Here is a 62,511-nt window from a genome sequence, read left to right as displayed (position 1 = left end):
TCCAGTTTAGTTAACTCAATCAGATCAGGATGTCAACAAGCAGGCCTGCGAGGGTTAATACGAAGCAGAAAACGGTGAAACAGTCCCGAACAACTGTCAACCCGGTGGGCCATTCAAGCGTCTTTAGCGCAGGAGACATACTGTCAGATAACTTAAATCCATCTTCCTTGTTCGCCCAAGATACAAGTAGAACCACCGGACAGCCAAGCGCCTTAGATTTCAACTTATCCTCGTCCTCGGCTAGTGATGCGAGTCACACCAGTGGTAGCAAAGACCATCCAAGTGCTTTGGAATTATCACTGTCTTCGATGGACGACTCCAGCTCCATGGAAAAAGAAGTCGGGCAGACAAGTTGCATTTCACAGCAGCAACAGTGTTCCAAAAAGGAGAGCGAACCGTCGAAAGCCACCAACGATGTTGTTATTGCCTACGTTCATCAGTTATCGCCATCAAAACAGAATAAGAAAGATACTCTCTACTACTCTACTCTGTTGTTGCAAACCAGCGAAAATGGATGTCAAGATGCGTTGCTTTATTCCAAGCAGAAACATAAACTTCTAAGCGACAGTCAAAAGTCTCACACTCTGGTGAAAATTCAGCGATTCACGCATACAAGTGATGGCAAGAAACTTATCATCAATGACATAACAAAGATTTCTGTTCCCGATCAAACCGAGTATTCCTTCCAGTACTCCGTGGACACAGTGGCTACATCACCAATCCTTTCAGTTGCACAAATTTTGAATTCTTCTAGTGACTGGGATAAAGTAACCATTTATGGAAAGATCGTTCACATGTGCGATCAAGAACTTGCAGGTCGAAACAAACTGAGATTGGCACGAGCCACCTTCGCAGATACAACTGGAACAATCGCAATTGACCTTTGGGAAGAAAATTTTGCAGTGATCAAAATTGGAACTGTCTGCCGGATTGCGCCAATTCAGGTACGTGTTTGGAACGAAGCAAAAAAACTGTCAACCATGTGCAGTTCAGTTGTTACACCTGTAACAGATACAACAATCTCTCAGCTTCAAATTCCAGAAGAACAGTTGAAGTCCGGAAATGAAACTGTGACAGTAACCGTAGCAAATATTCACACAATTGAGAAAGTAGAAAGATTCATTGCATGCTTCAACTGTGCGAAAAGAATTCTGCAAGGAACTTCAAGTAATGTTGTACACTGTGATTGGTGTGGACACACAATGAGAATTTCTAACTGTTCACAATATGTATGTGCAAAACTAGTTTTATATCTCAATGATCGACAAATCCATTTAACTGCGTTTCAGGATGTGCTAAGTAATGTAATTAAAGGAGACTTCGCTTAGTTTTCTGAGGCAGAGATAGCAGAAATGCTGCTACTCTTAAACAATATAACTGTCGCGTATAATGCGAACTCTCGAGTACTAAAAGAACTGAAGGCAGTCTGTTAAGAGTTCTTCTGTAGTTCTTTGTTGTTTTTTTTAACTTCGAAGTTGGTTATTTGAACTCGGATGCAAAGAAACTTATTTCGTTCATGTTTACGCAACACTCGGTTCCCAGCCGTGCGGTTTCAGTTGTGTTTTTATGTCATGAGAATTTAATTTTCGAAGTTAATTTGTCTTTGTTTTACTATAAATTCATTAGGCTCAGTTTAAAGATTTGCGAATGTCAAACATTTCCTACATTTTACAATGTAGTGTTGTTACAGTATGGACAAGTTTTAATAAACTATAATGAACGTTTGAGTTTGAAAACAATTCTCTCTCACTGACCTCGTTTGCTATAAGGAGGGGTATCATAAATTCGTGGACGGATGGGTCGTATCTGGTACACTTTAAAGCAAAATGCGAGCGCTAAAGATAAATATTACGTACAGTGACTACGGCGTGAGTAAATTGAATAACTCTCAACACTAAATGAATAATAATCGTAGTTCGCATGGGAAGAAAGCTAAAACAAAGCTATGAACGAAATGTAACATTCGGGGACTTGCACAAATTGCATTTAAATCACGACCATCCTGAAATACTCCAGGATACCCAAAAAAAAACTATAAACAAACAAACAAACATATCAATGAAGTGAGCAAACAACCACATGCGTGACTTTCGCGTAATCTTACATTTCCAACAAGCGTTCCATCGACGACAGAACAATACGAGATTCGGCGTGTCCGACCTAAACTTAGCTTGCAGCGAAAGTTTTGACTTTCGCAAACAGCTTTTCCAGTAAATTCTTCGCTTCATAGCTTTAGAATGATGCTCCCAAAACGAACTTGAAATTATTCCGAACTAATACGTTACCAACTCTTAAGAAGCTCTATATATTAGCAGTGTTTGAGCTAGGATTTGACTATTTAGGGTCAATTTGTTCCTTTAGACTATTTTTGGGGGGACATTTTCCATTTCTGAGGGTCGCCTAAGCATAGGGAAAATTTCAAACTGAACTAAAATTTTAAACATTTAATGAAATAGCAACAAGTTACATTGTAAGGTGGCATGCTTCTTTTTATCTTTCTCTGTAAACATGTCTAATAGCAGTATTTCACGATTTCAAAATTCTCCTGTTCTTTATAGCCCACTCTTCAAGGGCTAATGAAAAATCAAAGTCCACAGAAGGTGGCCCCTCGATGTCTATAGTCATAAGTACATCTAACCTGTTGGCTTTTAGTCTGCTTCTCAATGCATTTTTAATCCTGTTTTGGGCACTGAAGCCTCTCTCACAACAATTTCGGGGAAAAAGCCGCAATTTTGAACATTTTGTCAAAGTATCCAGAATTGGATGAAACACTACTAAAGTGGTTTTGGGAGAAGAAGAGTCAGGATATGTCTAAAAGTCTTTTATTTTGAATCACAATTTTGTAGTTTAAAAAAACAACGCTTTACTCAGCCGATTTCTGTCAGACCGTGTTGCAATGTTTACACAAGCCGTGGGAATGACTGCTTCTGATTGGTCAGTTTCCGATGTTGTCAAAATGAGACAAAACAAACATCTAAATCTTGCTTCTCTTATCTTTCACAAAAATTGCTGTTAGCGTATTAATTCTGCGGCTAAAACCAAATTGTTTATTGAAAAATTGTGCCGTTTATAGTTGAATTTATGTTGAATTTCAACTCTAGCAATTTTTTTTTTGGGCACAAATACTTCAGTAAAATTCGTTGGCTTTTTTAGGGGACAAATTGACCCCTTAATCATTTTTGGACGGGACATTTTAAATTTTATTGCGGCATTGGCGCAATGGCGCGGCCTGGCTCAAACCCTGTATTAGTGAATACCTGTTTTATGCTATCGCAAAAGCCGTTTCACTGATTTGGCAACCTTTCTTTTCGTTGATGTTGTTCTTCACATTCGCTTTCTCTGTAATTACATAAGATGTCTTTACTACAAAGAGTGATCAAGCAAAATATCGCACATAATCACTCCGGGTTGACAATAACCATTCTGTCTTGCACTGCCTATACCATGATTGCAGCATTCCCACGTGCGTAAATAGTAAAGTGCTCGTAACTTATGGGAAACACGCATGTTACACCAAAAAAACCCACGTGTAGCAGAAGAGGCCGATTACTCGCAATTTCTTGTAGTTTTGAATTTCCCTTTTGTTTTTCAGAACACGCATATACCTGTATTTTCTTACACGGATGTGATAGAAATTAATTGGAAAAGCATTCCTTGAAATAGGAAGTCATCGTGTGTTTTCAGCGAAAAAGATCGTCAAGTGATCAAAACAACACCGGCCAGATTATAGTCACGTGCTCGGCAACGACTTGTAGAAAGCAATCATCTTTCATTCTTACCATCAAAACAGTCACGTTTGCATAAAAGAACAAAAAAGCGAAACGATTACAACGAAAAGCCCCAAATTGGCGTAGAAAGAAATAATGCCGCAAATTAACATTTTTTTTAATGTCATGGGTACACGTTTCCTTGGGAATTTCCATGTCAACAGCTTTCTCTGTCACTCACAAACTCTTCGTGATTCTCGCTGGTCCTTGTTATGTTTAGCGCATGGACGATTCGAAGACCCTTCAAATTTGGTTTTCAAGTTGATCATAGCACTCATCTGAAACATTCGAAGTCCATTTCAATATAGCAAATGTCGAAACAGGCGTGTAAAGACAATAAATATCGCAACGATCAATACAATCACATTGGCGCCAGGACTTGGGACTTCTTCGGAAGGATAGATCTCGAGTTCGAAGCCGACTAATTACGAAGAGTCCACACTAATTTGCATATCCCAAAGTGCCCATTACAACTCGTTTCTACGCTATCGTGTATCCACGAGTTAAAAAGTAGTAGCAGAAACTTTTAAAATTTTTTCAATGAATGTTACGAAAATATTTACTGCTCCAAGTATTTCCAGTATTGCCGTATAAATTAATAAGCAAATAAATAACCTAAGCCACTAAGAGGTAATTTATCTGTTGAAAATGATGACCAAATGTTCACTAACACGCCAAAAAGCTTCCAGGGAGGGAGGAAAATGCATATCGCTTGATAAAGGTATAAGTTAATACCCCAGATCCCTCCTGTGAGTCTGTATTTGCTTAAATAATTCCCGCACAAAAATTACTATCCACACTACAGATTCCAGGCCTAATTTCACCCCTGAAGTATCGCTGACTCATGGCGAGTGATAGTTTTGCTTCCGTTCAAAAGCCCCTTGCAACTACTTTGTCAATGAAATCCCACAAAAGTACGCATTGCGGACCTATTTTAATGTTTTATATTGCCTTATGTCTGAAATAAATTTTAAGTTAAATTGTTACAAATACATCTGATGATTGATGTTCCTTCTCTGATTGCTAAATTTGTTTGTTGGGTTAACATAGGGAGTTGTTTTCATTGTCCCTTGAGTTAATTTATAGCATATTATCATTAACATACCAAAACTAGGTTTGTGGTATTCATTAGCAAAGAAGTCCAACCAACCTGATGAAAGTAGGCCAAATGTGCATTTTAATGCCTATTTGGTGAGGACAATCTTTCTTGAGCTGAGTGTCATTAGAGTTTCTTTCCTAATGGAGACTGATTTTCTTCACAGATTCCAACCCTAGAGATGCTCTATTCGAAAGAAGGAAGGTATTCCAAGGCTTTAACGCCATCACTAAGCAATATCTTTTCAAACTAAGGATGGAGAAAGGGATAAATGTTCCAAAAGGATGTTACCATGCAGTGATGACAACAGAAGAAATGGTAGATTTTGATTACTGGAGGTGGGTGAGGAAGGGGAAGTCGAGATAAAGATTCTTTCATCACAAGTGGGATAGAACCTTGGAATTTTGGACCAAGGAGACCACAGAAGAGTTGATAGATGTAGCAACTATCTTAGAGCAAGTTGATAGTGATGGATCGGTCTCACCAAGCATCACAGAACAGCATCATTATGAAATGTGGAAAGACTGGAAATGGAGGCAACTTGAGCAGAAAGACTTCTAAAAATATTAAATAAAATCAATCAGGCACGCTATTTGACACAGTGTAATACTAATAATTAAATACCTAATGGGTCATGTTTTCACTCTAACAGTTTCGATTGGGTTTTGAAGCATGCTTAATTCAAGTTATGTCCAAAATTCCCCTGCTCCAAGTTGTGAATAGTACCTTGACATGGCCAGAGAACATCAACAGAGACTGAGACCTCTTAAGCATGTTCACATCAGACCCATAAATTTTCCACAAAACTTCCTTTGGAATTGTTAAGTTCTAGGGTTTCACATCTAGTGCATTTCCAGAGCAGTAAAATTTAAAAAAAAATTACACAAACATTTCAATTGCATAGAATTTATTTAAAATCTTTATGTTTACAGTAACCCCTATAAAAAATTTTTTTTTGCCAACAATTATGAATGAATGGGTGAACCATAATCTATGATCTTCAACTATTAAAGAAAAATAAAACAATTGTGATATGAAGCCACATTGTGCTTTTGTCTTAGCTTTTGGGTAAAATGTTGTCATTGGAGTCACAAGTTGAGCAATGAAGACTGTAAATAAAGCAAGACTGTAAATCAAGCGTGAACAATAACGCATCCTTTGCTAGAAAGTCGACCAAAAACCACACCATAGCTCTTCTTGAAGATGAATAATAATTGTCCTAAACACTGACATGGCTCAAGTGGCGGTATAAAACAGAGAAATGAGTGAATATCATTGTCTGCAGTTATGAAAAAGGAGCAACATCTGATTGTGCCTGCTAGCTCCACATTCTTCCACTCTGAGTGATACACCTATTCCCAAGAGTCTGTACGAACTATTTGACAAGGCTGGAAAAAGTAAGGCTTGCTGTCAACCAGGGATGCGATGGTGCACAAGTTGTTGGACAAACGCCAACTAAACATTTATTTATTTTCAAAGACCACTTATCAAGAGCCAGTCAGGAGAAAAACATTAGATAGTTATGTTCAAAGGCAATCACCTCTTGCTGTATATAGGTTTACATACTTCCCCCATTTACATAATAAGCAATAAAATAAATGATGACATATTTTCACCTTATTTGCATTAGAATATCAATTACTTAAACAGAAATATTCATGCATGATGGAGATGGAATACCGCACAAAATTTCACTTGGAGTGCCAAACAGCCTCAACAGATGGTCAATGCTATAGAGCTATAGGAGTTAAATGTATGCTCCAAAACTAACTGTTCTACCACAGTTCAATCACTCAACAGAGAGAGTGAGGTCCACCAAATTTCTCAACACCAATCATTGTGCATACCTTACTTATGCCTGGAGGTAGTCTAAGAAAGGTAACCAATCCACCATATTGCTGATAATCATAGTTATGCTGTGATTGCATCTGCAAGGTCAAACATCTCCAAGAAAACATCAATCAAGTAACAATATAGTATTCATGAAGGTTCTGCACTGTGCTCATATTTTACAAGTAAACACTTGTTCATTATTGAAAAGATTTCTATATGACTTACAGAGTCTGGTCTAATACATTGTGACGGATAAGAAGCCTTGCGTTACGCACGTGTTAAGTTAATGATTATTAGTAGGTTCTTTAGTATTTCGCAAATGTAACCCGATCGTACTATTTTTAGAGGAGAGAACGCAAACACTCATATATTCAGTTCGTGGAGATATTGTTGAGATATTCGATCGCCATCGGAGATATTGTACAGTCCTACTCCCCCTAGAAGGATTATAAGGATTATGACGTAAGTTTTTTCCATTTTTGTTGTTGCTTTTCCTCATCATTTAGTTTGTCCATCTATTCTTTCTCGTTTAGTTATTCGTTGCGTAACGCGCGTCTCTTTAATTTCCCCTAGTTCTCACCGCATACTTCAATTCATCTAATAAACCAATAATCAAGAATCAGAAATTGTGTGGTTGATCACGGCGAACTCTGAATCGATACTTAAGCAAACAAGGACTCAGTTCGGGAACGCAACATACATGATTACTGCATTTTCTATATAAATCTTGCAGAGCTGGTGGAAAAGTTTCAGTTAGCCTTGTACAGGCACCATGAGAGTGGGGATCAGTCTGTACACAGATTCGATGATATGCAGGCATTTTCTCAGACTCAAGCAACACATCTCTTTTACATCCTCATCAGTGCAAGAGTGAGTGCAGATTGACATGCCACCAGTAAGAGGCATTCACATTTACAGCAGCAAAGACTAGTTGCACGACCTCACATGTTCCCTTACTTTAGCTTTTACTTCAAATTACAATTTACCTGCCTAAAGTTTTGCCATTTGAAGAAAAAAGAATCTTTATATTTTAAAAATTTTACAAAATTTCCTTCTCAGCTTTATTCTGACATTATCAGCAGTCACTGGTACAAAACAACCTTTGTTCTGAGTATCATCACAGGAATACTATGCAATTTCCCTCAGACCCCACCAAACATCACATCTCCAAAAATAAGTGGGAGTGTTCCTTGATATTCATGGGTTAACCAGGTCAGCACAGACTGCAGGGAGAGTCTTGGGCTTTGTCGTGGACTATGTATGAATGACATGTTTAAACAGCAGCAGGCAAAAAAACCACGAGGAAGTTGTGAACAAAACTGTGCTAACAGCCTGCAGGATAAAGGAGAACAAATACAATGAACAATAAACATAAACAATTTTGAAAAAACATAAGCAATCAATGAAATTGATATTAATTTCGTTTTTCAGAACAAAAAAAACTTGTTATCCATCCCATTGCTGATTTTCATTTTATGAATGTGCCTACTCAACCAATTGATAACGCCAGTTTGGTGATCTATATGGCATCAAGTCTCCCTGCCATAGCAGTTGCCCATCCAGTTGAGAGAGCAATGATCCTCTCCTAACAAAAGTAAATGAGTTAGATGACTACTTCAACAAAGGTATTATAGAGCATGATATATGTAGCAACATTGCACACAACCACAATAGTCATGAACAGCCCAAAAGCCAACCAGCAATACATCCTTCTTGGTATTCAGACTTTTACAAGTCCCATAACAAGGGAATATGATTGAAGGGACTACCGCTGGCCAACCGCTGGCCATATACCGATGGCTCAGTAGGACTGGTGACGAGTGGAGAGTCGGCCATGTTGTTTTAAAAACACTTTAACTCGTTTCGCATGGACAGATTAATCTGATTGTACTTATTATCGTAAGTTTGTTATTCTTTATTGTGTTTAGCTTTATTGTTCTTGTCATTCAGCGTATTTATACTGTGTTCAGCCTGTAGAACTGTTTCATCGTTGTAATTAAAGCATAATCAACTGAGGAGTTCGCTTCAATGATGACTGGAAATCTGGAACTGAGTTAATTACACCACAATCAAGTGTTCCACACTGAACATCTCAAGAAAGAGGACATACCTCAGAAAGGCCTTCTTCTGTTCTGCTTTTAGTATACTGTATTTACCCGCATATAGGCCACACCTTTTTTTACAAAAAGCCACCTACATGCAGGTACAAGAGTTCAGAGCTCATTAATATGCAAAGTCTCCCAACCCAATAATCAACAAACTTCCTCAGTCATTCACAATTTCATTCAATGCATTGTACAAGCTTATGTTAAATTAGTCCATATCTTCCTAGAATTTTGCTTCTCTTGGCTGTAATAAGTTTGTCCAGCTTCCAAGCATGTTTCTTATTTAAAGCCGTCCACTGTAATTTGTATGGAATAGCCATTCCTCCTTGAGGACCTTGTGAGTGAACCCTCTTTCCAGTCACTTGGCAAGAGATCTCTCCACTGTTCTTAATAAAATAACAAGCAATACGGCTGAACTCTGCCGGCAGGTGTCCCATGAGTTTATTTCCAGTTGAATTGGTCTCATAAATGCCAACAGCAAACTTGTCATCTTCATTAGACAGTTCCCAATCACTTAACAAGAAGGTGCCATCGCTTCATGAACCGAAACAACCTCTCAATTGGTCAAAGAACGTCCATTGCTCAGAAGCTGCCGGAAAACTTTTAACACAAACTTCAGAAATTCCAATCATTTATCATTGCGGACGTAGAAGACACCAATACAATCTTTCATTGATTGGATATGCAGATCAGACTCCCCTAACATTTGACATGCTGTCGAACACAACAGTCAATTCGAAAGGCACGAAAATGGTTTCAATTGTAATGACTGGTCATGAAAAGGATCGCTTTACTGTGATGCTTGCTTGCCTTGGCAATGGTTCAAAGCTTCCTTCATATGTTGTGTTTAAAAGGGAAACCTTATCAAAGGGATAAGTATTGTCGCAATTATTCCAGGAGGTATGACAAGCATCCTGCAGCCCCTTGATGTTGGCGTAAACAAACCGTTCAAGGTTAATAGTTAACGATTACATTTCTATATGAAGCAAATAACAAAATTATCCTAATGGATAACCCTCTCCACTTACCAAAAGCCACCTTACTTGCACAACATCAACACAGTGACATTGAAGAACTATTAAACTGGCTGAAGTTAAAGCTATCTGCAATGATGAATTTGTGTATGGTTACTTTCATCACCCTCAGGTAACACTGTGTAGTAAGAAGTGAATGTAAATATCAAACAATGGCAGTTAATCATGAAGTGATATCAACATATTTCCAGACACAGAGAAGGTTAAGATACATTTCAAGTATTAATGTTATTGCATTTCTTACATTTAAGTTGTGTTGGGGAAGCAATCAGGTGGTATGGCTTGGTAGACTGTCACATTAACCTTATGTCGATCAAAAGAACATTCACATAAGCAAATCAACTGAGCAGCAAGTTTGTAATTACTAGCTACTGATTTAAAATTATAAAACAGTTTTGACTACCACGAGGTTACACTTAAAGCTTTTCAATTTTAACGCTTGTATTGAACAGATATCGATAAAGTAATGTGTTTTTAAATTAAAATTGGCGAATTGAATGGGAACATGCAACAAGCTATCTAGATAAATTTAAATCAGCTTTAGCTGAACTATAACTAAAAAAATCCTACTTATCCTTCAGACTTTTTCATAAGGACAAACTCCATTAAATTTTTAATAATCATATATGATTATTATGATTTTTGTCTTTATTGTCTCGGGGTTAATCTAGTTACGCATATAGCACTGCAATTCCTCTGGCTGAAGGCACAGTAAAAAGTAAAAAACAAGAAACAATTATATGAAAGGAAAAATGAATAAATATAGTGCAAGACAATGATAGAACATAGAAATGAAAGAGGGGTGACTGTAATTTCAAGACAGCTTGATTGTGGGAAAGCTGCAAGTAGGTCTCCTACTGCTTCTCAAATACATGTAAGGGGCTATACTGACACATTAAAGATAGAATTGTTCTGTAATTGTTGGCACAGAAGGAAGGTATCTATTCAAAAAATCTAAGAAACCATTATAACCCAGATAATAAAAGGGTCAAAGCCCAAAGGTTAGTGGAAAGAGAAGTCAATAAGTCAAGGAAGCTGAACAGAAGAGTTCAGAACTATTTAAACATCTGAGGTGGCTTGATCCATGCATCCAACCATGTAAGAGCAAAACTAATTTATAATAATAATCATAATAACGATAATAAAAGAAGTTTAATTCCACCATGTTTAGACCGCTGTTCATATTTGGATTTGTTAGTTCGGGCCTTTGTTTGCCTTTTATTGTAGTTTTCACCATTGAACAAGTTAATTTAGTTGCATATTCATATGGAGAGATATGGAGCAAATAAAGCGAGCATTTACGTAGTCAAACGAGTCGAATACCTGTGTAAAGCCCAGTAACAGCGAATGCCATAGAAACCACCACACACCATATCACAGTTAATCTGAATTACAATGTTTTTACAAATGTACAACTATAAGAATTACATATTGTTAATCAATTAGGGACTGGGTTACAGTAGATTTTAAATTATAAAAATTATGGGCAAAATTACTGAATGCTGATTGGTCACTGAGGAGGGTTTTTTTTCTTAATTTTGCTTGTGAAGAGGGTAAAATTATTGCTCACAATTGGTCCTCAGGTTGCCTAACAGCTTATGCTATCAAGTAGTTGTTGCCAAAAAATTTTCTGTAACATTGGCGTCACGTTTCGAGATAGTTGACAAGGAATATATCAAAGAATTAAATGAGTGAAAATGAAACACAAAGAAAAGCACAGAGTACTAGAAGAACGTTTTCAAAAAGTAGGTGAATCAAAGAAACTTCCTAGCAACTTCCTGGAAGGGAAGGCCAGGAAACTGTGAGAGCAAGGCAAAGGAAAGTGATCCAACCAATCCAGAAGTTTGACAAAAGAAGAGGAAGAAGTCCTGTGGTAGAATGGCCAGCTTGGAGGAGGCACTCCATGAGCTCTACATAACACTATGTGGTGGCTGCCTACTCAGCACTTTGGCCTACAAGAGTGACAAGAACACCACCAAATGAAAGTTGATGATTTCACTTCACAGCACAACGATGACGGAAACAAATTTGTAACAAGGTAAACAAAGCTCTCAGAAGTGCTGAGGCTGAGTATTGGGCAAATATGCTGAGCACCGCCACTAAGGATCAAGGGACTTTTGGAAGATTATGAGCCAACTAACAAGAAGGGGAAAAAGCAGCAAGAGAATTGGCCCAGTCAGGGACAACAAGGATGTCTTAGTTTATGATGATCATAAATAATCATCCACCATGAATTCCTTTTTTGCAACAGTGGGCTAGAAATTAGCTTCTAATTTTCCAACCACCACTGTGGATGGTTTATCATTCATCTCAAGAAACACAGTATCCCCCTAGAAATAACGCATAGAGGTAATTGTCAAAACGTCTTGAATTAACCATAATTGATAATATAATGTGCCAAATAAGCTGCTAGCCAAATGGAACGCGGATGTGATCATTGGTTTTCTCGTGGTGCTGGGAGTGAGGTGAGCTGGGTTTTCCCGGGTTCGCTTGTTCTGTGGTTCTTTTTATTTAAATCCATTCAACCATGAGTGAGGAACATACAGGTAAGAAGACTTCTGTCTCTGACTCAGTATTTCTGTACTTGTAACATTCTAGTTTTCAGCGATAGCATACCCTGTAATATATTCTTCGCATGTGGTTTGATACCCTGTTGCCTTCTCCTTCTGCTTTATAGCAGCGCGGTGTACCAAATAGATTTGAATTTTTAGCTTTAAAATTAAAATTAAAATGAATTTAAAATTAAAATTCGTTTTTAAAAATCAGTATTCCGTGCAGCTTATATGTCTAAAACTTCTCACTTGTCACATCTACTCGAATATTTGTAAAGATGTCTATTTTGGCAATTTTATTAATCATAAGTGTAGTTATACCTTCCATGTATTTCTGTGAGTTAAGCTTACATAGGCTTATTCCTTTTCCTTCAGGACAAATTTTTAGTCACCATAGGATCATGCCAAATCACCAGTAAATCCGTGAAGGCTGGGTGTTTTATCCAAGCGATTAAAGGATCAGCTAGATCAGCTAGACAGTCCTGGACAGTAGGATCCAATCACTTCCACAAAGTTAATTTGAAAACCCAAGTTAAAGGTTTATTATGCAATAGTGCTTTAAATTGGTTAAATAGTCTCATGTTATTTCTTTACATGTCTTTAAGGTGATGCAATGTAAAAATGCCATTTCCATAAGGTTTATAACTTGCTGAACTCCTTATGAATTGTTCCCGGTTTGAGGCCTGACATGGGTCATTATATTGTGGTCTCGGGCAAGGTACTTTACCCACTCCACCCCAGTGTATATATACATGTAGGTCCAGTGAATTAACTGATCATGATGGGGATATATAGCCCTGTTGTGGACAAGCATCCCATCTAGGTGGGAGTCATTTAATGCTACAAAAGCGCACAGAGTTAAGCACCTGCCTAGGCTCTAACACAGACTTAATACTTTTTAAGTGACATTTTATTATAATTTTTGTTTTAAGTTTTTTTGTAAAATATGAGGATTAAATCCTCTTTGTTTTCTCTTTGTTTTTGAAGTATGCATACATTATTTTCTATGCACCAGTTATAAAAGGTTTCAGCTAAAGATATATTAAAAAAATACTGATATAAGACCATATAATAACCCAGTAGATTTAAAGACCCAGTATTGACCTTTATGCTATTCGCTCATCTGTCATTTTCTTTGGTTTACATCAGATGATAGGTGGAAAAAATTATGAGAAAACTAAACAAGTGTTGCCAACTAAATTAACTACTTGAAGTGACGATTAAAAAATAAACAATATGAGACCAATAACAATTCCGATGTAAACAGATTTTAACCCTGAATTACCAACATCAATAAAATTACTGCCAACGACCCAACACGCACAATGTATACTGGTCAAACCTGGGTCTTTAAATAATATTTTGAACCTATACAAGGTTAAGTTTGGCAGCTAAACCACAAAATTAATGCCACGTCCTGCCTCACATATGAAAGAGGTTCACGTTTTGAAAATAAATTTTTTTTGAAAGTAAAAATAGCAGAACCAGAATGTGCTTAACTCTAATAGTTGTTGTATGTGCCTTATTAATCTTGTTAGTAGGATAACCACTGCCTGGTTAGCTCAGTTGGAGATTTCCATGTTTGAGGTCTGGGGTTTGAGCCCAGACCACACCAACACTAATGGTCTTAAAATCACTGAGGAGAATGCAGTGCTGCCTTAATTTTCAATGATATCTGTGAATGATTAAGACATTCAAGCCTTCGTGATAAGGATAATAAACCATAGGCCCCATCTCTTGCATCTTTAGCATTATATAGAACCCACACACTTGCCCTAAAAGTAGGGCACAGAGTTTCCAGTGTTGTGAGCTGGCCTTGTTCCTTGAGTTGGTGCTTCACATAGGGATAACCTCATTGCACCTTTCCCCATTGGATAGAATTTATAAGTTAAACGAGACTTACCTGTAAGTTGAAGTTTGACTGTAATTCTATGAGATACCAGTCACGAACTAGGGAGTCACGTGCGATATGTGCGAGTAGCCCGAGCGATCAGTCTTTAAAGGCGAATGATTGCAAACAATAATGGGTGGGAAGTAATAAGATGAATGTGCTACATAGTCACTAAGTGAAGGGGTAGGGCACGTGACTCCCTAGTTCGTGACTGGTATCTCATAGAATTACAGTCAAACTTCAACTTACAGGTAAGTCTCGTTTAACTTATAAATTCTATTTCGACACCAGTCCTACTCACTAGTGAGTCACGTGAGACTTTAAAGCAGTGCAATTATGAGCAAAGAAATAAACACAAACAGGTTTATTTACCAAAACTATGTGTACAAAACAACTACTGCAATATGGCTTGTCAGTCTATGGTGCACAGCGTGCACTTCAGGAAGGAAGGCAGTAAACAGTAAGCTGCCAAGTTCCCAGATTCATTGTCATAGGGAGTCTGCCTATAATAGGCAGCAACTAAATAAACACAACAAACATGTGGTAATGAGTACTGGTTAACAGTAACAAATGTCTTGTAACAATCCTATGTGTGGAGGTTCTCCAATAGGAGTTGTCCATAAGCTTTACTTGATGTGACGATGGGTTTCCTGTAGAATCTCCCAAAGGTTGTCGCATTCGACCAGCCTGCGTTATCCATGATTGTAGACAATGGAACCTTACACTTTGCAGTTGCAGATGCAGAAGCTGCCCTGGTGCTATGTCCCTTAAAGACTGAGGTATCTATTCCTGACTTTTCAAGAACCGTTTTTAGCCTTCGAGAAATCGTGTCAGTTGAAACTGGCTTGTGAGGCTTTTGGAAACTCACTAGCAGCTGGTCACTCCCTTTCCTAAGGTGATTTGTCCTTTTGACATATTCAGATAAGCAGACGATAGGGCACAGACGGTTGTCTGGTGAGTAGGCTGTGAATGTTAAGTCTGACACATGCTTTCCTGGCCGAGAGGTCTTCAAAAGTTTGTTGATGATGAATACACAGCTATCGTCCTTCAATACCATATTGCTAACAGAAAGCAAATGCAGTGTCTGACACCTCTGCCCTGATAACAAAGCTAAAAGCATTGTCGTTTTGAAGGTGAGATCCTTCAAAGTTAAGCCCAGAGGTGGGTGAAGGTTTGACAAGTAAGCCAGGACAGTGTTGACATCCCAAATGTTCTTGTATTTAGGGAGGGAAGGTTTCAATTCAAACACGCCTTTGAGGAAACGACACACCATGGGGTGGGTACCAAACGACATATTGTTAGCCAATGTAACAATAGATGAGATGGCACTCCTCGCAGTGTTAATAGCACTGTATCCTATGCCAGAGTCATAGAGTTCAGCAAGAAAATTGATTCCCTCCTCTACAGGGGGACAAATGGGATCAATGCTCCTTGTACTACAGTAGCGTCTCCATTTCTCAAGGTAAGTAGCATATTGCTTTCTAGTGCCTGACCGCCAGGAGTGTTCCATGACTGTGGTAGCTGTTGTCGAAAGGCCTTTGCCGTTGAGGTATCTCTGGACAAGTGACACAGAATCAGGCACAGTTTCTTGTGAAGTGGATGAGGTTCCTGTGGGCTGCTGGGTAGGAACAGAGTGTCTCTGTCCTTTGGAAGCTGTACTGGTGGTTGTATTAACATCTGCATTAACTTGGGCCACCACGGTTGAGTTGGCCATTTTGGAACAAGTAGAAGCCCTGTTGCCTTCTCCTCTTGAATCTTTTGAAGAACTCTTGTTATCAGGCTAAATGGTGGAAAAGCATAAAATAAGTAGTGTTGCCAAGACATGTGAAAAGCATTGATGGCAAAAGCTTCTGGGTCTGCTCTATAAGAGACATAGGGCGTGATCTGGCAATTGATCCTAGACGCAAATAGGTCGATGTTAGGGGTAACATTGAGCTTGGTACAAGCCCTTGCAAAGAGAGTTTTCTTTAAGCACCATTCAGTACACCTCCTAAATGTACGCTACTCTTTGTCTGCCTTTACATTTTCACACCCTGGTATACGAGCCATAGTCAGCCATATATCGTGCTTAATGCACCAATCCCATATGTCTTTAGTTAGCTTGTTTAGCTTAGGGGAGTGGCTTGTACCCATCTGGTTAATAGTTGATTCAGTGGTAGTATTATCGACCACGACCTTAACATGTTTGCCATGAGTCAAAGTACTGAATGATTTTAAGGCAAAGAATACAGCTAACATTTCGAGAAAATTGATGTGCTCCTTAGCCTCTTCAACAGTCCAAAGTCCCCCAGTTGAAGAATCACTGGTTGCTGCACCCCACCCCTGTTTTGAGGCATCAGAAGTAATGGTAATATCTACTTCTCCTCGATTTATCGGGTTGGATGCAGTCTCGATTGATTCAATCCACCACTTAAGCTCTTCACCTGCTTGGCTGGATATGCACATTGTGGCATCAAAGTTCCATTTGCTAGCATTAAGAGCTATAGTTTTATCTCGTTCTAAAAAGCGGTAGTGAAGGGGTCCATAGGCAACGCCAGGAAAGCTAGATACTATAAGCCCAAGGACCTTGGCTACATCCCTAATAGTAGGCTTTTTACAGTGCAACATAACAGTAGCTGCCTGTTTTAGCTTATCAGCCTTATCAGGTGTAAGGTAGACTTGCATGTTAACTGAGTCTAGAGTAAAACCCAGAAATACCAGTTTTTGAGTTGGGATGAACACCGACTTCTCAGGGTGTACCACAAATCCCAAACGGTCTAATAATTTTACCGTGTCAACCACATTTTTTGCACAATCATCCCAGACTGTCCCCATCAACCAGGAGTCATCTATGTAACCTGACGATAAGTGGCCAAGCTGTCGAAGGGTGGCAAAGACTGGTTTCATTAGCTTGGTAAATTTCCTAGGGCAAAAGGCCAACCCATTGGGAAAACATGTAAACTGAAATAACATGTTGTTCCACTCAAATTTGAGGTACTTCTGGTGTGGCTTTGCAATAGGGACCGAATAGTAAGCATCTTTTAAATCGATTGACGCCATGTAACAATTTGGGGTCATGAGCCTAATTGCTGTCCAGACCGAGTCCATTTTAAAATGTTGGTATTCAATATGCTGGTTAAAGCTTTTCAAATTTAAGATCATTCGAGATGATCCATCTTTTTTATTTGTCACAAAAATAGGCGAAATATATTCTCCACTTTCATGTTGAGTGGGTACAATGACACCTTTGTCAAGCAATTTTTTAATTTCAGCTTCAATAACTAGTGAGTCACTGATGTTGAATGTTTTCCTTTTGGAAACCAAGTTTTTTGTGGGCTGTGTGGAAAATTCAATGTACTGACCCCTAACACAGTTAAGGACTTCCGAGTCGGAAGTTAGTTCTTTCCATTTACCAAGGAAATGTGTCAGTTGGCCACCCCTGAAGCTTTGCACCTTATTCGCAAAGATATGTTTCATATGTTTCACTCAAACAAGACAAGATTATTTACCTGTAAATTATCAAGTGTGTCAGCGGAAATCATTGCTGCTTCTTCCCTTGGTCCTGTTGTCGGAAGAAGGGTTTTTGAAGTGGCTTCGAGTTCCACTGACGGCCTTTGGCTAAAAAAGGCTTGCTTCGCCAATCAAATTTTTGGTAGTTTCGGGAAGGGTGTCCCTTCGAATTTTTGTGGCGATTCCCAACTGCTGTGGAGCTTACTCTGTTGGATGCTCGTATATTATTCAGCTGGGTTTGCAGGTCGTTTCCAAACAGCTGAGCTGTTACAGGAACATGGGAAGCACACAGACCAGCATAATCTTTGTTCAGATGCGGTTTGAGCGACCCCCTGCGACGGTGGGACAGGTCGATATGTGCGTGCTCTAGGAGAGCAACCGCATCGGTGTTGACTTTGACAAGTTTCTGAATGTCAGAGTCTGACTTCGGCTGCTTCGAATTCTTCATTTCTAGCAGCATCCCAATGGATTTGCACATTGCAGCACCAGCTGTGGCAATCGTTTTCTGGATTGAGTTGGACCCGAGGTCCTGCTGTTTCACTGAGTGGCTCAGTTTATCCCAGATTTCAGGATTAACCCGCGGTGTTGTGAGAGTCTCACAGTTCGCCGGGCGTAAATACTTCGCCGACTTATCCTTTAGTTTCAAGTCTGGCAATTTCTTAGACCACAGGTTGTTGATAAAGTCCGCCAGTTGTTTCTCAATAGCCGGACCTGAGTCGTCTGCATTGAGAAAATCCTCTGCGATTTCTGACAACAATGGGTCATTGCTGCCATCGTTTTGCTCAAGTGGAGCACGTGGTTTATCCTTGGAAATTCCGTCGGCTTCAGTGCCACAAAGGGCCTGCAAGTCTGCATCAGAGTCTTCTCCATCGTGCTCTGAACCATCGGAGGCACTCATTTCGTCTCTGGAACAGTGTTTACGCCGTTTAAACATGGGATCCGGGTGGACATCAGTTGGAGTCTTTTCCTTAGGGTCCGTTTTAACGGTTAAGAGTTCGTCCTCCGCCTCAGTGGAAAGTATTAGATCAAGCACTGGAAAAAATACACGACCGACCGCTCTGGAATTACGCGCGCAACTGATCGCTCGGGCTACTCGCACATATCTCACGTGACTCACTAGTGAGTAGGACTGGTGTCGAAATAGAATTGAAATTGAATTATTTGGAATTGGTTCACTCATTTAAAGATGGGCAAAAGTTTCTTCCTTAAAATGTTACAAAGTCATTGTAATATCATGTAATAATGTCCAAGAGAAGCATTCCAGCCAGGGATAACTTAGAGCAAATTATAAATTGGGTGACCCCCAGTTTATAAGAATTGGACATGTGAGTGAATGAAAAATATTTCGTTGTAAATATCATAATGATATAAGACTGGAAAGCCCTTTTGTGCAGATTTTTTTTTTATAACAGAATTAAACAGTCTGATTCATTGATCTTAATTTATACAATACAATACAATACAATACCATACAATACTTTATTTAAACATGTAGCTTCAAGAAGCTCAAGGAACTCGTTCAAAATACGAATTTATATTATTCTTCAGATTCTAACCCAGCAAGTCTAAGCCAGGGGCAAGTAGGCATATTACCTAAGAAGAGAGGAAGGAAGGTATAATATTATTTGACCATATAAGGTACATTATTTTGTTATTACTATTACAATTATTATTATTATTACTATTATTATTATTGTTTTTATTATCATTATCATTGTTATTGTTATTGTTATAATGAGAATAAAGAAAACAATTTTTATTTGCTTAACTTTGTTCACTTAAAAGTGTATCAACTAGCCATATACAATTATAAAATTATTGAAATGTGAATATTCATTTTCATTTTTAATTTTTTTATGTGATCAACCCTGACTATATTCTTTTTATTGTCAAATATTCATGTTTCTTGCTCCAACATAAATTCCCAACTGAACAGTTGCTTGTGTGTGTGTGTGTGTGTGTCTATATCCTTGTCCTAAATTTAGATATCATTACCGTTATCAATGTAACTTATAAACTGTGTGGACTTGTTGGTTTATTGCTTGATTGATTGCTTGTTCAGTGATGCATTTTGGTTGAACTATCGTAGATATGTAAAAGTTGCAACCAACCCAGCCCTTCTGCCAGTAAGAGATGCAAGATGGAGGGCTGTAGAGCCGAGTTTCCAGAAAAATCATTTGACTGGGAAAAAAATAAACAGTATGGGACAGACCAACCCAACACGCCAAAGAGAGCTCCTTGAGAAAAGGGCAAAAAGGGCAAGTAAAATTCCGTATAAACAATGTTTTTAATTTTATCGCTAACTTGAGTACATTATTAATATAGGTAATGATGAATATTTGAATGGCGTGGTGCAAGCTAGACTAATGCAAGTGTCTATTTTGGCTAGGAAAAAATTTTCCTCTTAAGTGCCTTTAATATGCTTGTTTGCAGTTTGTTTTCGAGAAAATGAAACAGGAATCATAAAAAGAAGTTTACCTGAAAAAAGAAAAAAAACAGAGTCTGGGTCTTGGACCCTGGCTCTTGTGTTCTTATCTCCACTGCTGTGAAAACATTATGAAATATATTTCCCTTCACTCTTTTCTTGAAATCATAGTGAGAATCAGTCACATATCGTAAATGCTCGAATTAGCACCCAGCTTCAAATAAGCGCCCCGCTTCGAATTAGTGCCCCTCCTATGGCTTAAAATTTGGAATAAGCATCCCCCTTCAAATAAGCGCCCCCTCCCTCCCCTGAGAGAAAATTGGGACAATATACGAGACATGTACGGTACTTTTAATGAATGTGACATTCGTAATAGATCAAAATTACTGTTCTTTAAAGTCGAACGGGTTTGCTCCTCATTTCCTCAATAGAAATATCCACGGGAGCTGTAGGAAAACTTTGCTCCCAAATCCCAGCTTCTTTTGACAGCAACTCGAAAACAGCTTGAGAACGTTTCAAGATTCAGAATTTTCTATAACGTATTTTTAATTTTTATTTGGTACAGTTTGGGTTACTAGAAATAAGGATAGTGTCATTTTGAGGCCAAAAATTGGTAAACGAAATAAGCACCCCCTTCGAATTAGTGCCCCTGACTCTCTCCTAAGAAAATTAAATAAGCACCCAGGGCGCTAATTCAAGCATTTAGGCCAGGTACGTTAGTCTTGCACCGCGCCATTCATTTGTTTAAAAATTATGTAGTGAAAGTAGTTTGAAATGGATTTCAGGTCAAAATGGTCTCCAATTTACACGGTACGACTTTGTCGCATGCAACAAGCTTACAACAGGCCTACAACATGAATTGTATCGTGTAAATCAAACCTACCACTTGCTTACAACTGTCATGCACGTCACGAAAAATGTCGTAGGATTTTAAAACCTGTTTTAAAACGCTGCGACAATCGTAGCCGAAATTGATAGAAAATGACGTATTTTGTGAAAAATTTCTACTGAGTAGGGGAGGAAGGTGAAATTTTCTTGCGTCAAAATGGCGGAGGAAGTCGCCTCCAGAAAGTCGAAGACTGCTTCCAAAGCGAAAAATACATTCTCAGATGAGGAAACAGAGAATATGATATCACTGTGGAGCGAGGAAGAGGTTCTTTTCCTTCTCTTGCAAATTATTGAAACAATGACCGCGGCCGAAACGAGTGGAATTGCACGCGATTTTGGCATGTCGTAGGTGAAAATGTTGTGGGTGTGTAAATTGTCCTAAGTCATGTTGTAGACCTGTCGTAAGCTTGTCGCATGCGACAAAGTTGTACCGTGTAAATAGGCCTTTAGAACTGTATTTTCAATGTTTCAGGATTACTGTAAACTAGTTTCAAATCATTTTGACCTGAAATCTATTTTAACCCATATTAAGAATTCATAAAGAGTAACTTATGCACCTCAGCATTCAATCCTAGCCACGTTTTAATGTGTAACACGAACTATTAGGAAAAATGACATGAACCTGTAAAGCACTTACATCCCATGTAGAGGAAGTAGTAATGGCATGCTACAGACTAGATATATATTTATTATTCAACAAATTCACGTGATGCCCATAAATGGCCAGTGCTTGCTCGATTTCTGTCATCCGTACATAACAGATATCCTGTGATACATGTAGGTTCGTCAAGTTTCGTCCGAAATCTTACAATTTCCTGTCTAACCACACTTTTTCTAAGTGTAAAATGCGTTTTGTTGACAATTTGTTGAATAATAAAACAATTATCCTGCTCAATCTTGCGGAGTATCACCTGATTTTAACCAACTCGGTCTGCGGCCTCGTTGCCTAAGTATCTGGCAATATTCTGCACAATTTCGCAGGATAACCGTTAAATATATGTCGATATCTAGTCAAGTGATTCTATTAAAAATTAATTAAAACATATTTTTGACAAGTTTGCTTACTGTTATCATTGCAAGAGATAATTTTCAATAATTGTTTATTCTTTATTCTGAAAAGCTCTTGTGGGGAGAATAAAGTATGCATGTAAGCATGCATGCCACGCATGCTTGTATGTATGTGTGTAAATTAAAAAAGAACATTCATTGCCACAATTATAACTAACAACAATAAATGTCTTTATTGTTATGTCTTTATAGTTAAAGTACTTTGATCCTTCTTTAATTGTTTCAGAACTCTAGGTAATTACAAATGACATTACAGTCAAACACCTGAAGTGTTCCGCCTAAAAAATGACTTATGCGTTCCTTATTCCAGAGCCACTTCGATTCTTGTCTTCAAATTTTAAAAAAAGTCAGTTGAATATTTTTTTCATCCAACCGTTGCATCTATTCGAATATTTAATGCTTCAGGCATTTTGACTGTAAAAGTACCCTAAAGACATTGGATGTATTGTCAATCAATGAGGGTATCATTTAGTAAATAATGTTTGTAAATATTTTGCCCAAGCTCTCATTTTGACTATACATTTATATTTTAAACTTTTTTCCATTAATTAATTTTTTTTTATTTATTTATTTTTTTGCAGGCCAATATTCTTCATGTTAAACACGGATGGGATGATTCTATCATATATTCACATAAACATGCCAGGGGGGACACAATCCAGGGGTATGGCACCCCTGGCATTGGTGCTAAATTTATTGGCAAGGAGAAAGACAATGTATCTGAAGCAGGGAAAGCGGCTTGGAATCTATTTGCAAAATTTGCTGATAGTAAGTTTTTTTGTAACACTGCATGTAACATTAGGCGTAGATTTAATTCCATTAGTTGGTAGAAATGAAGAAACAACAAAAGGGTTTTCAGTAGAAGCCAGCAGCTGACAGAAATCTCCTGGTTATGAAGATGAATTTGTAGCCCCTTGCTCAAGTTTTATTATTTCATTGGTTCAATTTTTTTCACTGAATTGGAATAGGCTACAATCATATGAATGCGAGTCCAATTAGGCATTGACACTAAATTGCATTGGAATTCAGCCGAGTGTAATTTGAAAGAATTTTCAAATATTACGTTCATTATAATAATTATTTAAGATAATTACAATCAGATTTGGACTGGCCCACAGTTAGCCAATACTAGTCGAGGCAGGCTAGCCCATTAAGAATTAATTACATACAATGGTAATTTGATAATAAATGAAAAAGAAAACTGAAGAAGGAACATGATATTCAAATGATATTCATGATATTCATTATGTTCAAAATTCTTGACGGAGAGTGAGAATCGGAATTTTTTTAGTTGCTCTACAATCTTGGACAAAAATGTTGTGACATTTTACCAAATCACCACTTTTTTAGGATACCAAAACTATTCTTTTCCACCTGCTCCCCCCAGTTCAATGTTTCAATGTTGGTATGTTGTCAAAACAAAGTTGGATGAATTGCAAACCCCATGAAACAACATTGAACAGGGGGGAGGGGGGAATGAATATTCTTTACCTGCTGGTAGGTCATTACATATGCAAAAAATGTGTGATATCCATTTGTCTCAACTGGTTTTGTCCAAGGTTGTAGCTTTCATACAATCACTCAGGTTTTGGAGCCTTCTCTCCTGATCTGACCTATTACAACCACAAGCAAGCTCATGATGGACTTAACATTGACCCCCAGTCCATGGACTTTACCCTATAGTAAATAGATAGTAAATTTTGCAGCTCAGTGAAGATATGTAAAATGGTCTATAATGGCCTAGCTCACCAAGAGTCTCTGACACTTACATGTAGTCGGTTTGAGCATCTGACCAGTAAGTGGGAGGTCATGTCTTCGAATCCTGTCAGGGTCTGCTGACTCTTCAACATAAAACGGTATCATCATTAACAATATTTAAGAGGCCTGGTCTTTGGCATTGGCTATGGCCCTGTTTAGGATAACCTGGGTGCTAACTGAAATTGATTAAACTGACCTGCATTACTAAATAAACTAAGTATGTATGTACATTTGCCAAAGGTCCAACTAAGATGAGATAGGGAGGACTTAGCATGAAATCCAGACTAGTCACCACAAAATGTTTGCCTCAGGGAATGAGGAAAGGTGCTCCATCATGTTGTTCAAATGCTATCTGGAGAAGTGGCTCAGTGAAATGAAGGAAAGTGGTCCATTTTACCTCACTGTTATCGACAAGCCAGTTTCAAGTTTTTGGTGCAAGGAAACCCCAGTGAAAAAGAATACCATAAACACAATCATGAAAAACATGAAAGTGAATTCACCACTGAAGGATCTGTGTCCCAAGAGGAATTTGACATACCAAAGTGAGTGAAAAACCATGGTCAAGAAGCTGAAAAGTTCTGGTATTCTAAAGTGCAAAATAAAGAATATCACAGGCCACGCATCTCCACAAGGGCTTGACGATTATGACTCAGGAGACAAACCAGAGCAGCAGATCATTTCATGAGCCATTGACAACACTGGTCCTGTTTCTTCAAGAAGCACCTTAAGTCAACTTTACACTGCAAATTCCACTGCATCTTTGTGTGCTCCCAGCCATGTTTACAATTTTAGTCACAGCAGTGTCACCTTGAACATCACCAGGAATGATGCCGTTCAGAAGAGCACAAGTGATGTAAGGCAAGGATACAAGCGGATCTTCATCACAGAATCAGATTCTGAGTGATCTGAAAGCATTTTGAATGCTTTAACTTTGTTTGAAAAAGCACTAACATTATATTTTCAAAGTTGAAAGTTTGTTAGCAGGCCTAAATTTTTCAATAGCCTGATGTGTTTGTGCAAAAATAAAATTTCATTAAGCACATTCACACAGTTGTGGTGATTGATTATTTGTCCACATTAAATGGCTTCCTGTGACTAATTGCTCAAGGGCGCATTCAGAAATTGAGTATTTTTCCCTCTTTTTCATTAACAAGTAATCACAATGGGTCCTTATAAAATTAAGGATTAATATCACTTGTGTATTAAGAAGTTGCTGAAATTGCCCAGGTCACAAAGCAACGACGGGAATTTCAGCAACTTCTGAGAATACATGTGATATTAATCCTTTGTTTTACTCAGCCCATGTAATTACCTATACAAATTACAAATAAAAGTTAATATATATGTAGGTATATGGTCTAACAATCTATGGATTGTTGAAAGCAAAACTGGTACTTGGAAAAAACTAGGGTGTAATCTTTCAGTCCTGCATCTAGTCAATGTATATTTGTTAGCACTTCTCGTTTGATAGTGATGCATACGCTTCCTCATTATTGGGAGATGTTTACTAAGAGGTCCTCCTCTTGAGATCTTTCCGAGAGTTTTAAAGGGGAACTCTGGTGCAAAAATGGGCTTTTTTCACATGAAAGTTCTAATATTTTCCTAGTGATTTCTTGTACTTTTAGGTAAAATTGTGTGAGAGACTTTAGAATTGCTATGTTGAAGAGAGCTTAAAATTGGATTAGAAATCCACCCTCTTGGACGATGATTGAATGTTCACAAACTGGTCAGCGGATGGTTGAATGACGTCAGAATGTTGAAGCTTCACTGGACAGCACGCTCCCAAGCACGTTCTTCTAGCTGTGTACTTTAAAGCAGTTTAACAGTAGCATCAATCCAGTGCCACATTATGTCTTCTCCATCTCCCGAATCTTGCTCGGCTTCCAGTGATTTTGAAGAAAATACAGTGGGAAGGTACGGGATACAGCCGTATCAATTCGAACAACAGGTCGAAACTGTTCCATCTGATGAAGCTCAAAGTGCTCAAAGCTTCTCGGGAGAATACAAGGATGTGGAAATCGAAGAGGAAGAGCAAAACCCACACTTGCAAAATTCAGACCAGCAGGTAATGGAGTCATGTATGTTTCTAGCTGACACAAGAGTTCTCATTAAAGTTTATGTGGCATCTCCTTTGTGTGTGAATGTTCAATTTAGAGTTTGTTGGGCCATCTGCCCTGTTATTTGAGTTGCTCGAGCAAGGTTAAGACTGCTTTAAATTATCACTTGATTTAATAAATGAAATCATCTAGAATGCATACCGTTGTGATTTATTTTTATGCAATGCTGTGTTTGGAAACAGAACTTGAAGGAGAATAAAATTATGTAAACACAGCTTTTCAAAATGATACCACCCTCTCCAATTTCAGACTTTCTGTGGCACTGTTTTTCTCCTTATAAGCTTACCCCTTTTTAAATGAGAATATTGTTTTTCCGGACAAGGCCGAAAATTTCTATTTTTCTGCTGATTTTTGGCTGGAAATATTCTTGCAAATATTCTTAGATTGAAGCACAAAATGTGATATTCTATTTTTACGATATTTTAGAATTTTATATCGGTTAAAAACAAATAAACTTAATTGTATGGTATTTACAAATTTTCAGCACAAAATTATGTTACTTTAAGAGGTTTATTCTTTAGAAGATGTATATTTATGTATTCTGATAAAAAAGAAAGAATGTATTTACAAAACTTTACCAATTGTAAGGGAGTTTATCTACCCTATTTTGTCACAAAATAGGCACACATGTGGCAATCGTCAGGTCTTAGGAATCAATTGTATCTGTGGCATCAATTCCTCATAATCCCTTTTGCTGTGCCTTGCCAGTTAATTTTTTCACCACCCACTTGGAAAGGTGCCAGACATCATATTGGTGATTTATTTGTTGACATTATTCATTCATGAAGCTAATAATGGACACATGTCTGTCAGTGGCTATACAGTTGATTTCAATGCTATTGCCCTCTTGGCTTTCCATGCTATCCTTGAAACCTTCGTCCTCCATGGTATTAGAGGAAGTGATCACAGAAACCTAGATGACACTGAATGCCACCACTTTACCAGTGCCATCATCCATAAGTGTGTAAGTGCCATACTTTGGATTAATAATTTGTTAAAACAAATACATAGAAATACAGTCCATTAATGAGCATGTTTATTTCTCTTTCATTTCTATCAGCAGAAACAATAACATTGAAGGAGCACATTTCATACCCCGTTTTACAATACAAATTATTTTTACCTCTATACCTTAGGAATAAGTGAATTTTTACATGTTCTAAAATACTAGGCAGGCTAGCTTCCCATAATAATTATACAAGATAGCTGAAGACAGTAGTATTGTAGTAGTGGTAAATTGCATAGCCATGGTTGCTTGACTTTATACTGAATGATTGAAAAAACTATTCACAAAGAAAAACGAGAAAAAAATGACACTAACTTCTTCATGGCTACAACATCAAAGAATATTTTCACTAAACAGCGTTGGCCTCTTTGCTGGCTGACAAAAGTAGAACTCTGATGGTACAGCATCCTCCTTCAATCTCCATTTGTTTTGTACTCCAGTGATCTGCGCACGTAAGTCGACTTCAAAACTTTCTGCTGAAAAGTGCTTGCGACAAACATAGAAGTTCTCAAGTGGAGGCATATTGGTCTTTCTTGTGCATTCAAGCCATGCTTGCTGCCGCTGAGTTAGTAACAACTGCCGTTAATTTTGGTGGAATAGTTAACACATCCAGGAACACAGCAGTTTACCATATTAAACTAGGATGTAAATGTTACTAGACGGTTGTTAGAAAATAAGCTCCTTGTAAATTTTAAAATAGTAAACGAAAGTACAAAGCGCCAAAGCGAAGGAGACATTGAAACTCCCGCTAAACTTTGATGATATGATGCCACAGGCAACTGCTGGTCAATACAATGTGGCTCAAAAAAGCGTCCAAGATCTATGGGTTCGTTTAGGAAATAAAGCTGCATTTCTTTGCACTTTTTAGTGTTAAGTTTCATCCAGTTGCTGGAGCTCTAATAGGCAACAGTATTGAGGCTGGTTTGGATGTTCAAGTTGCTGTTCCTAACAAGTCCTTTAGACTGGGATATATCATCTACGTACTTCCAAGTGCTGGATTCGGGATCAGGGATATTCAAGTTGTTAATCATCAGCAACAATATTGGTCCAGGTTTGTTCCCTGGGGAATGCCAGCTGTTATTGGGAGCCAGACAGAGGTCAAGCCAGCTAACTTAACACATTGTTGTTGGTTAGTCAGAAAGCTAATAATTCACAGTATTGAATATGTAGAGACACCTAAGTCAAGAAGCTTCTCTAATAGTTCATTGTACCCAATGTGATCAAAAGCTTTAGAGAAATCAAGAAAGCAAAGGCAGAGATGTCTTCCACATGAGTTGAGGTACGTAAGCCAGGTGTGAATCATGTCAAGTAAACAATACATTGTTGAGGTTCCTTTCAGACATCCAAACTGCTCTGGGTCAATTTTGTCCTTGACATCATCAATTAACCATTTGACTACAAAATCCTCAAGAACTTTGGACAGACAGAAAGTCCACAAGGTAGGTCTGAAGTCACTCTCATCAATAGGTGGCTGTATTTTTGGGATGGGTATTATATTAGATTCTTTCCAGACTACTAGTACAATACCAGATCGAAGTGATGTGTTAAAGATGGTGGTGATAGGTTCAGGCAGTTGGTATGTGAACTCTTTAACAATGTGACATGGTACATTGTCTGGACCATGGGCCATGGAAGGTTTGATGGCAGGCAGCTTCTTGCAAACTTCGTGGGGCTACACAGATAGGACCCCCGCCTCAGCAGGAAGGAAAGCTGGTGGTATATTACTGTTCAGTGGTGGGGTGTCTGCATTAACTGAAACATAGAACCTATTTAAACTATTAACAAGTTCTTGTTGGCACATGGTTTTGCTATTGTGTTCCAGTGAAAAAAAAGGAAGGCTTTGCAGGTCTGCCAGACATTTGATTGATAAATGTTCCACCAGTCATCTTTCTTTAGGTATTGTACTTTGTTCTTTTAGAAAGACCTTTTCCTCCTTGCTATTTCTTGTTGGACTTTGTATTTCGAGGGATTCCAGAGTGGGATGTTGCCATTGTGAAATGCTTTCTGTAGGTCTTTGATAATAAGCTTGAGTTCAGGTGTTATCCATGCAGTTTGATGGTCTTTACATGGAGGATTCAATTAATGGCATCTATCAACTGAGTAGTAAGCGAGGAGGCTAGATTATCAGTGGATAGACTGGGGCCAAGATAGGTGAACCATTCATGTGTGGTAACCCAGCTTCACAAAGGCATCGGTTCCAGATTGAGGGTAGTGGCACACCAGGCACTTAGGGGGGATTAACCAGTGGGGACTGCCTGTGCACTAGACTGGGTTGCCAAAATACGATGGTATGATCACTCAAACCTAGTGGGGCCTGAATAGTTGGGCTGCTATACAAGTTATGAATGTTTGTTGCTACAAGATCTAAGATAGCAGAGTTTCTAGTAGGTTGTTGAACTTGCTTTAAACTGTGATGGGAAACTAGGTCACTACAGAGAGAAGAACCAGACCATGATCAGGATGTTTGTTATGCAGACGATCAGTAGTATTAATTAAATAGTCATTCAGTTTTTTGTGACTTTCGGCAGATTGACCTGGAGGGTGATAAAAAACACAAATAGCTATGCCAGATAAAGGTCTAGGCTGGCATTTGGGGTGCAAAGTGAGCCACAAGCGTTCAAATTTCGGCTGTTCCAAGTCCAATCGCTGTCTACAAGGTATTATGTTGTTCAAATAAACCCAAATTCTGCCACCTCAGCCAGCTACTCGATCTTTGCCAAAGAGATCAAAAGCACTGATTGATAAAAAGCTGCTATCGATATCACTATGCAGCCACGACTCTGTGATAGCGACTAAGTTGACTAGATTCATTGCTAGTAATGCTGTTAAGGTTACTTCCCACCTTCAGAGGCCGAAAAACCGTTTTTTTTTTCTTTAACTAAATTGAAGTCAGACATTTTACATAACATCTGCAAAAAGAAAAATCTCAAAAAGCGTCTCACTTATTTAGAAAAACGTATTTTCAGATAAAAGTTAATTCAATCAGGAAGGTGTCATATTCTCGTAACTGAGCGAGTCCCTTGGGAGTAACTTTCGCGGCAATTTCAAGTTATTTGCGTATTTTGATTACATCGCGTAGTTACAAAATTCTCACATAGAAGCGCAGTTCACGTTGCGTTCATGGAAAAATCAAAAGCAGAAAAAAGTCCTTGGGCTAAGATAAACAAAAAAGGGGCCCAAAGAAGAAAGTAAGAGCACCATTCCTCCAAGAAAAGAAAAATATCCTCGCTGAAAGCAACAAAGGTTCTTTGTTTGACCAAGAGCTTCTGACAAGCTCAGCATCCGCTGAAGATCCACAACGTTCGAAAATCATTGGAGCAAGCAGCTTAAAAATCAAAGTCAGTGCAGATCGCAAACAAGATTGTTAGTCGGAATCTAACAGAACCAATGCAGAAAAAGAAGAAAGCGAAAGTAGCAGCTCCAAAAACTGGAGCATTGTTGATAGAGATGAGCTCAATAGACAGCTTGCTGGTCGAGTCACTCGCAGCTTTTGCCAAAGCGAAGGGGTAAAGTTTGAAGAAGTTGCAAGAACTGGACTGGGAGCGGAATGGATTTGCCATTGTAGTGCTCCTCACATGAGCTGGTGTCACCATTCCACACAACGCCGAAGACCTACAGGTTTTACGATGTAAACAGGGAACTGGTTCTTGGACTACAACTAACGAGTTGTGGCCACTCAGCTGCTTAAAGATTCCTAAGTGTTCTGAACCTACCTCTGCCAGTGAATAAAGATTAGTGGTCTAACCACACCAGGGCATTGGAGCAGATGGCAAATGAACTCCTTGACGAGGAACTGAAAAACACGGCCAATGAGGTAAAAAAAATCTTGCAGGGCGAGAGAGAAGACACAAACATCGCTGACATGAATGAAGATCAGATGGCTGACGTAGTTGTTGTAGATGGATCGTTTCTCGATGTGTTGTCGTCTAGCAACAAAAGCAACTCTTCGTCATTTATAACTTTCATATCATTTAACAAAAGCATTTCCCGAGCTTCTTTAAACAGACATTTCCAACAGCTTTTCCAGTTTTTCGTTTCAGTGCACTGAGCAATTCAACACTGTACGCATCCGTCGTGAAAAAGGAACACACGCTTAAGTAAAAAATTTTCGCGCCACAAACGCTGTTCTCGATCCATTCCTCTCACGGAATGGAGACCTCCATCGTGAAAAAATGTTCGTTGCTTAAGCTCTCTACTGTTTCCATAATCACAAAGGGAGTTTGCAGGTAATTGACTCCTCTATTGTTATTTATAGTGAAACTTGTCATTTACATCTTTTTCTTCAGTAGTGGACTTTTTGATACAGAAGCACACAGTATTCTGTGATCCTATTAATTGTAGCCAAAATGCAGTGGCTGTTGAACCCATAAAATTTTTTAATGGTCTGGAGACATCTACAGTGCCTGTTTTGGAAAACTTTAAAATGCAAGATAACATCTGTTCACCTTACATCTCTTACATGTACATTCCACTCTTTCATGATAGTCAACTCAACAGTTTATAGTAGGTTAAAATTATAGAAACCTTAACTGATAACATTTTCCCTGAATTATTTTTCTAAAGGGACTATCATACAATGGGCATTTAAATATGTTACTTTTGGATACTAATGTTGCAATGCTTTTCTTGTAGTCAATGGAAGCACGAGGATCATGTCTCTTGTTTGGAAGGTCGCTTGACTAACACAACTTGAGGTACATCCCTTTTGTGGGTGATGGGGACAGTAAAAGTTACTCAGAAGTATGTAAAATGGCCCATTATGGTCCAGCAGTTTTCATTCCCAAAGAAGACTGTATCACACATGTCACTGAACAAATGGGGACAGCATTGAGAAAGCTTATATTGACAGGCAAGGGTGAGCAAATATTTGATTCTTTCATATACCAATAAAAAATCCACTTCAGGAATCTGTGGTTAAGTTGATGCAGCCAATATTTGATCACCTTGGCTCCAAATAATTTCTTGTTGGGTGTGAGAGGTGCCTTGATCAAAATCAAAATGAATGCTTACACCATGTTATCTGGGGTATGACCCCAAAAGAACAATACACCTCCCAACAAGAGACAAGTCTAGCAGTGGCACTTGGTTTGCTAGTTTTTAATAATGGTATAAAGGACACTGTTTCTAAGTTATTGTCAGCTATAGATCTACCTGTAAACCCCAGTGTGTTAAGGGAACTGGAGATGATTGATACAAAGCGAATTAGAGAATCAGATTATAAGACAGACCCTTGCACCAAAAATCGCAGAAAGAAGCTGAAGAGGGATAAATGTAAATACCAAGATGCCTTTCAACATCAAGAAGGTGTCATGTACAGTTCTCAGGGATTCTACACAACTTAATGTTGACTTACAAACCGTGTTTTGAGACTGGCTTTTATGCCTTGTTTAGCATAACATTTCAGTGGCTTTGAATTTGCAGAAATTACATTCCAAATGTAAACACTAGGCTTTATACAATTTTATTTAGGACTTCATTTACCATAGTGTGGTGTTCATGACTTACATCACCAGAAGTGTAATCTAATACATGTGATTGCATTGAATAAAGTATCAGTCAAATCACCACATGCTCCGAGTAAGACGTACAACAATCCTAGTATACAATCCTACATTAGCGATGAGGATTCGAGGATTTTACGGAACCAATTCACAGCATTTCATTCGCCACTGCACCTTCTCACTACTGGCAAACGTTTTCTGGTTTCAACATGGCAGTATCCCTGCCAACATTCCCACCTCCTCCACCGTTGTCCGATGGAAAAAGTGGCTTTGGCTGTTTGAAAACATGATGATTGGGCTCAACATCAAAGACGATCTGAAGAGGAAACCAGTTCTGCTTCTTCACTATGCTGGTGAGGAGATTAACGACATTTTTGAAACTTTGCCAGACACCAGGGAGGAAAAAAATTATCAGGCAGCTATTGATGCTCTAAACACACATTTCGCCCCTTCGGCCAATTCGGAATTCTCGATTTACTGTTTTGGTCAAGCCAAACAGCAGCCGAATGAAACCCTCGACACGTTCCATACAAGGCTACAACAGCTGGCGATGCCGTGTAGCTTCACAGACAATGACAAAGAAGTCAAGACCCAAATCATCCAAGCATGCACTTCTCGCAAACTTTGCCGTAGTGCCCTACAACACTCTGAATGGTGGCTCTCGAATCTCCTGAGCTCAGGCAGAGCCATGGAACTGGCCAACAAACACACCGCAGACATCGAGCAGCCGCTCAAAGCGTTGTCAGTGAACCGTATGCACACAAAACAGTAAGTCATGAACACTACACATAGCAAGAGTTGTTTCATGAACAAATAAAAGTTTTGGGGTTTCAATCCAAAGTTGAGGGTTGGTTATATACAGGGAAATATCATTATTACTGATGTTTGAGGAACTACTCAAAAAAGATAACACACTAATATATTCCACGAGATTTGGTACTTTTTGTAATGAAATTGTGACACAAGGGACAGGACTTACAAGGTTCTTTTGTAATTAACTGGACAAAATCTGTACAAACAAAAATATTAACTGAGGAACTGCAATATACAAGGGTTTTTACGTGTCAATCTGCTTTTGGGAGAAAAAGTTATGTAATATTTCCAGTTGCAGCTATTAACAATATCATTACTTTCACCTAGTTCGTTGTGGAAATTGATGGAATGTCAAGTGCTGAGCAAAACTCCTGAAGTTCAACTTGAAAAGCATCCTGTAGTAGTAATAAAGAAATTTCACTTAATTATTGTGAGATCAACATAATTTAAGCAGAGGATTTTTATTTCTTAAAAAGCTCAAGAAAGTGTGTGTATTGACACAGACAGACAAACCTCTCTGATCTCTCCCTTCACGTCTCCTGGAGTGATGTTTCTTATGTATTTCAAAACAACTTTTGGAAATGAATAATCCACATCTTCTGGCCCAACTTCTTTTTTCTGAAGGAAAAAGTACAAAACAGTCACTTCTTTTACATTTCTGCATGCTTACTTTTCACAAAATCGGGAACCTGTGTAAAGCTAAAGCTCCGCAACAATCGATAAATGCTACAAGACACTTTGAAAAATGGCAGGAGAGCAAGGAATGTGCAGTTTGTGCTTTTTAAAAGCAAAATATACTTGTTTGACCTGCAGCAATTATTTTTGTATGGGGTGCTCAGTGTTAAAATGAAGAGCACACTCCTGGGTGGTAAGGGGGAAAATCTGTAGAATATTGTGAGGCATGCTTAAATGAAGCAATGAAAAGGCGTGATTCTAGTGAAGGCCAAGATGATGCTGTTGGCAATGGGTAATAAAGATGTTAGTTCAAACAAGCCACAATCGTCAACTGGTAGCACTGAAACAAAAAGAAAAAGGTATTTATTAAGTTAATATCTCAATAGTCGGTGGTTTGAATGGCATGATTCCAGCAAAATTGCCGTGAGAGGTGGAATTCATCAATGGGAGATTTCAACTTTGTTTAATTATTCTCAGTGTAAAAAGTGCTGATGATATCAATGAGCAGGATAGTGGCAAGGAGGATGATGATCATGAAGACAATTTGAGTTAGCTAATGTTTTCGAAAAAGTCAAAAGCAAAAAGGAAAACTGGTTGTCAACCTAAGTGGAATGATGATGATGTGGATGACATGGCTGATTTAGTTGTGAACAATGACTATTATAAAAGAAAACTGATATTCACAAACACCAAAAATCAAAGTAATAGTGAAATTTATGAGAATAAGAAAAGAATTGCAAGAAAGAGCAGCAAAGAGGAATTTACAATTGGTGTTGAGCATTGGCCAGATAAGAACTAAATTCAAAAATTGTGTAAGAGGCTGGAAAAATGCAGCAATGACAATCAAAACAGAAACAGAGATCAAGAGATTCCAATATAACTAGAGATATGGGAAATGGTTCCTGATCCTATTTGCTGTTGTAAAAACGAGAGAATCATGTCAACCAGAGCAAGCAATAGAACCATAACCATTACCATGTTCATCATTGTCTCAATTAGATAAGCCAAGTGATGAGGATCTTGAGAGCACTGGAAGTGCAGAGACTGAAATGTTTATTCCTATAAAAAGAGCAATAAAAGAAAAAAAAGAAATCACCAATTGATGCAGCCTTAGGGACATCTTAGATCTTGTGAAGGAGGTGGTAAGAAATTATTCCACCAGAGACCTAATAAATGTTATGAGGGAAGAGAGGGACAAAGCTCAAGATTATGAGCTGAGACTATTTCACCTTCCACAAAGCTCAAGGCCAAATGCAAGTAATGCATTCACAGATTATGACCAACAACAACAACTAGTGGTATGTAGTAGGTACAGAGTGGATCCAGTGGCAGTGAAACACCTGTTAGTGGAATGTATCAGTCATTGTACAGTCAGTGGAACTAAGGACTTGTAACTTGACTATATACTTTATCTGAGTTCATGCTTTATACTCCTACATTAACATAGTATTGCCAAAGTGACTGTTGTTTTTTTAATGAATGCATGATGGAACAGAATAAAAGATTCAAGGTATCAGGTTCAAGTTTTACTCATTAACATTAAGAGTGAATTTTCATAACTGAAATTCAAAATTTTCCAGTTCATGTTCATAAAAGTTAAAACAAAAAACAAAAAAAAGGGCATTACATCAGTTTAATGTCAACAGTTGAACATACAGTACATGTATTACAGTTTAATTTTTTGATCTGTTGAGTAGTTCTGCTGATATTATATGCTTTGAAAATAAAGGAAAACATAAAATGCCCAAGGGTAAAGATGTACAGTAATCAGTAGTGATTTCTATGTTAAAGTGCCCATGAAACGAAATTTTTTTGCATTTTCTGGTTGATAGTGGTATTTAAAAATTAGAAATAATTGACCTTAGGGCCGGGCGAGTTCTTCTTGTCCACTTTTTTGTGCATTGAAAGTACAATTTAGCAGCCAAAAAGTGTCCCCATAAAGCGCATGGCCAAAAAGATAATATTGCATTGCTGTGACATAGAAAACTGTGAGGATGTGTAGGCAACTATAGAGGATAGAGGAGAAATCCAGAGGAAAGGGCGAATGTATTGTGTGGCTGGAGCGCCAAAAGATGTTAGCAACAAGAATAATACACATATACCAAGTATTCGTACACACTCCTTTCCAAAGGATGTAGCTGTATGGCCAAAATGGATGCGTTTCGATCGTTGCCATCGAGGAGATTTTACTCTTCAATGTCATCGGCCTTATGATCCATATCGGCTGTGAAGATGGCTGTTGAGAAAAACATACCACTAGTAAAATCAGGGGAAGATAACCAATGAATTCAGCTAAAAACAATGCCAATAAAGGGGCCTGTTCCCACAGCAACATAATACTTTTCGGCTGGCATTTTGCAAGCAAAGAATGGTGAGCTCCTTATTGTTGTTTATTTCACGTGCTTGAGATGTACTTATATTCCTTGTCTTTCCCCGTGACTACATTTGTGCTTTTCTTATCACATGAAAATTGAACCAGTTGTAGTTTCCATCATGTTTTAATAACAGAACTACATCATTTATAATAAAGTTCAAGCCCTTTTCTAAGCTGACTGATATCCTGTTGCATGAACAGTGCAAAACCTCTGGCAGATGCTGGCATAAACACAACCTCAAAGCGGCCATGTATTCTCCTAACCTAGGTTTCTGAAAATCCATCCCAGGAGCCATCAATTCTCCCTGCTCTTAAGAAACTACAAGTAGCAACAGTAACAATGTCATTGTGATAATAGCACTGCAACAAGATAAATAAAGAAACACAAGTTTTATTGAATTAGATGGTAGCGAATCCAAGTGCTGTGTGAAAGTCGATACATTTGAAATATTAATTTACCCATTGGGTGAAATGGGTCATATGCCAATGTGGGAACTTGCCATCTGTTGTTAAAAGTGTACTGTGACACTTTGTTAGGGTTGCCTTGGTTGGAGCAAGGGCACTGTGGACTGTCACTTGTTTGAGACTACTCAAACTTTTCCAGTGTCCTTTCAACCAACAGTTTCTTGCAGGGAATGTCTCTCATTTTCACTGCTTCACCAGAGTTTTCTTTTGAACTTCTACACTGTCATTTACTGAAGCTTTCTAATTTCTTCACAATCCTTCTTTTCCTGGGTGCTTGGATCTACCGTCAGGTCAAGCTTCTTTGAAGTAGAATTACCTGGGCAATATAAATGTTATGCCAGCCAGGGTGACTGCCCGCATGTGTTCCATGCTGCTCTCACTTTTTCTAAGAAGCACTCTTTACTTTCCCTTTATCTGACCACACGCCCCCTCTGTCACCATGTGTGCTCTGCTAGGTCAGTAGACGAAGTACCTCTGCTGTTGGCTCAAGGTGTCATTGCTGTAAGGTTTCATCAACCATGGTTGTAGGGTAAATGCTGAGCACGAAATGGGGGGATATTTAGGCCAACATCAGTAGGTTCACAAAGGTCAGAAATGGCAAACTCCTTGTCTGCCATTACAACATCACCTTGGGAAAAAGGCAAGTTAAGCAACCCTGACCTAACTGTTAACTCCCTGTCTGAAATACTGCTAGCATAGAATTGGGAAATAAATGTCATGTGGCAACTGGGTGCAATACCAATCAGTCCTTTAAATGTTGTATGACTCTTGTATAAGGAATAAGTCTCACTGTGCAAAACTAAAGAGGTTGGGGTCTGACACTTGATCTCTGTTCCATCAATGATGACCCTTGTTTTGGGGTATTTATCCTTGAATGACTTGGGCATTGCCTTGTCTACTGTCTCTCTGTTCGGTTAGATGTTGAGGTAGCCAAATTTTAAGTACAAAAAATTGATCCAGGAAATGCAGATCCTGTTTATTGTGGAAACATGCACTCTGAGTCTGTGGGCCAAATCAAGTCCAAATAACCCAAGCCTCATTCTAACATGGACAACAAAGAACTCATTAGGATACTAAGTTCTCGATGCCTGCCAAGTTTATTTCCCTGTGACCCATCCACATTACTTGATGCTGAAAATTCTAAATCTTTTGTTGCGCTGTTAACATAAACAATATTCTCACCATTCTCACCAGGGTTTAAAAGATTGTAACAAGCCAAAAGGGTTTTATAATTTGGAAATCCAGTGTAAAAATTGATGTCTGAATCAGAGTCTTTAAATCTTATAATTTCAAACTGGCTTTCGAGAAGCTCGTCAACATTTTTCAAAGATGTATATTTCCTTGCTGTTGAGACTTTATTTGTTCTTCTAGCCTTGCAATGTGTGTGTGCAAATTGCTGATTTCATAAGAAGCAGGATGCTGAAGACCAGGGGAAGATCGAGGAATGGCATCATCTATTAAATATCACCACCTGTTGAGCTTTTGCGAAAATTAGTTAGCTCAAAGTGTAGCAAACAGATCTTAGTTACCTCTATGATCTGAAACGTTGGAGACATGTCCCATCAAATTGTTTTTTTTGCCAGGCCTACCTACCAAATGAAAACAGGGTGTAAGAACAACTGCAAAACAAAACATATTTGCAGCAACAGTAAGTGTATAATACAACAGGGATTAAAAAAAACACCTTAAGTCCTCCTGGATCTGTCATTGGAGGGCTGTGATGAGTGATCTTTCCTTTGTGCAGCCCTATCCACTCTTACAGCATAGCAGCACACAACAGTTATCAGACATGTTTTACCACTCAGAGAATGACTTGTTTTGGGACTGAAAGAAACTGTAATCCAATGAGTACTGACTGGCACCAAACACTTGAAAACAGATGCTGTCAGCCCTTAGCAATGGCATTGCTATCAAACAGCCTCACTTTGGAGTGATCATCATCACATTTGAGATTGGTGTATGCTATTAATTTTATGGCTAAATGTTTTCCTCTCAGTCTACAGGTTACCAAAAGATTTATTGCTTCAACACATTTTGATCGCTAGGTGGACCAAAAAGGTCTTTTTTAATCTTTACAATTTGTAAATTTAGAACAAACTTTTAAATTCAAAGCCAACTTTATAACTTTAATAATAATAATAATAATAATAATAATAATAACAATAATAACTTTATGATAATCATAATTTTGTCAACCATATATTTTATGCCTGGGTTGATATATTTTAAAAAGCTCAATTCAATCCCTGTGCATCTTTCTGAACATTGGGCTCTCCAGGTATGTCTACCAAAGATGTCTATTCAAAAATAAATTTCGTGTGAAATATTTTATGTTAAAACGTCTATTATAATGCATCATTTCACTTTTCAAATCCATTTGACATTGGACATAGGAAAGAAAAACTGTTGTAAACTGTAAATATTTAATGTTATATGATTTATAAGGAATAAAAATGGTAAATCAATAGTATATGTACAATAACTATGGTTATTTATAATGAGAACCCTTTTTGTATTCACCTGATTAAAATGAGGAAATTCCCCTTGGCTTAAGTGCTTTGCCAACTAACATTGAAAATTATTGCTTTTATCAGCTAAATACAACTAAACTTTAATCATGGCATTACATTATTGTATTGTTTTCTAAATAATTTAATAGAAAGTTTAAAATAGTACTGACAACAACTACCAGCCTTGTAATAATTATAAAAAAGTGTTACTAATACAACTTATTTAAGAGATAACTCATCATATGATAACTAGCTATTTATGAGAGAAATATCTAAATGCAGGTGCACATTGCCTATTTATAGTGCATGATGACAATATGTAAAGAATTTTAATGACTTTTTCTTACCATACAGATGAGCATCCCACAGTCATAGTCATTTCTTTGCTTGGGAATTTCCCTTTTAGAGAATTAATGAATATATTTAAGTTCATTGGTTTTGATTGCCATTAAATGCATCAACAGGTGTTTGATTAACAGGGTGCAAGCCTGGTTAGTAATTATCTCTCAGGGCTTTAAGAGGCTGTGACTGTAAATAACGAGAATCGTTGGCCAGGCTAAAAAAAATAAAAAATTCAGATAATTTGCCTGGAAAACCCTTTTAGGGAGATACATTCAAAAACATTATTTTTATTTTATTTTAAATATATTTTTTTAATACATCTCCCTAAAAGGGTTTTCCAGGCAAATTATCAGAATTTTCGATTTTTTTAGCCTGGCCAGTGATTCTCGATATTTACAGTCACAGCCTCTTAATTACCTGTAAGAATAATGTAACAAATTAAATAAATTTTTATAACTTAGGGATTTCATTTAGCCAACTTTCTCCTCAAAGGGGTCTACTTTAACATTTTCATGTTCCAGAAAGTTCCTATGTACAGAACAGATTGTACAGTAACATGTCATTCAATTCAGTATGTAACTCAATGCAATATTTGGATTGTGAAAGCAACAATGTCTTCTAAAATTACTTGATGTTCTTAAAGAACTTTATGGAAGGAGCACACTGTTCCATAGAATCCCAATGTGATATCACATTTCAAATGACATCCAGAACCTAAAAAAATCTCTTTATTTTTCAGAGTTTTACGGAAATTAAATTTCACTCAAGCGAAGGCTTGTCGTGACACTTTTCAAGACTTTAATTTCATACAAATTTGGAGGACAATTTACAAAAAACTACGGAACTCAGCAAAAAACAAATACCACAGCCATGTATATTAACTCTATCTTATCTATTGAGGTGACTTTCGTAAACATCACGTGTCAATCAAGGAAACAGGGAGACTTGAATGACACCTTATCGGTTCGCCTAAATCACACAAGCCAAAACCGATCAAATTCAAGGTAAATTTTTGAAAATTTTGGACGTGAATTTTGGACGTTCTTAACTGATCCAACTAACATAGCTAGGAAGTAGGTGCCATAGAAAAGGTAACTACAGAAAAAAACTTTGCGGCCCGACCTTTACGAGAACTTTATAACTCCGTGAACTTACCTAATTTTCGGCAATCTCCAAGTTTGGCCGCCATTTTGGCCGCCACACTATATGTGATATTGTATAACCTGAGAATATTGTCAAATAATGAACATACACTTCTCTAGGAATCAATTTTCGCGCAAAAAAACAGGACCATGTAAAAGCCTGAAACTTAGTTAGGTAACTTAGCAACGCTTTAGAGATGCACTCTTCTTTGATTGGCTAAAAAACATTATAGAGAGCCTGAGCCAAATCACACAGCAGACCACGATCAGTAAACAACATGGAAACGTTCGCTTTCGCATCAGCTGTGCGTGGATATCATGTTTATGAAGACGTATGGAAACCATCGATCGGGGAAAAGCTTGTTGCTAAACGAGCGTTTAACAACCCAATGGACAAACACACCGTGAAAGTAGTGAAGGACGACAAAACGGTCGTAGTGGGGAAATCAGTGTTGAAGTGATCGGTCGCAGACGACACTGTAAGCAGCTGTGCGGAGGAATGGAGATTCCATGCCAGTTAGAGTTTAACTGCTCAAACAAAGCACAGATGAAACGCTTGAAAGAACTACTGGCGAGCAAGATTCAGGTATAGAACCTGAAGATGCAAACAAACGGCTCCTTAAGGAGCCACCACTTCTACTGAAAGCAATGATCAACGACAGGTTTCAATATGTTTAATCTTTATTTACTGAAGGTTTTCAGCTCAATTTGTGACCCCTACAAGCCAGTTTACTCCCTTTGAGAGCAATGGTCTCGTGTATAAGCCGCACCCACGATTTTTTACTCAAAATTTTGGCAAAAAGGTGCGGCTTATACACAAGTTTTTACGGTATCTCCAATGGGCAACGTTACATGTTACATGTTACGTTACAACGTTACCGACGGTTCAACTAGCCGACGCAAACTCACTGACGTATAAAATCGAGTAGAAACATTGGCAAGTTGGTCTTCAATCCAATACAACTTATTGGAAGTTAAACACATAGAAAAGTAAAAGATCTTTAGGAAAAAAACAATTTTTTTCTTCCAACAAAGTTTATAAGGATCTCATGGCAAATAAAGCCAGGTAAACATCGTCAATGACAGAGAAAGCTTCAGATGTGGACGAGATGTGTGACAACAACACTGTAAAGACTCATCATGTCAATTGGTCAGATTTTTTTAAGAAACTTGGCTTTCTGGACAAGATATTCAGTTTAAAAAAAGATTATTTTTATTTCCAACAAAGTTTATAAGGATCTCAAGGCGAATAAAGCAAGGTGAACATCGCCAATGACCAAAAAAATTTTTTGACGCGAATGAGTTATTGTGTAACAACAACACGGTAAAGACTCATCAAGTCAATCGTTCAGATTTCAAACGAAGACTTGGCTTTGTAGAGAATATCTTTCGTAAAAAACAATTATTTTTATTTCCAATAAAGTTTGTAAGGATGTCAAGGCGAATAAAGAAAGGTGAACATTGCCAATGACTATTAAAGCTTCAGACACGAATGAGTTCATGTGTGACGACCATAGCAACCACACGGAACCACATATTTTTTAACTTTAAAGAATGATTTATTCATGACCGAGAACATTTCATTTATGATAAAATTTGATATGTAAGTCGTGCTATTTTCCTGCTCTTGGAGATCCGTTTAATCTCAACATCGATTTCAATAATTGAGCTCCTGTTTTTTTTAACCATTCTCATATTTCTCCAAAAATCCAAACACCTTACTCTGCAATGGCCTATTAGCCCTTCTTTTGATTCTGGTCAGCATCTGGTTAGATACTAATCGTATTTGTATTGTAAAAGCATTTAGAAAATGTTTGCTGTTCACCGGCATAGCCCTGTATTAATACGGACCAAACGTAAACTCCTTCAAAAGCGAGCTACTGAAGCATGAATCTAGAATGACGGTGGCTGTCACACAATAACTCAGTCGCATTTAAAGCTTTTTTGGTCATTGGCAATGTTCGCCTCACTTTACTGCCTTGACATCCTTATAAACTTTGTTGGAAATAAAAAGAATTGTTTTTAACGAAAGATCTCACCTAAAAAGCCAAGTTTTCTTAAAAAAAAATCTGACCAATTGACATGATGAGTCTTTCCAGTGTTGTTGTCACACAATATCTTGTTCGCGTCTGTCTGTCAGAAGCTTTTATAGTCATTTGCGATGTTTAGCTTGCTTTATTTGCAATGAGATCCTTATAAACTTTGTTGGAAATAAAAAGAATTGTTTTTTTACTGAATATTTTGTCCAGAAAGCCAAGTTTTCTTAAAAAAAACCTGACCGATTGAAATGATGAAACTTTACAGCGTTGTTTTTTACACAATAACTCGTTTGCCTCTAAAGCTTTCCTAGTCATTGGCGATATTTACCTCACGTTATTCGCAATGAGATCCTTGTATGAGAACTTTGTTGGAAGAAAAAAATTGATTTTTCCTTAAGATCTTTTACTTTTCTATATGTTTAACTTTGGATAAGTTCAATACTGGATTGAAGACCAACTCGCCGACATTTCTACTTGATTTTATACATCGACGAGTTGGCGTTGGCATTGGCATTGGCATTGGCAAGTTGACCCATCAGGGACTTGACCGTATACCATCAGGCTAATGTAAACACCATCGCTGTGAAAAGTAAAAAAATGATAAAAAAAAAAAAGCACATAGTCTTTTCTTGCCAATGAAGTATCACCGTTGTTTTTTCTAAGTACTTGGTCAACTTTTGGAGTGGTAACTGAAAGCTATGGCTGCCTAATTGTCTTGTTCGTTCTCTTCGCATTCCAATGGCACTTGTGATTTTTCAGCGAGATTTCCAGGGAAGAATGAATTCTTGAAGGTTGCCCAAACATCTGTTAGGTCGGATAAAAGACCTCATTTTAGCTAGAGTGGGATTCTTTGATGAGATGGGGGAACAATATGACAGTGTGTCCAAAGCATTGCGCTGCGCTAGGAACCTGGCGGAGACTAAGTCCCAAATGTTACCATCCTCTGCATGGCAACAACCGATGAAAACCAGAAAGAGGAGCAAGCCTACAGAAGTGTAAAGAGATTATAGAGAAATGGAGAGTTCTTGTTCCCGTCAGTGCTGGTATGGTTTTGTTTTCATTTTTTTGCTGTTTGGAATCATATCTCTTGTAGAACCAGATAGACGCCAGTGGTATTCCTTGTTCTTCTGCCAGAGAATAAATACTTAATAAATGAAATTACTTTAACTGGATAGGGAATTAACAGAATTTGAAAGTAGTTAATTTCGCGGGTCAATATGACAATAACTGCTCACTTCTTGTGACAGAAAAAGCTTCAGTAGTAAACTGAAAAAAACTCTTTTTGACCATTTACTTTGCACACAAGGTAAAAGGTAGTCAATAGCTTTCGACTTTAAAACAGGTTCAAGTTCAAGTTGGCTGTATGAACTTGCTTTTTTGGTCTTAAGGGAGCTACATCACGATATTTTGAGTCATTTTACAGTCGTAAAGAGCTGCCTTTAGATAGAATGAAACCTTGAAATGATCGTTTTATAGGGCAGAAAAACAGTTCTTACAAGGATCTTAAGAATGTAATAGCAGACCTTCAGTTGGCATTTGACTCACAAGAAGTCAATTTCAGGTGATTGTACGTGTTTACAGTTGATACCATCTGGTTTCCTTACAACCTTTGTTTTGTTCTCGAATGACATGGAAAGAGTATGTAACTGAAGTCCACAATATGTAACTAGCAGTCGAAGATGACGTGAAAAATAGCTGTCAATCTCACTGTCATATGACAAAGGCTGGAACGCTTTTTTTTTCATCTTAAACTTTTATGAAATGCTTGAGAACTTAACCCTCTTTAAGGTTGTATTTACCAGCTTGTTTTCAACTGGAACCATGAAAAGAATTTACCAACAATATGCAAGTTTTCAAATCTCAAAACAAAGCATATTATCTAAGTCATATTGTTATATGTCTTTTAGCAGTAAAGACCAGCTGGAAGAGTTACAGTACAATGTGGATAATGCAATTCCTGATGTAAGAGACAGAAAATAAACGTTATATGGTGTGGTCTTCGGTGACCGCACGCAAAATATCGCAGGCGTTCTTTCCCACGAAAAGCACATGTTTTGTTACGGAGTTATACTGTCGTTTCGTTAGGACAAGTTTTCCTTTCTATTTAGAAGGCACAATAACTTGTAAGTATGTAGTATTTCGGTTATTCGGTCAATATCATCTTTGTAATAGTCGCGTTGTTGTTATTTCAGCGAATCTCTCTCTTTCACATGCAATTTGTGAATGGAATGAATACAAGTTATGTGCAGATTAGAAACGAACTAGCAAGTGAACAACTGATTAAAGTACAGTTTCAAGTAGCTATGAGTGGACGCTACACCTGATATTGATGGATGGAAAGCGCATATCCTCAGGGCGGCTCACCAGGACACTGCAAAAAGTGCGGTTATTGAGAACCCGGCCAATGACCAAGTACTTATCATTATGGACTGAGCTATGAAATAATTTCTCCCAATCAGTTACCGGGAAACACAAAAAGATTGGTTTGGGAAGAAGGGAAAGTCATGGCATGTTTCTGTTACTGTCAAAAAGGGGGATGACGGAGAAAGGTGCATCTGGGTGTAATGTAACTAAGGTCAACGTCTAGAAAAAAGAAAACCTACAACTGATTTATAATTAGTGTTACACCAGTGTAACAGAAGGAGTGATAAACTAATCTAGTAGTCCTTAGACTAACTTAGATCAATGCAATGAAGTGAAAGCGATGCTGCAACCAAGATATCTGCAAACATTATATCTGTGAAGAAGACATAGGCCAGAAAAAGTTGATTTACACATTTTATGCAATTTCTGGGAGTAAAAATGTTGGTAAACCGGAAATGCAAGAACATGCTTTAAACAAATTCCCTATTGCGTAGGCGTTTCATAATATAGAGCTTTACCTCAACATTGGCTGTAAGCCTAATGCTGACAATACTAATTACTGCAATTTCCGGTCGTTAACCCGCAAGGCCAATTACCCGCACCGGCCGATTATTGCATACGGCGAATAAAAAAGTCAACAGATTACCCGCACTGGTGGATAACCACCATAACGCGTTATTCAACTTTTTGGTGGCGAAACATGACATTAAGGTGATACATGACAGTCTTTTAAAAGTTGTCTGATCCAACTTTCGAAAACTTGAAAGTGTCTTTGTCGAGTTTAAACGTCAAAGAAATTCAGACACATGCACAATTCTGTGTTTTCACGCGTGCCGATAGCAATTTGTTCGTCGCGCAACTAATTATGCGTGAAATAAACTCGAGTCGGCATCATGTATTCGTGCCGCTTTGCGGCACTCTTAATACAATAAAATTCATTTGAGAAGTGGAAACGCATGGTGGTGATAATTTCTTTCAATTCAACTACCTAGATTTTAAAATTGTCACATAACCCGCACCTCCCTATTGCCCGCAGTGGCGCGCGTTAAATGCAAAATCAACAGATTACCCGCGGGTAAACGACCGGAAATTACGGTAGGTAATACAATCCCGTTTTTTCTCTAGACAAGAAGCTATATCCACCTTTTCAACAAATGCACCCAAAACTGGTTTGCAGTGGCATCAATCCTGGAAAGTATGCTTGTGGTAAGGGACAGGGAGTTACAAGTTGCCGGCAGGCTTAAAGGGCATGTAAACCAAAAAAACATTCATTTTCTTTCCACATAGATGTTTAGTAAATATATCAAGTACACCAAAGGTACCATTCGTTTTTTCTCAAAAGTCCATTTTCACTTTGTAAAAGCTCTTCCAAATTCGAAACATTCGCCATCTTGAATGGCGCCATCTTTCCTGTGACGTCACGGGTGGACCCTCCAAAGTCTCGTTTTATAATCGCGTGAGGAACGAAGGAGTCTTTTCTACAGCCGTTGTTTGCCAGTCTCGTCATGATTTTTTTACTTACATTTTGCTTCAATATATTCAATTTTTTCGTAATGGTAAAGCGTTGTGTCGTCCAATTTTGTACTGATTCAAACAAAACTGGGCATACAATGCAAATATTTCCAAATGACGCAACTTTGAAGCGACAAATTTCGTCGAGCCGTTCGAACATTCTGGGCCCGGTTGTTCAAAACCGCGATTAGCGCTAATCCACGATTAAATAGGCTAATCGCCGATTAAATTTAAGTCGCCGATTAGTTTCTGTTGTTCAAAGCCCGATTATTCCTAACCTTCGATCAAACCAAGGGTTAAATCTAACCCTGCTCGCTAGGTGGATTAAATCCTTAATCGGCAGATTAAAAAATAAAAATCACAACATGGCTGACTTGTTGTATGGTTGTGTTGGTGTTGATGGGCGAAGAAAAAGGAAGCAAAGAGAGTTTAGGAGCATCGGTTTCACGATAGATGGATATACAGACGAAGAATTAAGAGCAAGGTATCGCTTTGGAAAGGAGTCTATAGAGTATATTATATTTGAAGCCGAGAAGAGAAGAGTGGGCCGAGGCAGACTTTTCGGCGTGTTTTTTTGTTTACATGGGAGTACATGTAAAAGAAAATAAGAAAGAAACAAAAGTCTAAAGTCCGTTAATTTTCATTTTGCTTTGTGTTTGTTAGCGAAGTATACATTTTATGCAAGGTATGGACATTGAGAGGTATTACAATAATGTTTCCATTTATAAACTTACCTGTTTCAAACCCCTGTAACCCAGTAAATGACGGTGTGTCACTGAACATGTTTATTATTTTTAAACTGGCTTCTGATGGGTTCGGGGGAGCAGGGCCACCACCTGTCTTCTTCTGTTCACTTTTAAAGGAACTGAATTCTCTTTTTGCGTGACTCTGGAGGTTTTTCCACTTGTCTCGTACTTCCTGCGTTGATCTTGCTGTCACACCAACGGCGTTTACCGCCTCCGAGATTTCTTCCCAAATCTTGTTTTTTTTTTTGCATTTGATATATCTGTTGGTAAATTTACTTTGAAGAATGTCCATATTTTCTTCAAATTTTTCCGTTAAAACGGAAATTTCAGCGGGTGAAAAGTTTGCTTTCCGCACTTTCTTCGCTGGAGAAGCCATATTGACAAAAATAAATTTCCGGCAATTTTATGACGTAAACTGGCACAAAATAAATTATAATTAATTAATATAATTCATTTTATGCTTAATCGCGGATTAGTAAATCGACCGAGTAATCTCCCTTTGAACAACCGTTTTTTAACCAACGATTAACTAACCCACGATTAAGAAATTTAATCGCCGATTAGGCCTAATCGGTGATTAGTTTAATCGCGGTTTTGAACAACCGGGCCCTGTTGTTTGTAGCAGTCAATTTTCTTCCTGGTGCTGTACCGACCATTCAGGCCTTACTAGAAGCAAATTATTCGGAAGTATAAAAACGACCCATACAGTCGGTAGACGACGAGGATTCGGAAGTGGCCGACTGAACTGAGAAAGTTGAGCTCTTCAAAATTTAGAGGTCAATGGAGACAGTACAAAATCGATTTACATGAAAACATTTCGTTAATTAAACAATGATAGCTTTATTGGTTCTCTAAAAACATCTATTTTCTCATCTAATGAAAGATTATGGGGAAGCCAGTTGTTCGGGAGCCAGTGCTGAGCCCATAAAAGACACTGACCCTTCTGATCCTTTGCCTGAATTCGAAACACGTATCAAAGAAAGAGAATTCGTTGATGTCAGTGTGTAATAACGTGATCTGGAATTTTATTGGTTCGATGCAAAGAATTCTACACAGGATCCCATAATCAACCCTTATGTTCTATAAGAAAATCTATGCCAGCCCCACTTGGTGCTTCCCTTTGAGAAACCCTGCAGAGAAACAGCAGAAGAATTTGTGTCACGATTTTCACAGCAGTGAAAATACATTCAAAGGTCAGTAGGACAATATTCATCATTTTGAGTACAACTTAAAAGATCCTGATTCCAGCTTGCAAAACTATCTTTTCAGTATTTCAAATCGAAGCAAACACAAACAGGGTTGGATAATTATGAAGGCCACACAAGGAAATGTATATGGTACAACTTGTTTATCGATGGAAATGCTTCGGAGATGAAGGAAAGCAATAAATAAATATCTCATAAAGAACGGGCACAACCTCCAGTGCTGTAAATAATAAATAACTAAGGTCTGCATTAACATATACCTTTGTTTCTCTCAAAGGTTTGGCGGTTTTAATCCAGTGTAAGGCGATCCAAAATCCGCTGGAAAAACGTTTCGGATATTGTTTACCACACAAGATGGCACAGCGACCCTGAAGTGTTTGCCGAGATATTCCCAACACCAACGAACAAGCTATCTATAGGCAATTTAGCGAAATTTCCTGCCAGGAAAGAAGCGAAAAACAACTAGCTCTAGTACTGTATTATTAAATCAATGGCAGAAACAACCCAAGCAAATCGATCTCAAAATGTAACAAAACAGATGAAACAGAAAACATTTAGCTTACTCGTTTCCGGTGTGATTATCTGTGCTTTGCTGCTGCCTGTAAGCGTAATTGGCTGTCTCCAGCACCCAGAAATCAAGGCAAATTGACTGAAAACCTGGATGCTCAGTGATACAACTTATCTGGATTTCAGGTCCTTGCTACTCTACTTTTTGCCACAATTGCCCGATTTCCGTACAACAAACACTTTCATGAGTTGTCGGCATTGGTTGACAAGTTCCACACTCGCACCTTTGATAATTTTATATAAAACACTCTCAGAAGCTCAAGTTTAAAAAATTTCTGTTGCATTCTTTTAGATTGTACCCTTGCTTTATTGGATTTTCATGTCAAATACAAATAAATCACACAGTAAATTAAATACCAGTCTGAGTTTCCGAGGAGGTTGCATGGCTGTCGACATGTTCTGTCTTCGTGTGGATCGCTTCAGTGAACACTAAGCGGCTCATATTGTTGGGGACGTGTCCCAGACTCTTCTGAAGATTCCGGATTATCCCCATCGCTGTCATATACTAAGCTTAACGCATTCCAGTCGCTATCTTCTGAAAAAACATCTTCCAAACTACCGCTACTTACACGAACTCCCATACCAGTTCTACTGGGGAATATGTGTTGCGCAACATTTTAGTTCCACCGTTTACGTCAGGACTTCTTGCTATTGTTTTTACCGGAAATGGAATTTCAGTTGAAAATGCCGATTTTCTCCTAAAATAAGTCGAATTGGACAAAACGAATTTCAAATTCGTCTTCTACGCCACTTTTTACATAGTATAAGAAAAACATGTATTTTTGGGTTTACATGCCCTTTAAATATTTTCTCTCAGTCTGGATGGACATAACATCAGACAGAAAAATTCTTGACATCGTTGAACACTGTCATCTCGAGTTTACTGAAAACCCCTACCAACAATATCTCAAGCCTCCAATTAGATTTAATTCTGACGAGGCTGCAATTATTGATGGTAAAAAAAACAACAACTTGGTAAAGGGGTTCTTGAGGAGACTGACCCTACTTATGGTCACTATGTCTCTACCAGTTTTCTCAGGAAGAAGAAAAATTATTCTTACAGATTAAACTTGAATTTAAGAGGACTGAATGCATCCATAGAGTATCAACATTTTAAAATGGAAAACTTGACATGTGCTATTCAGTTAATGAAGAAAACTGTTATATGGCCTCTATAGACCTAATAGATGCATACAACGCTGTTCCTGTGGCAGTTGAGCACAGGAGATATTTAAGGTTTCTCTGGAGAAATAGGTTGTTTCAATACACATGCCTACCTAATGGTCTTGTGTCGACACTAAGATACTTTACAAAACTGTTGAAACCAGTGTATACCACATTGCTTAGCCAGGGCTACTTGAATGTTGGTTATATCGATGACTCATATTTACAGGGGGACTCCAACACAGAGTGCAGAAGTGATATTCTCACTACCCTATACCTTTTCGAGTCTCTAGGATTCCTGATTAATCATGAAAAGTCAACATGAAAGTATTCCTTGCAGCAGAAAAAAAGAGAGAGAATAATTTTGGCATGCCAACAACTTCTTAAGAGAAGTGTAATTTCCATAAGAAAAGTTGCCCATGTCATTGGACTTCTGGTCTCTAGTTTGCCTGCTGTCCAGTATGGACCTCTTCATTATAGGAGTCTTGAAATTGATAAAAATATAGCTTCACAACAAAATAATGGCAACTGTAAAGCTATTATGACCCTCTCCTCAGAATCTGTCAGTGACCTTGGCTGGTGGGTGACTAGCCTACCTATAGCATGGAAAAATATTACCATGGGCAACCCAACTATAGAAATGGCAACAGATGCATCAACTTTAGGCTGGGGGGCAGTCTGCAATGGACAAAGTGCCCAAGGCATGTGGTCCCCACTTGAAAAACAAAAGCACATTAATGAACTTGAATTATTAGCAATATATTTCTGGAAACGATTGCATATACTGCAGTCACCAAAACAGAGTTAAAATTGTGAGCAGTGTTGAACAGCAGAAGTTTACTTTTAAAGTCTAAAGTACAAAGAGGGGAAGTTTGTTATGAAATCCCATTTTGGTTGTAATTTTGAAATGAAAATTGTAAACATTGTCAATAAAATATGTTTACTTTGTTAAAAATTAACTTTACTTGTTCATAGTTTCCTGGCAAGGAAAAAACAAGGTCACTTTTAAGGTTAACTTTACACGTTTAAGAGCTTCACATGTTTATGATTTCCTTACTACTTGTAAATTTGGCAAAAATAGAGATTGCATATTATAACAGTAGAACTGTCTTTGTCTTCAAATCAGTTAATAATAATTATATGATTTAATTGACATTACAGCATTACAGCAGTCAGTCATTGTGGTTGTTCAAGTATATAATGGATATCCATGGGCATTCCACACTCCAAAATGGAAATCCAGAACAAATGGCCCCTGCTTGTATTTGTAATAAGTGGTTGAACATATGTCAAAGCAAGCCAAGCCATAAATGTTTTAAAAGTGTCTTTATCAATGTCTGCTTGTATTTCAACAGCATATTCACTCAACTCATCTAATTTTTGTCTCAAACGTATCCAATTCTTCGAATTCTTTGTTTTCATCCACATCACTGTTACTAGTCACCATATCTATAACCTTCTCCACGCTAAAATTAGGCACCATCTTTGTTTAATCTTGCTAATTTTTTGCACTTTGCCGCTGACCACAACTCTGACTCTTGTGGCACAATTTCAGTCCTCGTTTGCCCGAAGTGCAGAGATTTTTGCAAAGTTCTTGGAAATTTTTACTTATAAAATGTATCTTTACAACATGATTTGCTTGACATTCATGCATCAGCCTACCAGAGGCTTCCCCTCTCAGGCTTGTGCTCATCAGAAAGGCCAATGAGCCATACAAGTATTTGAGAATTTAAAAGAATGATTCTCTGGAAACGGGATGATTGAGGTTAATACCAAAAAAATGTAACTAAAATGTAACTAATCAGACAAAAAAAATCTATTTTAAGCAGAACGAGCAAATTTTTTTCTAATTATTATTATTTTTTTTTTTTAGCTCTGTATTATCAAGCCTTTCCCACTCATTGAAAAGAGTTGAGATGAGCAGCTGCCCACTTAAGGTTACTTTAGCATTCCTTGAAAACAGCAAAGTGAAAAACCCAGAAGGCAGATTTATGTCCTGATAATCCTAGAAACTGCAAATGTTCCCACATCCCAGGAGGAGCTGGGTATAGCCAAGATAAAACTAGTCAGCACCAATGGGCTACCTCTACAGGATTCAGCAGGAGCTAGAGGTAACTGGTAGTTTTATTCAAAGCATCATTGTTTTCTGCTGAAAACAGGACATGTGTCCTTTCCATTATTCCTTTAGGAAGAACATCCCTTCTCCTCATCAAAGCATGCACATGCATCCCTTTGCACCCATGGAGTATACTAATACCCAGAAACAAAGGTTTGGTCTTGTTTCAGTAGTTCATGCTCAAAGACAAAGGTAATTGTGTCTAAATAAGGGTTTTACAAAGCCATACGAATTTTTGGGAATCCTCTTGTAATTTGGATAAGTTTGAACATATGGACTGCCTTCCCAGACAATAGGTGTCATGTTCACTTTAAGACAGAAGGATTATGGTGTGCGAAAGGTTAATTAACAGTCTTAAACCAGATAACCCTGTGTACAAGCTCATTAGAAGTTGCATAATAGATACTCAATATAAAGAGAAAGAAATTTATCTCAAACAAATACGCCTTATAAATGCTTCTTGGTTGCTAATACAATCAATTTTTCCTTAGCTATTATTATTCTTTTCTAGCCAGACCTATAAATCAGTTATTTATACTGCGCAAGAGGAATTAATAAACATATCCACATATCTACAAGTACAGACAAAGACAGGAGACGAAAAATGTATTAGAATTCATTCATGAGGGAAAAGAAGGGTCAATACATGGGGGGTTTAGGATTACATTTCATCTACTGCTGACAATCAAACCATGGACAAACTGATGTCTGGACTTAAATGCGGGAAATATCTCCAGGTTCTGTTCGACAAGACAATGAAAGGGAATCAAATTTAGATGAGGCTTTTAAACAAGCTGTCTTTATGAAGTACCACAACTTCCTGTCTCGCAGAAAGTATGCCCTTGTTTGCAGAACTCAATCTTCAGTTTCTGATCTCAACTCTCATCTATGGGTACCCTGTAACAAAAAAAATGCATAGGTTTGGACTTAACAGTACCAAATAGAGCTATTTCTGACAAACTGATAAAGGACTTTGTAAGAAGTCTTTAAATTGGTCAAGTTGGTCAAATCTACAATGCACCAGGTGTCTCCAGAACAATAACTTGGTTGGTTTCCATGATAATTGATCTGCACCTTAGACTTCCCTATTTGTCCCATAAGCTTATTTGGTTTAATGACAACATGAATCATTTCATGATGCAATTTTCTGATGATGGGGCTTTACGTCAAGTCACCTAACCATGTCAATTGGCAGTCTAATGTCATGGAATTTTGTGGACAGGGTGAGAAGCAGGGATTTTCAGTACATTTTACATTGTGTCAGTTCAGAGGAGATTAAATACTGCAAAGTATCTGGAAACAACACACTGATGAAATGGAAATGTTTGAGGGTAATGTATTTATTGTTTCTAATAAGTAGTGTACTGTAGAGTTGCAGCCCAGTGATGTGTGATGGCAAAGCTGGGTTATCAATGAGTTGAATTAAGTTGCCACTTACCCATCTTCTTATCCTAATGAAAGTAAAGGAAATATGTGTACTATGGGTGCCACTATTGGGACAAGGGACGAAGATTTCTTCAAGCACCGTACTCTAGAAGTCAGAAATTCCCATGTTAAGAGGATGAATGAGTTTATGATTTCCCTGCCATTTTCTCTGAGTGAAAAAATTTGCCATTCCAGGAAACCACAGTTCAAGGCAGAGAATGGGCTTTGCCAGCTGATCAAGGAAATGGGAATAGAAATTCACAGATTTATGTTCCACATAATGATGGTCCTAAAGAAGGATCAACTAGAGTTGATTTTGTGAATGCCTCTAACCAAAAGTTTGTAAGTGACCTAGGCAATGCACTGTCAAGTTACCATGAGGAGGATTTTGGTGAACTTGGTTGTGGGTTTAGCTTCTGTTAATAGGGATCACTATAATGATGAGGCTCAGAGGCACAAGAAGCTTCCAGTATGGTTGATAGGAGGCCAGCCGATTGCTTTGATAACTTTTCTATTTAGCTCATTGATGCCCTTAAAGTTTTTGATGAGTCCCCAGCTCAGAAACTAGAAAGGTAAACCTTAGGAAAAATAACACAGTTCCTTAGGAATGCTGGGCTTTTCTTAAACAAAATTGAAGTTAGCCCTTCCAACCTTGGTGAGCATACAGAATTTTGTACACTTTATTTTTAATTTATATGAATTTATTTTTTAATCATGTGGACAAAGGGGTATGCCATACCACATTATACAACTAGATTGTATGAAAGCCATAAAGTGGGTTACAGCATTACATCCTTACAGGCAAAAGAGGCTTCAACACTTGGGGGTTAAAGATGACTTGGATTTGACAAACAGATCCAATACAACAATTGAAAAGGGGAAATGGTGGCAAGTCATATGAGCTAATTGTGTTGATAGAACATTAACCAATGTCAAGTTCTTGTACTTCTCATTTGAAGTCTTTGCTTCCTTCTCACTTAAATTTAAACAACTTTTGCAATTGTAAAAGAGAAAAGGAAATTAACGATTGCATATGTGAAGTGTGCATAGATGCTGGGATAACTTTCTGGTGTGCAGAGGGGCAGAAACTAATACCTGAAGTCCTTTCATCCTTAAAACCATTGTTATGCTCTGTATGTAATGAGAGATTTCCTAATAATGTAACATATAAGGCTCATAAAATGTCCACTTACTCAGCAAGCAGCCTGGTAGTCCTGTCAAAAATAGCTATAACCTAAATCCTAGAAATATGAAAGTCAGTGACCTAAAAATGGAGCTGCAGAGTAGGCAATTAAGCACAAGTTGAAACAAAGACGTTCTAATCAGATGCCTTGAGGGTGCATTAGCTAGTGAGACTGTGTAATAAGTTTGTTTATTGTCACTGTATTACCAGAAACCTCCAAAATCATATTTAATTACTGTGTATGAAATTTAAATAGGTTTATTTGTTAACCAGGGAAAGTTTAACTGCATTGTCATTTAAGATTTTTTATTATAAAAGTTATAAAATTTGAAATGATCTATTTTACAAACAAGAAAAACTAAATCTGTTTACTAGCACAGGCCTTTCACAGGAATTGATCACATGACTGGTCTCCCCATAGCAACACCATGCTGACTGGTGGACTCAACAACGAGTAAATATCGCAACTTTTGTTGTAATCTCTCAACTTTTTTTAAATGTCTTATAAAGAATGGTAAAAACTTATTAAACTATCCTTTTAACAGCAAATGGGACTCAAGATTTGTCTCTGGATTCTGATTTAACTTTCGAGGATGTCTTCAAGACAACAGTACAACAACAGCAGTCTGAACCATTGGAATCACAAGAAATCATAAGTTTGTTTTATTTTGAAGAAAGATCTTACAGTAAAAGATGACAGGACTTAATCTTTTAAGATTGCTATCAAAATTTATTATTCTCTTGACTTATCATGTATTTCTTCACATATTTTCACTGAACATCCTTCCAAGAGGATAAAGAAGTCCAGAGATCACTGTTGTGTTCCAAAATGTGAGGATGATGCTCAATACAATGCCTTGTTGTCTTTTCATCAAATCCCAAAGAAAAAAGACCGTATAAAGATCTAGAATACTACTTTTACAACTTTACTCTTCCTACAAGAGTAATACAACATCAAGGGGACATGTGGTCCAAAAGGGACTACTATCTTTGTTTCAAACCTGTACACAGGTGCTATTTCTTATAAGGAAATAACCAGATGTTCTGGAATACTTGATCTCTACGAACCTAATGACAGTGTCATGGCAGACAAAGGTTTTGAAATTGAGGATTTGCTAAAGGAGAAAAAGGTGACTTTAAATCTCCCTTAATTTTTTCAATAGACAATTTTTTTGTCTTGAGGTTAACCTATCTTGGCAACCCACATGCTTATGGGTGGAATTCTACCCATCATTTTTGCTAGTCTCATAGAATATTGTGTTACTTCTAATTCCTTCCAGATTGGTGTGTATGATGTTAAAATGTTAAACAAATCATGTAGCGAGTTTGGAGGGTGACAGTTAAATGTGTACAACACAACACTCATTTGAGTGCTAAAATTTCACCGTTGAAGTTGGCCTCATCATCGAAGTGTGCACAGATGAGATTTATCTCCAGAGAAATTGCTTTGGAAACAATATTTGACAAAGAAGACTCTGCTGATGGGATGGACAGTGAAGAAAGTGATCTAGACTGGCAGCTGGAGAGGGATCGAGGTGAAAAGTCAATATCAGCCATCGTGAAATAGTCGCCAAAGCACATGTTGTCTTCAAATGTGAAGTTGTTCACCTCAGATTGCCTTTTTGTGATTGATTTCTCACATACTTCTTGAAATTTGATTACAAATTGATTTTTGCAACTCTGAAAATCAATAATTTATGCTGAGTGTTTTTAGCAATGAGATGTGATGCGATTCAATCTATTTGAACGAGCCAAATTAGACGCGTAATTCGATCAGCTATTCTGCTATTTGTTGCCATGGAGAAATGCATTTTTCGGTTGCGTCAGTTGCTTGGGATTCATTGGCAATTTGGTGATTTAGTTCAGTATTGCTTGTTCATTTGGTTAATTTTGAGGGAGAAGCTAAAGATGACAAGCGGCTAGAGGAGGCTTGCATTTCCACTAAGGAACCCATGGCTCCTGGCGAGTGAAATATTTCCAAGCTGTGAAATTTAGAACAACAAGTATAATTTCCGAATGCATATACCATAGAATAACTTGAATTTGTTTAGGATATTATTCAACAAATGTTGGAGGATAATTGATTTATTCATTGAAAATTATATTTTTCTTTGAATGTGTAGTTGCTGGCCCCTCTGCTCCTTCTGCTGCTGCCAGTCTAATTCCCCCAGTGAGTTCTGCCACTCCTTTTGCTGAATAAATTTTTATGAATAAAATATATGTTTGAGTTTTTTTACTTGGTTTATCATAACTTATCTTCATGATCTAAGGACTTTATCAGAAAAACTGTAATATTTGCCATGTTTGCTTAGGTCCCAGAAGATTCTATGGTGCTGGTGCTGCTGTTGGTGTTCCTGCTCCTCGAGTTCATGGTGTTCCTGCTACTAAAGGTCTTTCAAGTGGTCCAGCTGGCCGCAGGGGTGGTCCTGGTTGTGGTTGTGGTTGTGGTCGTGGTCATGGTTGTGGTCGTGGTCATGTTCACAGTCACGGTCATGCTCGTTCCCCTACCCCTAACCCTCCTGCTCCTACCCTCTGCAAATCCTATGATGATCCTGATGTTGGGAATCCCATTCCTTCTTTTACCCCTTTAAGGCCAGCTGGAATCCATTTTGAGTGGCCTCCACTCAGGGGCACCATGACAAAGGCCGTAGAGGTTTTTAACCTCTTTTTTATAATTGAAATGATAACTAATATAGTTATGCATACTAATAGCTATGCTTGGGAACATTATTTTCTGGGCCCCATTAGAGTTAAAGAAACAAAAACTATCGCTAAGTTGCAAATATATGTAGAGCGAGCAATACGAAGACTGAAGGAATTTCATATTTTTGATTCAGATATCCCTTTAAATACACTTGGGTCTGTCAATCAAATATATGCTATAGCACGTTTACTAACAAATTTTCAAGCTCCACTTATCAAAGAAGATAAGTAGAATTACTATTGAATATATACAAGAGACCAAAAATTTGTATATTTTATATTATAGTAGCTGACTTGAACCTCTTTATTGTGAACCAAATAACGGTGAATTTTTTTTTACCAGATAATGAGAAATCTCTCTGATGTTTATAGTATTATTTGTAGAATTGTTATGGTTTACCTTGAACATGGGTTATGACATTCATTACTTAATTCAAAATTCAGTTTATTTGTACAATAATATTATTATTAAGGTTGCAAATAGAAATTAGAGAAAAAGGCATCAACCTTATCCTTTGCATTTTAAAAAAACTCTTTGTCACAATAAATTCTTGAACACACAAATGTACTGTCATCAATATAACTAAAAAAGTCACACCACTGTAAGCCAGTGAGCCCCAATTGGCATTTCACTTGATAACAGTACTCATGGGTTGTCTTGAGAGAGTACTCATTTTGGGCATTCTTGAACAAATACCTCACATTATCAAAATTTGTCTGCCCCTCTTTTACAACTTTGACTTTCAATAATCCCAAGGGATCTAGTCCACTTTGAGAAGCCACAAAGTCAAACACTTTCCTGTCTGGACTACACCCTAACCATGGGCACTTTGGGTTGATAATAAGGCCTGAAGGAAAAAGGTTGACCTTGTTTTCTTTAACCTCGCTTGCATAAATTGATACTGCCTTAAGCTCTAACTCAATTTATCATCTCATAGGAGCGGTTATAACATGTCTCGCAGGGTTGAGTTGCTACACAAGCCTTTCAAAGTTGCCCACTCTTCTAGCCACTAAACTAAACTTGCTTCCTGTAATCCTCTTTTTACATAGAATATACCACAAATGACTTGAATTTTGCTGTACAGTTTTACTTTCAATTGCAGTGTCTTTATCAAGATGCAAAGATTCCATTGCAGCCTGCTTTTCACTGGTTAAACGAACATTGATGGTGTTTTGAAATCTATTGTGATAGTCTTCATAAGGCAGAAGTGGGAATCCTACCAAATTGAAATCATTAATAATGTAGTCTTATGAAAGCTTTTGCTGGTAGGACAAAACACTTCTTTTTGGTACACTACCAAGTTTTGTACCCACAGTTTCTAAGATAGCCAGATTATCTTGATGGGGATGAATGCCTGCAATAATGGGCACAGAAGATAGTCCTTCAAAGGAAGATGAATGCAGCAGTCCATAGTATCTAAATGATAAATATACAGTCGATTTGATAAACTTTGAGTGATTTGCTCCCATTTGAGGTTTCTTGACTAGAATGTCTTGAATTTGCCCTTGTTTGATTTTCTCCCTCTTGGAATACTCCATCATTGCTTCATCCTAATACATGTTGGGCCATTAGGCCGAGATTTAAGACCAAGTTGTTTACAGTGTGCCAGGTAGAAAAACAAAGCAATGATGTGATGGCAATATCCATCTATTCCCAACAACACAACTGCATTTCCCACTCAATGATTTATCTGTCAACTCAATATCTGCTGAGATATTATGCCAGGAATCAGTTTTTTTCATTCTTCTAAAGCATTTGGCTGTTACAGCAGCATAGTCAGCTGTGTAAGTAACTGAAAGAAAGAAAATACCCTCTTCAGAATAATACATGATGATTGGAAAAGAGATTTTTGAATTGTTTGCTCCAAAGGTTTTGTGATCACATTGTAACTTAAAAATTCCAAAAATTTAAAGCTTTTCTCCTATATTTCAGTTGGAAATAAATATCTTTTATTCCGTGTAGATAGCCAGGTTTGGCGGAAAATTTGTACACCTTCAGTGTTTTGACATCCAGACTTTACTTTGGCACAAGTCTCCTTGTCCTTGAACGTCAAATTCTCAATTGAAGACAAGTCTTGAGTCCCATTACCTGTTAAAAGAAAGATTGTTTTGCTACTATTTATAAAACATTTCAAAAGAATAATCTGTTCTTGTTGTCCTTCAGCAGCATAGCTTAAAATATAAAAACTGTTCTAATGAGACCTTAAATTGCTGTTTCAAAAGTAAAATCTAAAATCCAAGCTTTCGCTGATCAACGGTGTCATCAAGGATCCCTGATGATGCCGTTGATCAGTGAAAGCTTGGATTTTAGATTTTACTTTTTAAACAGCAGTTTAAGGCCTCATTAGAACAGTTTTAAATTTCAAAAAAAAAATTGAGAGATAATGGCAAAACTTGCAATAATTACTCATCACTGAGTCTGCCATGTTTGTCTTGTTGGTGCTCACATCAGGAAGTCAAAACTTTGTCAAAAATTTCTTACATTTGTCAAAACTCTCAAAAACATCACAGTATACGAAGCACTGGCAATAAGATATTACACTTGTGAAAGAGAAGGATTAAGATCACTTTAAATGCTATTGAAAGACACGCTTCAATTCAGAGGTAACAGCTGGTTGTCATGCATTGCGGATAATAGCTTGCCAGTCAACATGGCATTGCTATGGGGAGATAGGTCACATGATCAACTCCTGCAAAAGGCCTATTCCATTGTCTTCTAGTAAATGTATGTTGATAAAGACGTGTAACAGAAGTGTAACTAATATATGTTTGGAAAAAACCTACTAACTTGTGTTTCTTTGATCAACACCTCACAATATTGATTGATTTTAACTTATCTATTCATGAGACTTCGTTAGCTTTTGTTGGGACAAAATCCTCTGCCATGTACCACTGAATATAAAATGCCATCATAGTCTTCTGATTTTTGATGTTTTATTTAACAATGGAAGAAGTGTTTTCAGATACAACTATGGCTATCTTTGTAAAAGACAACAGCTTTCCCTTTGATTTCGATTGTTCACTGAAATGTCTTTTTTCTGAGAACATCCTTGTCACTGCAGAATTATGCACGACTTAAGTAATTGCGAAAACTGTCACACATCATATCAAAGGGGTCACATGAAATCAAAGGTGCACACTAGAAGTTGGCTGCCAGTACAGAGACTTAATATATAAGGTGATGCCTGGAGCAAACTGCTCAATATTTGGGTGTAGTGTGTCATGAAAGCCAAAATACTAACATGTAGGGTGAATATCTCACCCTACATATTGATGATAGAACCAAACCTACAGTTCCTTCAGTCTGTAAACTCTGTTGATAGTCTTAAGCATGTTGATAGTCTTAAGTTGAGTGGCTAGACTAAATCAACAAAAGAAGATAACAGGTCTATAGCGTTCAGCATGTTTGATGATATTCACCCTCTGCCAAAGTACCAAGTAACTGTGGATTTAAGCCTGGGGTTTAGTGTTTCAATATATGGTTGGTTTCTTCTTGACAACCACCCCATTTACTTAACGCACAAACGTTCAGTCAGATTTACCAGGGCTTTTCTACTGTTGTCACAAGTTTGAGAATTTCAGCTTTGTGCTGGTCTTTCCAAGTTTGATAGCAAAATTCAGGATCCTGTTGCAACATTTAGGCTCATGTGGCACTCAATACCAAAGAATTTCTTTGGACTTTGAATCATCACCTGCAATGCAGGTGATGGTATATGAGAGACATAACAGCTGTCTAGTCATATCAGATACAGACCAGTGTTCAGAGCGTCAGATAGCAGATGCTGCTGAATCAAAGAGGCTACAACATTATTGCTATTGTGGCATGTCATGTGGTCACCGTCTCATGATCATCATCATTACAACGAAAGAGCTGTCGTAAACACTCTCGGCTGTGTTTCTATCCTTTCATTTTTGTGTTCGACACCTCCACCTCGTGGAGATTCATAAGTTTCTGGAGACTGTTGAGATGTTTGCATGGGAAGTGGGTCAAGAAGAAGCCAATCAAAAAAAGCGAAGAAATGCAAGATGTGCTTTCCTATTGCAGAATTCACCAAATGGAGGGCTTAGCTCAGGACAGAATATCTTTCCAAATCAAAGGAAATTGGTGCTTTAAAGAAAAGTGTTCAAAGACCTCAGAACAAGGTAATATTAAAATGAACAAGTTTTATTTCTGCAAAATATATTAACTGTACCCGGGAACAGGACAAACGTTGTCATCAGCATTTAATCTTTTACCCCTGCCACAAGTAGACTGAAAATTTAAGGGCAGTCCCTACTTTTAATAATAATTCCTCCACAATATATAAATATGAATTTTTTTACTACTTTACCTTATTATTTTAATAGCATTACAATTATTATGTTTATTTTTAAACATATTATTTTATAATTTTGCATTATTTCTCATTGTTCATTCTTTCATTCATTTATTTAGTCATTTCATTATTCAATATGCCAATGCTGTATATTTATGCCTCCCAAAAGAGAAACTAGGACACCTTTGGTGAATTCCCTGCTGCCCTGTGCATTTGAATTCACTAGGAACACTTCCACTGTAAGAAAGACCAGCCCAACTCAACTCAGTGATGAGGAAAAGTTAATCTTGCAACAGAGAAGTGCCAGTAGAAGACAATTA

The 62,511-nt window shown here is 37.7% G+C and overlaps 2 protein-coding genes and 2 pseudogenes across 2 annotated transcripts; all 4 read right to left on the bottom strand.

Moving 5' to 3' along the window:
• Nucleotides 1–16,279: 16,279 nt before the first annotated feature.
• LOC131775795 (uncharacterized) lies at nt 16,280–17,317 on the bottom strand. The gene has a single exon (XM_059091920.2). It carries the CDS (start codon nt 17,315–17,317, stop codon nt 16,280–16,282), a length of 1,038 nt encoding a protein of 345 aa, XP_058947903.2.
• Nucleotides 17,318–17,538: 221 nt separating this feature from the next.
• On the bottom strand, nt 17,539–18,652 carry LOC131775794 (uncharacterized; annotated as a pseudogene).
• Nucleotides 18,653–34,248: 15,596 nt separating this feature from the next.
• On the bottom strand, nt 34,249–47,888 carry LOC136282507 (nuclear apoptosis-inducing factor 1-like). The gene is made up of 2 exons (XM_066170148.1): nt 47,501–47,888; nt 34,249–34,358 (listed from the first exon to the last, which is right to left on the bottom strand). Exons 1-2 carry the CDS (start codon nt 47,886–47,888, stop codon nt 34,249–34,251), a joined length of 498 nt encoding a protein of 165 aa, XP_066026245.1.
• Nucleotides 47,889–48,988: 1,100 nt separating this feature from the next.
• Nucleotides 48,989–49,865, bottom strand: LOC131775758 (uncharacterized; annotated as a pseudogene).
• Nucleotides 49,866–62,511: the final 12,646 nt, after the last annotated feature.

The sequence above is a fragment of the Pocillopora verrucosa genome, chromosome 7, assembly GCF_036669915.1.
Source record: "Pocillopora verrucosa isolate sample1 chromosome 7, ASM3666991v2, whole genome shotgun sequence".
Taxonomy (NCBI): domain Eukaryota; kingdom Metazoa; phylum Cnidaria; class Anthozoa; order Scleractinia; family Pocilloporidae; genus Pocillopora; species Pocillopora verrucosa.
This window is presented reverse-complemented; position numbering and strand designations above follow the sequence as displayed.

What these genes read in the sequence shown, in the direction of transcription:
- LOC131775795 (XM_059091920.2), bottom strand. Translation starts at nt 17,317, where the DNA reads ATGGCGTCAATCGATTTAAAAGATGCTTACTATTCGGTCCCTATTGCA.
- LOC136282507 (XM_066170148.1), bottom strand. Translation starts at nt 47,888, where the DNA reads ATGGCTTCTCCAGCGAAGAAAGTGCGGAAAGCAAACTTTTCACCCGCT. An exon ending in GTTACAGGGGTTTGAAACAG is followed by an intron (nt 34,359 to 47,500) that starts GTAAGTTTATAA and finishes TTTTTGTTTCAG; the next exon opens with TGCTACCAGTTGACGATTGT.